Source organism: Boleophthalmus pectinirostris, unplaced genomic scaffold (assembly GCF_026225935.1).
Source record: "Boleophthalmus pectinirostris isolate CB_2022bp ecotype Guang Dong unplaced genomic scaffold, ASM2622593v1 HiC_scaffold_15, whole genome shotgun sequence".
In the NCBI taxonomy this organism is placed as follows: Eukaryota; Metazoa; Chordata; class Actinopteri; order Gobiiformes; family Gobiidae; genus Boleophthalmus; species Boleophthalmus pectinirostris.
In genome coordinates this window covers 3,512,689-3,573,734 of record NW_026571070.1, presented here as the reverse complement: position 1 = coordinate 3,573,734, position 61,046 = coordinate 3,512,689, and the positions used below count along the sequence as shown (strand labels likewise).

The 61,046-nt window shown below is 43.0% G+C and overlaps 3 protein-coding genes across 3 annotated transcripts; all 3 read left to right on the top strand.

The window, feature by feature from the left end:
- The first annotated feature begins 35,028 nt into the window (after positions 1 to 35,028).
- Positions 35,029 to 44,677, top strand: LOC110165160 (ladderlectin-like). The gene is made up of 7 exons (XM_055150963.1): positions 35,029 to 35,106; positions 35,178 to 35,246; positions 35,342 to 35,357; positions 35,423 to 35,502; positions 42,966 to 43,100; positions 43,185 to 43,293; positions 44,421 to 44,677. The coding sequence occupies exons 2-7, from the start codon at positions 35,178 to 35,180 to the stop codon at positions 44,453 to 44,455; spliced, it is 444 nt and encodes a 147-aa protein (XP_055006938.1). The 5' UTR covers positions 35,029 to 35,106; the 3' UTR covers positions 44,456 to 44,677.
- Positions 44,678 to 45,648: 971 nt separating this feature from the next.
- On the top strand, positions 45,649 to 47,729 carry LOC129408179 (galactose-specific lectin nattectin-like). The gene is made up of 8 exons (XM_055151236.1): positions 45,649 to 45,655; positions 45,750 to 45,826; positions 45,886 to 45,954; positions 46,127 to 46,142; positions 46,208 to 46,287; positions 47,019 to 47,153; positions 47,233 to 47,338; positions 47,527 to 47,729. Exons 1-8 carry the CDS (start codon positions 45,649 to 45,651, stop codon positions 47,727 to 47,729), a joined length of 693 nt encoding a protein of 230 aa, XP_055007211.1.
- Positions 47,730 to 51,969: 4,240 nt separating this feature from the next.
- Positions 51,970 to 58,788, top strand: LOC129408178 (galactose-specific lectin nattectin-like). The gene is made up of 8 exons (XM_055151235.1): positions 51,970 to 52,103; positions 53,527 to 53,605; positions 53,665 to 53,733; positions 54,489 to 54,504; positions 54,570 to 54,649; positions 55,315 to 55,449; positions 57,366 to 57,483; positions 58,521 to 58,788. The coding sequence occupies exons 1-6, from the start codon at positions 51,970 to 51,972 to the stop codon at positions 55,423 to 55,425; spliced, it is 489 nt and encodes a 162-aa protein (XP_055007210.1). The 3' UTR covers positions 55,426 to 55,449; positions 57,366 to 57,483; positions 58,521 to 58,788.
- Positions 58,789 to 61,046: the final 2,258 nt, after the last annotated feature.

Genomic DNA, 61,046 nt, shown 5'->3' with positions numbered 1-61,046 from the left:
GGGCAAAGACAGGGGTAAAGACAGGGGCACAGACAGGGCATGAGACAAGGACAGGAAGCAGACAGGGACAGAGACAGGAGGACAGGGACAGAGACAGGAGCAGAACAGGACAGAGACAGGCACAGACAGGGACAGAAGACAGGAGACAGACACAGACAGGAGCAGAGACAGGGAAGACAGGAGCAGAGACAGGGGCACAGACAGGAGCAGAGACAGAGGGAGACAGGGGCAGAGACAGGACACAGACAGGAGACAGACAGGGACAGGAGAGACAGAGACAGAGACAGAGACAGGGACAGGGGCAGAGACAGGAGCAGAGACAGGGACACAGAAATCTGGATATTTCAGCCTGGAGTTGCTGATCTTTACTGAACTAAAGGTAAAAATGAAGCCATGAACTTGAAAACGAAACACTTCATGACATCACAAGGTGGAACAGAGCGTTTTGAGCTTTGGAGATGTAAACAGACTCATAATAAAGAGTGACTCAAACATGTGTGAACGAAACAAAACACAAGTCCAGGTCCAAGCTCAGAATCCTCAGTTTTGTGTAATACCAGATTTTAAAATTGAAATGTTGATTTAAAATAAAAAATTAACTCCAAATTGAACTTGGTTGTGTTTGTTTTTAATCTTTGCAGAGGGTGGACTTCCTCTGACCCGCACAGAGAAAATCTGACGCTCTGACCAAACGGCGGCAGCAGCAGCAGAGGACGTGGAGCGAAAGACAAAGTTGCTGATTATGGAGATGGTGTGAGGTGAACGATGAAATATTAACAATGTACAGAAGAGGCAGGAGCAGAGACAGGAGCAGAGACAGGAGCAGAGACAGAGAGGAGAGACAGGAGCAGACAGGAGCAGAGACAGGAGAGACAGGACAGGACAGGAGAAGAGACAAGAGAGGAGGAGACAGAGAGACAGAGACAGGAGAGACAGGAGCAGAGACAGGAGCAGAGACAGGAGCGAGACAGGAGAAGAGACAGGAGCAGAGACAGGAGAGAGAGACAGGAGGCAGAGACAGAGACAGGGAAGGAAGCAGAGAGAGCAGAGCAGGACAAGGAGGAGACAGGAGAGAGACAGGGCAGAGACAGGAGCAGAGACAGGAGACAGGAGAGACAGGAGCACAGACAGGAGCAGAGACAGGAGAGAGAGGAGCAGAGAGACAGGAGCAGAGACAGGAGCAGCAGAGACAGAAGACAGAGCAGAGACAGGAGCAGAGAAGGAGGAGCAGAGACAGAGCAGCAGAGACAGGAGCAGCAGGGAGCAGAGACAGAGAAGAGAGAGAGACAGGAGCAGAGACAGGAGCAGAGAGACAGGAGGACAGGAGAGAGACAGGAGACAAGAGGCAGACAGCAGGCACAGACAGGAACAGACAGAGCAGACAGACAGAGACAGGGCAGCAGAGAGAGACAGGCAGGAGACAGACAGAGCAGAGCAGGAGAAGACAGGAGCAGAGAGAGCAGAGACAGGAGACAGAGAGAGGAGCAGAGAGACAGAGACAGGAGCAGAGACAGGAGAGAGCAGGAGAGACAAGGAGGAGACAGGAGCAGAGACAGAGACAGGGAGCAGAGACAGGAGCAGAGACAGGAGCAGAGACAGGAGCAGAAGACAGGAGCAGAGAAGCAGGACAGGAGCAGAGACAGGAGCAGAGACAGAGACAGAGACAGGAACAGGAGAGAGAGCAGGAGAGAGACAGGAGAGACAGGAGCAGAGACACAGGAGCAGAGACAAGCAGGAGCAGACAGGAGCACAGACAGGAGCAGAGACAGGAGGAGCAGAGACAGGAGCAGAGACGAGACAGAGAGACAGGAGCAGAGACAGGAGCACAGACAGGAGCAGAGACAGGAGCAGAGACAGGAGCAGAGACAGGAGCACAGACAGGAAGCAGAGAGGACAGAGACAGAGGACAGAGGACAGGAGCACAGACAGGAGCAGAGACAGGAGCAGAGGGAGCAGAGACAGGAGACAGACAGAGGAGCACAGACAGGAGCAGAGACAAGACAGGAGAGCAGAGACGAGACAGAGGAGCAGAGACAGGAGCAGACAGGAGCAGACAGCAGAGACAGGAGGAGACAGGAGCACAGACAGGAGCAGAGACAGGAGCAGGACAAGGGCAGGAGCAGAGACAGGAGCACAGATTAGGCAAGACAGGAGCATAGTGGCCGCAAAGACTTGTACTGGAACTCCATGATCTAAACGTCATTTGACCAAAGTTTTTTCACAGTAGAAGATGTTGGACTTTTGCGCTGCATACGGACTGAACCAGGTCTAAACCAGGTCTAAACCAGGTCTAAACCAGATCTAAACCAGGACTACAAAAATGCTTCTTGGTCTGTGGGAAACACTGATCTCGCCTTGTCCCGACTTGATGTTCATTCACTTACACAGTGTTACTCTGTACCAAGATGGCGGCTTTGCTGACTCATACATTCCAATAAACAGAGGTCGTCGAGGCGAGATCTACTGTTCAATAACTATGAACGATAACGACAACTAACATGCTAACCACACACTTCTGTGTTCAGTTTCAGCTGACATCGTTGTTATTAAAAGTCCGTGTTGCTGCTGGGAAATATTTTGGTCGGAGGCAAGAAACACGGTAGCGTCAAACACAGTGCGTAACCTCGCGTATTTCTCCCCGATAATGGTAAATTCCTGCTGCATTATCGGATGCACAAATAGAAGCACGGAAGAAGGAAAATGTCTTTTGTGAAAAGAACCACTAACGGTGAATTAAACGACTTTCAAACATCCGCAGAGCAAACGTAGAAGTCTAACAAACCGTGGACTCCAACAAGTTCAACAACACATCGAGACTCTTGGAGGTTTTCATCTTTTCTGCTGTGAATGGCCCAGGAGTTTCCACCAAGTCATTGTGGATGTCGCCCAAGTGAATATTTGTCCAGGTAGTTGGAGTTTCTGACCAGAAATTTGGTTTGTTCCACCTTTTGTCGGGGTTGAAAAGGGTGATTTGTCGTCCGTCGATGCTTATGACCAATTTCTGGTCAAATGGTCTTGGGTCCTCTGCCGTTAGAGTGGATAAATAACCGGGATCAATACCCTTTACGTGTTTTCTCGCTCCGTCCGTCATGTTGAATTAGTTTTTATTGCCGCCGACCAAAATAATTCCCAGCATGCAACGCGCGCTTTTGTCAACAATGAAACTCGCCATCCATCCAGTTTCTTCTGCTCCTGGGCCGGGTCGCGGGGGCAGCAGTTTAAGCAGGGTCTCCCAGACTTCCCTCACCCCAGACACTTCCTCCAGCTCCTCCGAGGAGACCCTGAGGTGTTGGAGGAGTCTGGAACCCGACTCAAGGAGTTGAGCCCAACTGTGCGTGGAGATGAGGCCGACTGTATGTAGTTGGAAACACTCAACCTCCCGCACAAGCTCAGGCTCCTTCCCCCAGTGAGGCGACAGTCCATGTCCCCACAGTCTCCATGTCCAGAGATCTGGTCATCGAGGACCCGCCTTCGACCACCGCCCAGATCTTCTTGCACCGGCCCCATATGGCTCCTCCTGCAGGTGGTGGGTCCATGGAAGGGCGGCCCCATGTCACTCCTTACAGCTGTTCCCCGCTGGGCCCTGTGGGAGAAGACCCGGCCACCAGGCGCTCGCTGTCGAGCTCCCACCCCAGACCTGGCTCCAGGGAGGGGCTCCAGTGACACCTGGCCCTGGTCTCAATCATGGTCTCAGTCCCTGTCTGGTCCCGGTCTGACCCCAGTCTCAGTCCCGTTCTCAATCACGGTCTGGTCCTGGTCCGGCCTCAGTTCTGGTCTGGTCCTGGTCCCAGTCCTGATAATGGTCCCGGACCTGGTTTAGTCCTGGTTTAGTCCAGATTCAATTTGGTTTTGGAGACAAATAATAAAGAAAATAGCATTTTTTTTATTTAAATTTTTTTCTTATTTTTGCTTTTATTTAGAAAAACAAATGAACGAATCCTACTCGCATGTTTCTTTTTTATTCCTCTTTTCCGGCTGCTGCGATATGGAAACGCGCGCCGGGTTTGTTGACGGCTCCTGACCCAGCAGCGAGCCGCGGTTTGACTCTCCGACCCGCAGAGCTCCCCCCGCCGAAAAAAAAAAAAAGAAAAACTACCTTCAAAGTCTCAAAGTTTACGGCGCGCATACGCAATCAGACTCAAAAAAAAAATTATAAAAACTCCGTCAAAGCACAAAAGGCACTGGACCGAGGTGCTGCACAGACAGAATCGATAATGTTTTCATATGGTCCGAAGTGCAGGATTAGCCCGGAGTGAGATCGCATCTGTCGGCTTATTTGTTTTTTCTCGCGATTGGAGGGGGACACTTTAGTAGCTCTGCATATGTAAGTTTATTGCACCATTGAAAATCCATCTGGACGCAGAATTCTTCCAAAAATCCGCGTCTGTCTCCGACTGTTGGAGTTTCCCGTTTGACTGTAGCGGATTTTCATCATTAGACACTAAAAACAAACTCGAGTTTCATGTTTCAGAAGGTGAAAGTAGAACTAGAACCAGGACTAAAACCAGAACTAAACCAGGTCTAAACTAGGACTAAAACCAGAACTAAAACCAGGACTAAACCAGAACTAAACAAGGAGTAAAACCAGGACTAAACTCAGAACTAAAAATTAAACCAGAATTAAAACTAAAACCAGAACTAAAACTTAAAACAGAACCAAAACCAGGACGAAAACTTAAACCAGAATTAAAACCAGGACGAAAACTTAAACCAGAATTAAAACCAGGACTAAAACCAGGACAAAGTCAGGACAAAACCAGGATTAAACCAGAACTAAAACTTAAACCAGAATTAAAACTAAAACCAGGACTAAAACTTAAACCAGAAATGAAACTAAAACCAAGAACTAAAACCAGGACTAAACCAAGTCTAAACCAGAACTAAAATCAGGACTAAACCAGAACTAAAACAGAACTAAAACCTAAACCAGAACTAAAATCAGGACTAAACCAGAACTAAAATTTAATTTGAACTAAAACCAGGAGTAAACCAGGAGTAAACCAGGACTAAACCAGGTCTAAACCAAGACTACACCAGGACTTCTTCTCTTTGTCTGTCTCCGACTGTTGGAGTTTCCCGTTTGACTGTAGCGGATTTTCATCATTAGACGCTAAAAACAAACTCGAGTTTCATGTTTCAAAAGGTGAAAGTAGAACTAGAACCAGGACTAAACCAGGACTAAACCAGGTCTAAACTAGGACTAAAACCAGAACTAAAACCAGGACTAAACCAGGACTAAACCAGGTCTAAACAAGGAGTAAAACCAGGACTAAACTCAGAACTAAAAATTAAACCAGAATTAAAACTAAAACCAGAACTAAACTTAAAAGAACCAAAACCAGGACGAAAACTTAAACCAGAAAAAAACTAAACCAGGACTAAACCAGGACTAAACAAGAGTAAAACCAGGACTAAACTCAGAACTAAAATTAAACCAGAAATTAAAACTAAAACCAGAACTAAACTTTAAAACCCAGAACTAAAAAACTCAAAAAAGGACTAAAACCAGAATTAAAACTAAACCAGAACTGAAACCAGGAACTAAACCGAAAACAGGATTAAAACCAGGACTAAACCAGAACTAAACTCAGAACTAAAACTTAAACCAGAACTAAAACTAAAACCCAGAACTAAAACCAGGACTAAACCAGGACTAAACCAGGTCTAAACAAGGAGTAAAACCAGGACTAAACTCAGAACTAAAAATTAAACCACAATTAAAACTAAAACCAGAACTAAAACTTAAACCAGAACTAAAACTAAAACCCAGAACTAAAACCAGGACTAAACCAGGACTAAACCAAGTCTAAACCAGGACTTAAACAGAACTAAAACCTAAACCAGAACAAAAATTTAATTAGAACTAAAACCAGGAGTAAACCAGGACTAAACCAGGTTTAAACCGGGTCTAAACCAAGACTACACCAGGACTTCTTCTCTTTGTCTCCGAGTGTTGGAGTTTCCCATTTGACTATAGCGGATTTTCATTAGTAGATGCTAAAACAAACTCGGGTTTAATATTTAAAAGGTGAAAGTAGAACTAGAATCAGGACTAAAACCAGGACTAAAACCTGGACTAAACCAGGTCTAAACCAAAACAGAAACCAGAACTAAAACCAGGACTAAAACCAGGACTAAAGCAAGGACTAAGCCAGAAGTAAAACCAGGAATAAACCAGATCTAAACCAGGACTAAAACTTGAGTCAGAATTAAAACTAAAACCAGAACTAAACCAGAACTAAACCAAAACCAGAACTAAAACCAGAACTAAACCAAAACCAGAACTAAAACCAGAACTAAACCAGAACTAAACCAAAACCAGAACTAAACCAGAACTAAACCAAAACCAGAACTAAAACCAGAACTGCATTATGCATTTATTTTATTTTCATGTGAAGTGGAAACTTTCATAAGGCGCCGTTTTTGTTTGTATCTGAAAATCTGCAATTAAAAAAAAAAAGTTATATAAGTCATATGACTCTTCTCCTCCTCTCTACTCTCCGTCCTCTTCCTCCTATGACTCCTTTCTTCCTCTCTTCTCCTCCTCCTTTCTCCTACTATAACTCTTCTCCTCCCTTCCTCCTCCTATGACTCCTTTCTTCCTTTCCTCCTCTCTCCTTCTATTCTCTTCCTCTCCTCCCTTCCGCTTCCTCTTCCTGTGACTCCTTTCCTCCTCTCTTGACTCATTTCTTCTTCTCCTCTCTCTTCTTCTCCTCCCTTTCTCCTCCTATGACTCCTTTCCTCCTCTCTCCTTCTCTTCTCTTCCTCCTAAGACTCCTCTCCTCCTCCTCTGGCTTTTCCTTCTCTTGTCCTCTTCTCTCTTTTTCTCTCCTCTCCTCCTCCTTTCTCTCTCCTCTCCTCCTCCTTTCATCTCTCCTCTCCTCCTCTCTCTCTCTTCTCCCTCTTGTATAAAGTGCGTGTTGTTATGTGAACAATCAGAGGAGGCAGATCTCTCGGTCGCGGCGTTGGTTGGTGCAGTTGGCGCGTGTTGGCACGAGGCGGCACGTGCCCGCAGAGCGCTGCCATGTGGTGCCATTCGGACGCCTCCGGACGCGGCGCCAATCGCGGAGTGGGCAGACGATCAGAGACAAAAGACACGCGCGCACGCCAAATCTTTCCCACGAGGCTTTAAGCAAATGGAGTCTTTCTGAAATGATAATGTCACTGGCAAAACGCTCCAACTTCAGCGCTCGGTCCCACGCTCCCACACGAGACTCGCCACAAGTGAACGAACGCACGAGCACGAAAACATTTCACACTACAACTTCACAAACCTGTCGCAATGTGAGTCGTTTTTAACCCGCCCCATTATTTGGCTCCAAAACTGCGGTGCTGGACTCTTGCACCACATACAGTCCGGGACCAGACCAGAGTGGACTCCAAGCTTTGACTCCGAGCCTTCGCAGGGTCTGAGCCTCAGCTTCAGTCCTGCCGTGGGCTCTGAGCCTCCGGTCTGGTCTCGGTCTGGTCCCAGCCTGGTCTCCGTCTCAGTCCAATTCTCGGTCCCAGTCCTGATTCAGTCCTGGTTCAGTCCGACATCGCAGTAACTAAATAAGTCTTTTATTTATTTAGCGCTTTTTACAGACTAGGTACTGTCCCTATTAAATAAATAAATACATTAGGGCTGGGCAAAAATTTAAAAAATTTAATCGCGATTAATCCAATTAATGAATTAAAAAGTAGAGTATAGTGACTTTTATTGGAAATGTAAATAAAAGAGCCAAACATTTCAGGGGAACCTCAGAGTCTTCAAGGTTTCTGAAGGCTCAAGAAAAAATATGGAATGGACTTTTGTACTACTGATATATTTATTCAGTATTTTTATGCCTTGAGTAATAAACACAACACTAGTAATAATTTCTAGATCACTGTTATAAACTTGGACTGGTATTTATTGGGAAACAAAGGGTTAATATAATGGAACGGAAATGGACCAATCACAGTTTTTCTTCCAGTGGTATCTGGGTAAATCAGTGACTCCCCCTGCAGCGCTGAACTAAACAAACAAGCTCAGAGTGCACGGCTGATCTGATCTGGCCAGCCGCGCCGAGCCCGCGGCCGAGACCCGCGGCCGGCCGAGCCCCGGCCGAGCCCGCGGCCGAGCGGCCGACCCGCGGCTCACGGAGGCTCGGACATGTTGCATCTCACGTGGTCAGAAAAAAGTGAAAAAAGTGTAAAGAAAAGACGTCAAACTTAAAGAAACACTCACGGTGGACTTTTTCAAAATAAAAGTCAGAAACAGACATTTACAATAAAATAAATAAACAAATAATAGATGCTGCGTTAATGGCATTAAAATAATTGTCGGCGTTAATTAGTTAATGCAAAGTTAACGCGTTAACGTGCCCGGCCCTAAAATAAATAAATAAAATATTTGTTTCTCATCACACCCGTCTCTGTGTAAACGTAGCCTTAATCCATTTTTTATTTTTTCTTGAGGCAATCTTAAAGGTGCACTCTGTATTTTTTCGAGTTGAGGGTCCGTCACCTGCTTGTTTCTATGGATACGTCATTGCTCTGCCTGGAATGTTCCACAGTGTGACATTAAACATCTCCACATTACGTTTAACCAATTACAGGTGGTTTTATAGCTCAGGAATTCTTACAAAAAAGCAGATATTTTGACTGTGAGCGGGGTCGCCTCTCCGCAGATCCGACCCGCGACTTTGGTCTGGTTTGGTTTCCATGACGACAGAAAGGTATAAAAAGCCAGACAGAGCAACAACGTCTCCGCGGGGAAGAGCATTGTTTTTTTTGGAGCCTCCACCAGAAAAGAAAAGCTACACGATTCACCTTTTTGTGGCCGAGTTTGACAATTTCTGCAATGTGCAAACTCTCTCACTGTGGTAACCGCTTAACATTCCACCGTACACATACATGTAGAGCACCCTCCACTGCGAAGCATCAATATGTTGACATGAAACAGCTCTATGTTACATTTACTCGAGTACAGGTGGTTTTATAGCTCAGGAATTCTTAGAAAAACAGACGTTCTGACTGTGAGCAGGGTCGCCTCTCCACAGATCTGACCCGCAGCTTGGTCTGGTTCGGTTTCCATGACGATAGAAACGTATAAAAAGCCGGACAAGGCAACAACATCTCCGCAGAGAAGAGCGTTTTGTTTTTTTGTCAAACCCTTCACCTAAAAAGAAAAAACACACGATTCACCTTTTCGTAGCCGAGTTTGTCGATTTCTACAATGTGCAAACTCTCTCACCGTGGTAACTGCTTCACATTCCGCCATACACATACACGTAGAGCACCCCCCCCCACTGCGAAGCATCAATATGTTGACATTAAACAGCTCCACGTTACTCAGTTACAGGTGGTTTTATAGCTCAGGAATTCTTACAAAAAAACAGATATTTTGACTGTGAGCGGGATCGCCTCTCCGCAGATCCGACCCGCGACTTTAGTCTGGTTCGGTTTCCATGACGACAGAAAGGTTAAAAAAAAAAAAAGCCGGACAAAGCGACAACATCTCAGACCGTCCACCAGAAAAGAAAAGCTACACGATTCACCTTTTTGTGGCCGAGTTTCTGCAATGTGAAAAGTCTCTCGCCGTGGTAACTGCTTAACATTCCGCCGTATACGTACAGGTAGAGCACCCCCCCTCCCCCCACTGCGAAGCATCAATATGTACCGTCGTAGAAACCTGTATTTTCCGCGAGTGTGCTCGGCCGTTACCTCAGAGCCGTCTCATTAAGCTCCGGGCGCTGAATAAAACATAACCCGGCTAATTTGAAGAAGGATTTGAAACGGTATCTTCTTTATCTCGATCTCAAACTGCGGCCGTTTCATAATTCATCCAGCGAGCCGTGCAGTTACACCTCCCGAGCCTCAGATCCGGGGGGAGGGCATCCGAATTAACCTCATTTGGATTTCCGCGGCGCCTTATCAGCGGCGACAAAAGAATAAAAAAAACACAATCCGGACGTCGAAGAATACTACCGCTCTGTTATTGAATGTGAGACGTTACGGCGGCGAATCCGGCGTTATCTTCTGACGAGCGCGTTCGTACGAGAGCAAAGGGCCCGGTTTTTATAACGCAGAATAAAAGGAACTAATTATACACTAAATTCACTCTTTGTTTTAGGTTTTACGTCAGATTAACAGAAAAAAAATACTGTATGTTTGCCTCCGCTGCAGGAGAATTTGCACGATTTTGGCTGCTTTGTGTCTAAAAGTCGGGTGTCAGTGTGATTCTAAACTGTTTCAGCATGTGTCATAATCACCAAACATCGGAAAAGCTACGGAAAAAAAAACATAAATCAGAGCCTCAGGGGCAGAGAAGAGATGGACAAACTCGGAAAATGGCAAATTATGATCCAAGTCGATAAAACAGCGCCGTGAATCTAGTTTGAGGCATTCTTTAAAAGTAAAAAGGCCGGAGTAGTTCCTCACGTGTGTCTGTTTACATCCTTGGTTCTTGTTTGATCCTGGTTTCGTCCTGGTTTAGTTTTGGTCCTGGTTTAGTCCTGGTTTAAACCTGGTGAAGTATTGTTTTTTTTTTTTTTTCTGGATCAGTCCTGGTTTAGTCCTGGTTTATTCCTTGTTTTGGTCCTGGTTCAGGTCCTGGTTTTGTTTTGGTCCTGACTGAGTCCTGGTTTAGTCCTGGTTTTGCTTTCGTCCTGGTTGAGTTCTGGTTTAGTCCTGGTTGAGTCCTGGTTTAGACCAGGTGAAGTCCTGGTTTTTGTCCTGGTTTAGTCCTGGTTTACTCCCTGGTTTTAGTCCTGGTTGAGACCTGATTCAGCTCTGGTTTAGTTCTGGTTCAGTCCTGGTTTAATCCTGGTTCAGTCCTGGTTTTTGTCCTGGTTCAGTCCTGGTTTTTGTCCTGGTTCAGTCCTGGTTTTTGTCCTGGTGTAGTCCTGGTTTTTGTCCTGGTTTTTGTGCTGGTATAGTCCTGGTTTTTGTCCTGGTTGTCCTATATATATATATATATATATATATATATATATATATATATATATATATAGCTTTAGAAATTGTCCTTCGCAAATATTGACATCCAGTCCACGAAACAGCGCTGTGAATCCAGTTGGAGGCGCTCTTTAGAAGTAAAAAGGCAAGAGTAGTTCCTCAGTGGCCGCCCATTCAAGTCAATGGGCCGAGCTCAGTGGCGCATGACTCCAGATTCGCCTTTAGCCCGGAGAGGTTCTTCCGGTGGCTCCGGGTCGATTGAGCATGTGCGGCACTGCTCTTTTCTCCCGCAGGCACACGTACGCATGAAAAGTTTGTGATTTCTCTGTGAGAAAAATCCTGTCTCGGCCAAGGGGATTTTTCTGCTGTAGAAGCCTACGTCATCCATGCTCCCACACGACTATCCTCCGTAAATAAACAAAAACGTGATACAAAACTGTACTACAACTTCACAAACCTGATGCGATGCAGCAGAAATAGCATCAAAAACGAAAGTGAAACTTAAAATATAGCACTTTGTGGACACCCTGTTTGAGGCTTGAGGTTCTCTCGGTTCCCTGCAGTTCTAGAGTCCAAGTCCTAGTCCAAGATTAGTCCTGTATGTGGTTTGGTACTGCCTTAGTCCTGGTTTAGACCTGGTCTAGATCTGCTTAAGACCTCGTTTAATCCAGGTTCAGTCCTCAGTTCAGTCCTAGTTTAGACCTAGTTTAGTGCTGATTCAGTCTTGGTTCAGCTCTGGTTTTGACCTGGTTTCGACCTGGTCTAGTCTTGGTTCAGTCCTGGTTCAGTCCTGGTTCAGTCCTGGTTCAGTCCTGGTTCAGTCCTCTGGTTCAGTCCTGGTTTAGTCCTGGTTTCAGTCCTCCTAGTTTCAGCCCTGGAATTGCCGATCTCAACTGAACTAAAGGTCAAATGAGTTGTTGAAACTTGAAAACTACCACTTTATGACATCACAAGGTGGAACAGAGCATTTTGAGCTTTGGAGATGTAAACAGACTCATAATAATAAAAGGTTAATCAGACGTGTGAATGAAACAAAACACAACTTCAGGTCTGTTTTTGACGACATTAACGACATTAAAACACGACTAAAAGCTCAAAAAAGTACATTTTTTTTTTTGTAGTAAAGGACATTGAGAATATATTTTTAGCCGCAGTGTTTGGTTTTGGAGCTCGGCGAGAGTTTGCGAGTTCATTGTTCTAACAGGAAACAGACATTACAGTGAGAGACGGAGGCGCCGCTGTGAATCCTCCGTCTCAATTATGAGCGGAGGAGACTCACGCTGTACGGCTTTGTGTAAGAAAACCACAAGAAATCTGCAAGAGGCTCATTTGGCGCTTTGAGATCATGACAATTAAATCCCTCCTCTCTCCTTTAGTTTGCAGTTTGGAGAAAAGTTACAGACTCGAGCTTAGACTCAGATGTTTGGAATTGATACGCAAAAAAAAAAAAAAAAAAAAAACGTTATTAAAGGTCCGATGTTACGCAAATATTGACTCTTGTGAGATTTGAGACAGGACTAAACCAGGTAAACTGGGTAAACTGGCCAGGACTAAACTAAACCAGGTCAGGTCTAAACTGGGTCTAAACTGGGTCTAAACTAAACCAGGTCTAAACTGGGTCTAAACTGGGTCTAAACTGGGTCTAAACCTAAAGGTCTAAAGGTCTAAACTGGGTCTAAACCAGGTCTAAACTGGGTCTAAACTGGGTCTAAACCAGGTCTAAACTGGGTCTAAACCAGGACTAAACCAGGTCTAAACTGGGTCTAAACTGGGTCTAAACTGGGTCTAAACCAGGACTGAACCAGGTCTAAACTGGGTCTAAACTGGGTCTAAACCAGGACTGAACCAGGTCTAAACTGGGTCTAAACTGGGTCTAAACTGGGTCTAAACCAGGACTAAACCAGGACTAAACCAGGTCTGAAACCAGGTCTAAACCAGGACTAAACCAGGTCTAAACCAGGACTAAACCAAGGTCTAAACCAGGACTAAACCAGGACTAAACCAGGACTAAACCAGGTCTAAACCAGGAGGTCTAAACCAGGACTAAACCAGGTCTAAACCAGGACTAAACCAGGTCTAAACCAGGACTAAACCAGGACTAAACCAGGTCTAAAACCAGGTCTAAACCAGGACTAAACCAGGACTAAACCAGGTCTAAACCAGGACTAAAACCAGGACTCAGGACTGAACCAGGACTAAACCAGGACTAAACCAGGTCTAAACCAGGTCTAAACCAGGACTAAACCAGGTCTGAACCAGGACTAAACCAGGACTGAACCAGGTCTAAACCAGGACTAAATCAAGATTAAAATCAGGACTAAAACCAGGTCTAAACCAGGTCTGAACCAGGACTAAACTGGGTCTAAACTGGGACTAAACCAGGACTAAACCGGCACTGAACCAGAACAGGTTAAAAAAAACATTGTGACGCGCGTTACTGACATTTGTATAAATGTATAAAAAGTATGTTTAAAAATGTTCCCGTGTAAAACTCCACATTTACTGCGTTACACCAAAAAGCAACGCATCACAGTAATTTAACGTTTTACTTTAATTTTTTACTTTTGTTACTCCCAAAACTGTTCGTGACGAGGAAATGTTTACATCTTAGATCAGGAAAAACGGCGCGACGTGAAAACTTTAACGCGCTAATTACTCCGCGGCTCAGTCACGTGATCGTTTATCCGAGCGTCGTCATTTTTTTCCCGGGTTTCCCAGGTTTTATTCCTAGTTTAGACCTGGTTTTAGTCCTGATTTTAATCCTGATTTAGTCCTGGTTTAGACCTGGTTTTAGTCATGGTTTTCGTCCTGGTTCTGGCCTGGTTTATACCTGGTTTAGACCCGGTTTAGTCCTGGTTAAATCCTGTTTTAGTCTTGGTTTAGTCCTTGTTTTAGTCCTGGTTAAATCCTGTTTTAAGTCTTGGTTTTAGTCCTGGTTTTAGTTCTGATTTTAGTCCTGGTTTAGACCTGGTATTAGTCCTGAGTGTAGTCCTAATTTAGATCTGGTTTTGATCTGGTTTAGTCCTGGTTTAGTTCTGATTTTAATCCTCATTTAGTCCTGGTTTTAGTCCTGGTTTAGTCCTGGTTTTAGTCCTGGTTTAGTCATGGTTTTAGTCCTGGTTTAGTCCCGGTTTTAGTCCTGGTTTAGTCCCGGTTTTAGTTCTGGTTTAGGTCTAAACCAGAACTAAACCAGGACTAAAACCGGGACTAAACCAGGACGGAACAGGAAAGATTAAAAAAACATTGTGAAGCGCGTTACTCACATTTATACCGAGTAAAATTTTACCTTTTTTTTTTTTTTTTCCTGTAACGCCAAAAACGTTCCAACTTGGATCAGAAAACGGCGCGACGTGAACCCTTTAACGCGCTAATTACTCCGCGGCTCTTTCGCGTGATCGTTTATCCGAGTGTCGTTGTTTTTTTCCCGCGCCGTAATTACCCCGAAACGCCGATAATAAAAGATGTCCTGGTTTAGTCCTGGTTTTAGTCCTGGTTTTAGTCCTGGTTTTAGTCCTGGTTTAGTCATGGTTTTAGTCCTGGTTTAGTTCTGATTTTAATCCTCATTTAGTCCTGGTTTTAGTCCTGGTTTAGTCATGGTTTTAGTCCTGGTTTAGTTCTGATTTTAATCCTCATTTAGTCCTGGTTTTTAGTCCTGGTTTAGACCTGGTATTAGTCCTGAGTTTAGTCCTAATTTAGATCTGGTTTAGTCCTGGTTTAGTTCTGATTTTAATCCTCATTTAGTCCTGGTTTTAGTCCTGGTTTAGTCCTGGTTTTAGTCCTGGTTTAGTCATGGTTTTAGTCCTGGTTTTAGTGCTGGTTTAGTCCTGGTTTTAGTCCTGGTTTAGTCCTGGTTTTAGTCCTGGTTTTAGTCCTGGTTTAGTCCTGGTTTTAGTCATGGTTTTAGTCCTGGTTTAGTCATGGTTTTAGTCCTGGTTTAGTCATGGTTTTAGTCCTGGTTTAGTTCTGATTTTAATCCTCATTTAGTCCTGGTTTTAGTCCTGGTTTAGTCCTGGTTTTAGTCCTGGTTTAGTCCTGGTTTTAGTCCTGGTTTTAGTCCTGGTTTAGTCCTGGTTTTAGTCCTGGTTTAGTCATGGTTTTAGTCCTGGTTTAGTCATGGTTTAGTCCTGTTTAGTCCTTTTTAGTCCTGGTTTAGTTCTGATTTTAATCCTCATTTAGTCCTGGTTTTAGTCCTGGTTTAGACCTGGTATTAGTCCTGAGTTTAGTCCTAATTTAGATCTGGTTTAGTCCTGGTTTAGTTCTGATTTTAATCCTCATTTAGTCCTGGTTTTAGTCCTGGTTTTAGTCCTGGTTTAGTCATGGTTTTAGTCCTGGTTTAGTCCTGGTTTTAGTCCTGGTTTAGTCCTGGTTTTAGTCCTGGTTTTAGTCCTGGTTTAGTCATGGTTTTAGTCCTGGTTTAGTCATGGTTTTAGTCCTGGTTTAGTTCTGATTTTAATCCTCATTTAGTCCTGGTTTTAGTCCTGGTTTAGTCCTGGTTTTAGTCCTGGTTTAGTCCTGGTTTTAGTCCTGGTTTAGTCATGGTTTTAGTCCTGGTTTAGTCCTGGTTTTAGTCCTGGTTTAGTCATGGTTTTAGTCCTGGTTTAGTCCCGGTTTTAGTCCTGGTTTAGTCCCGGTTTTAGTCCTGGTTTAGTCCCGGTTTTAGTTCTGGTTTAGGTCTAAACCAGAACTAAACCAGGACTAAAACCGGGACTAAACCAGGACGGAACAGGAAAGATTAAAAAAACATTGTGAAGCGCGTTACTCACATTTATACCGAGTAAAATTTTACCTTTTTTTTTTTTTCCTGTAACGCCAAAAACGTTCCAACTTGGATCAGAAAACGGCGCGACGTGAACCCTTTAACGCGCTAATTACTCCGCGGCTCTTTCGCGTGATCGTTTATCCGAGCGTCGTTGTTTTTTTTCCCGCGCCGTAATTACCCCGAAACGGCGATAATAAAAGATGTCCTCCGCCCGCCCGCGCCCGCCTCTCCGCTCTGCTCCGTGGACTTTGGCACTTCTGTTTGTTTGTCCAATTACGGGCTAACAGCGCTCCCAAACAAAAGGGCTGTTAGCTTGTTAGCGTGTTAGCTGGACGCGCATCCGGTAAACTGTCATGCTGCCAGGTAGTGATTGGAACAGATCCCAGTCCGGAGCCCAGAGTCCCTGAAACAACTGCAGCTTTCCACGCTCATTTATCCGCCGCACGGAGAGAACGCGGCAGCAAACACACGCTCCACCGTTTCTGCTTCACAACGGGAAGTTTAAAGACGTTTTACCGGACTTAGACCTGGTTTAGACTTGATTTTAATAATGATTTAGACCTGGTTTTAGTTCTAGTTTAGACCTGGATTTAATCCTGATTTATACCTGGTTTAGACCTTGTTTAGACCTGCGTTAGTCCTGGTTAAATTCTGTTTTATACCTGGTTTTAGTCCAGATTTAGACCTGGTTTAGACCTGGTTTAGACCCGGTTTAGTCCTGGTTAAATCCTGTTTTAAGTCTCGGTTTTAGTCCTGGTTTTAGTTCAGATATTAGTCCTGAGTTTAGTCCTAATTTAGATCTGGTTTAGTCCTGGTTTAGACCTGGTTAAATCCTGGTTTAATCCTGATTTTAATCCTCATTTAGTCCTGATTTAGACCTGGTTCAGTCCTGGTTTTAGTCCTGGTTCAGTCCTGGTTTTAGTCCTGGTTTAGTCCTGGTTTCTGGTTTAGTCTGGATTTAATCCTGGTTTAGTCCTGGATTTAATCCTGATTTATACCTGGTTTAGACCTTGTTTAGAACCTGCGTTAGTCCTGGTTAAATCCTGTTTTATTCCTGGTTTTAGTCCTGGTTTTAGTTCAGATTTAGTCCTGGTTTAGACCTGATATTAGTCCTGAGTTTAGTCCTAATTTAGATCTGGTTTAGTCCTGGTTTAGACCTGGTTAAATCCTGCTTTAATCCTGATTTTAATCCTCATTTAGTCCTGATTTTAATCCTGATTTAGACCTGGTTCAGTCCTGGTTTTAGTCCTGGTTCAGTCCTGGTTTTAGTCCTGTTTAGTCCTGGTTTTAGTCCTGGTTTAGTCCTGGTTTAGTCCCTGAAACAACTGCAGCTTTCCACGCTCATTTATCCGCCGCACGGAGAGAACGCGGCGGCAAACACACGCTCCACCGTTTCTGCTTCACAACGGGAAGTTTAAAGACGTTTTACCGGACTTAGACCTGGTTTAGACTTGATTTAGACTTAATTTAGACTTGGTTTAGACCTGGTTAAATCCTGCTTAGTTCTGGTTAAATCCTGTTTTATACCTGTTTTAGTCCTAATTTTAGTCCAGTTTAGACCTGGTTTATACCTGGTTTTAGTCATAGTTTTCATCCTGGTCTGGCCTGGTTTAGACCTGGTTTAGACCTGGTTTAGACCGGTTTAGTCCTGGTTAAATCTGTTTTAAGTCTCGGTTTAGTCCTGGTTTTAGTTCGATATTAGTCCTGTTGACCTGATATTAGTCCTGAGTTTAGTCTAATTTAGATCTGGTTTAGTCCTGGTTTAGACCTGGTTCAGTCCTGGTTTAGGTTTAGTCCTGGTTTTAGTCTGTTAGTCTGGTTTAATCCCGAAACAATGCAGCTTTCCACGCTCATTTATCCGCCCAGGGAAGAACGCGACAGCAAAAACCAACGCTCCACCGTTTCTGCTTCACAACGGGAAGTTTAAGACGTTTTACCGGACTTAGACTGGTTTAGACTTGATTTTAATCCTATTTATACCTGTTATACTTAGTTAGGTCTGGTTTATCCTGATAAGACCTGGTTTAAATCTGGTTTTAATCCTCTTTTAGACCTGATTTTAATCCGATTTAGGACTGGTTTAAGACCTGATTTAGACCTAGTTAAATCCTGCTTTATAGTCCTGTTTTAGTCCTAGTTTAGACCTGGTTTTAGTCATGGTTAGACTGGTTTACTGGTTTAGACCTGTTAGTTGAATCTGGTTTAGACCTGGTTTTACTTATTTTTCGTCCTGGTTAGACCTGGTTCAGCCCTTATTTTAGTTCTGATTTAGAATTGGTTTAGTCCTGGTTTTAGACCTGGTTTGGACCTCATTTAGACCTGGTTTAGACCTGATTTTAGTCCTGATTTTAATTCTGATTTATACCTGGTTTTAGTCCTGGTTTTAGTCCTTGTTTTAGACCTGGTTTAGTCCTGATTAAAACCTGTTTTATTCCCTGGTTTAGTCCTGGTTTAGACTTGTTTTAGTCCTGGTTTAGACTTGTTTTAGTCCTGTTTTAGACTTAGTTTTTAGTCCTGGTTTAGACTTGTTTTAGTCCTGGTTTTAGACTTGTTTTAGTCCTGGTTTTAGACTTGTTTTAGTCCTGGTTTTAGACTTGTTTTAGTCCTTTTTTAGACTTGTTTTAGTCCTGGTTTTAGACTTGTTTTAGTCCTGGTTTTAGTTTTAGTCCTGGTTTTAGACTTGTTTTAGTCCTGGTTTTAGACTTGTTTTAGTCCTGGTTTAGACTTGTTTTAGTCCTGGTTTAGACTTGTTTTAGTCCTGGTTTTAGACTGGTTTTAGACTTGTTTTAGTCCTGGTTTTAGAACTTGTTTTAGTTTAGACTTGTTTTAGTCCTGGTTTAGACTTGTTTTAGTCCTGGTTTAGACTTGTTTTAGTCCTGGTTTAGACTTGTTTTAGTCCTGGTTTAGACTTGTTTTAGTCCTGGTTTAGACTTGTTTTACTTGTTTTTAGTCCTGTTTTAGTTTTTAGACTTGTTTTACTTGTTTTAGTCCTGGTTTAGACTTGTTTTAGTCCTGTCCTGGTTTAGACTTGTTTTAGTCCTGGTTTAGACTTGTTTTAGTCCTGGTTTAGACTTGTTTTAGTCCTGGGTTTAGACTTGTTTTAGTCCTGGTTTAGACTGGTTTTGTTTTAGTCCTGGTTTAGACTTGTTTTAGTCCTGGGTTTAGACTTGTTTTAGTCCTGGGTTTAGACTTGTTTTAGTCCTGGTTTAGACTTGTTTTAGTCCTGGTTTAGACTTGTTTTAGTCCTGGTTTAGACTTGTTTTAGTCCTGGTTTTAGACTTGTTTTAGTCCTTGACTTTTTAGTCCTGGTTTAGACTTGTTTAGTCCTGGTTTTAGACTTGTTTTAGTCCTTTTAGTTTTAGTCCTTTAGACTGGTTTTAGACTTGTTTTAGTCCTGGTTTAGACTTGTTTTAGTCCTGGTTTAGACTTGTTTTAGTCCTGGGTTTAGACTTGTTTTAGTCCTGGTTTTAGACTTGTTTTAGTCCTGGTTTAGACTTGTTTTAGTCCTGGTTTAGACTTGTTTTAGTCCTGGGTTTAGACTTGTTTTAGTCCTGGTTTTAGACTTGTTTTAGTCCTGGGTTTAGACTTGTTTTAGTCCTGGTTTAGACTTGTTTTGTTAGTTTAGTTTTTGGTTTTTGTTTGTAGATTCTCTGCATTTGACCCGTTCATTATCTGTATATTTCTCTCTTTTCTCTCTCCTTTTCTCTCTTTGTTCCCTCTCTTTCTTTCTCTCTCTCCCTCTTCTCTTTCTTCTTTTCGTCTCTTTTCTTGATCTCTCCCACCTTCTGTTTCTCTCTCGTCTCCCTCCATCTCTTTCTATCTCTCCCTGTCCTCTCTTCTCCCTGCTCCTCTCTCCCTTTCTCTCTCTCTCTCTCTGCCTTTCTTCTTCCCCCTTTCTTTCTCTCTCCTTCCCCTCGTTTTTCCCTCTCTCCTTTCTCCTCTTTTCTCCCTCTTTCTCCCTCTTTCTCTCTCTTCTCCCTCTATTCTTCCTCTCCTCTCTTCTCCCTCTTCTTTCTCTCTCTCCTCTCTCTTCTCCCTCCTCTCTTTATCTCTTCTCCCCCTCTCTTCTCTCTCATCCCTTGCTCTCTTCTCTCTCCTCTCTTCTCCATCCTCTCTTTTACTCTTTCTCTTCTCCCTCCTCTTCCTTCTCTCTCTCTTCTCTCTTTCCTCTCTCTTCTTCCTTTTCTCCATCTCTCTCTCCTCTTTCTCTCTCTCTTCTCCCTCCTCTCTTTTACTCCCTCTCTTCTCCCTCATCCTCTCTTTCTCCCTCTCCTTCCTCTCTTCTCTCTCTTCTTCCTCTTCTCCATCTCCTCTCTCTTCTCTCTCCTCTTTCTCTCTCTCTTCTCCCTCATCCTCTTTCTCTTCTCCCTCTCCTCTCCTCTCTTCTGCCACTCTCTCCCTCTCTTCTCCCTCATCCTCTCTTTCTCTTCTCCCTCTTCTCTCTTCCTCTTCTCTTCTCCCTCTCTTCTCCCTCATCCTCTTCTCTCTCTTCTCCTTCCTCTCTCTCTCCTCTCTCTTCTCCTTCTCTTCTCTCTCTCTTCTCTTCTCCTTCTCTTCTCCCTCCTCTTCCTCTCCCCCCTCTTTCTCCCTCTCCTTCCTCTCTCTCTCTCTTCTTCCTCTTCTCCATCTCCTCTCTCTTCTCTCTCCTCTTTCTCTCTCCTCTTTCTCTCTCTCTTCTCCCTCATCCTCTTTCTCTTCTCCCTCTCTCCCTCTCCTCTCCTCTCTTCTGCCACTCTCTCCCTCTCTTCTCCCTCATCCTCTTCTCTCTCTTCTCCCTCCTCTCTCTCTCCTCTCTCTTCTCCTTCTCTCTCTCCTCTCTCTCTTCTCCTCCTCTCTCTCCTCTCTCTTCTCCTTCTCTTCTCTCTCTCTCTCTTCTCTTCTCTTCTCCTCCTCTTCCTCCTCTCCCCCCCTCTTTCTCCCGCTCCTTCCTCTCTTCTCCTCTTCTCCATCTCTCTCTCTCTCTCTTCTCTCTCTCCTTCTCTCATCCTCTTTCTCTTCTCTCCTCTTCTCCCTCTCCTTCTGCCACTCTCTCCCTCTCTTCTCCCTCATCCTCTCTTCCTCTTCTCCCTCCTCTCTCTTTCTCTTCTCTTCTCCCTCTTTCTCCCTCTCTTCTCCCTCTTCTCTCTCTTCTCTCTCTTCTCCTTCTCTTCTCTCTCTTCTTCTTCTCTTCTCCCTCCTCTCTCTTCCTCTCCTCTCTTCTGCCACTCTCTCCCTCTCTTCTCCTCATTCCTCTCTTTCTCTTCTCCCTCTCTCTTCCTCTTCTCTTCTCCTCTCTCTCTCTCTCCTTCCTCTCTCTCTCTCTCTCTTCCCTCCTTCTCTTCTCTCTCTTCTCCCTCTTCTCCTTCCTCTCTCTTCTCCTTCTCTTCTCTCTCTTCTCTCTCTCCTCTCTCCTCTCTCTCCCTCTCTTCTCTCTCCTCCTCTCCTCTCTCCTTCTCCTTCTCTTCTCTTCTCTCTCTTCTCTCCTTCTTCTCCCTCCCTCCCTCCTCCTCCTCTTCTTTCTCTTTCCATCTGTTTGTGGTTGTGTCTTCAGCACTTCTCTTCTCTAACTTCTGTTCTCTCTCTGTCTTTTATTTTTCTGCTGTGTTTGTCGTTCTTTTCGTCCTCGTGCTCTTGGGCCTCGCACTCGCTCCGCGCCTCGCTGCGGTTCGACGCCGCCTTCGTGCCCTACGCCAGACACTTTGATGGCGGCGGCTCGTTTAAACCTCCAGAATGTGCAGAGGAAGCTCGCGGTGTCGGGTTAAACCAGCGACGCGTAAATGAGACTTTTTACAGAAACTTGCGTCTGAAATAAAGTTTTACACATTTGTTTGTCAATGACGTCATCACAGATGTCGATCCGTCGGCAGATCGTGGCGTAATTTGTCTGACGTTTCCTCCCTGTCTTGGTGAATGTGGATTATGAAAGTGAATGTGGGTGGATCATTTATTTAAGTTTTTTTAAATATTTTTTTTATTTCCTTTTATTTTTGAGGATAAAGGTCCATGCGGCGTACGGGAGGAGGAGTGGTTCACGTAGCGTACGCGAGACGACACGGTCCACGTGGCGTATACAAGAAGACACGTCCACGCAGTGTACGGGAGAAGACACGATCCACGCGACGTATGGAAGGAGGAGTGGTCCACGTGGCGTACGGGAGGAGGTGTGGTCCACGCGGCGTACGGGAGGAGGTGTGGTCCACGCGGCGTACGGGAGGAGGGTGGTCCAGGCAGTGTACGGGAGAAGACACTGTGGAGGAAGGTGTGGTCCACCACGCTAGGAGGTGTGGTCCACGCGGCGTACGGGAGGAGGTGTGGTCCACGCGGCGTACGGGAGGAGGTGTGGTCCACGCGGCGTACGGGAGGAGGTGTGGTCCACGCGGCGTACGCATGAAGACACGATCCATGCTACGTATGGGAGGAGGTGTGGTCCACGTGGCGTACGGGAGGAGGTGTGGTCCACGTGGCGTACGGGAGGAGGTGTGGTCCACGCGGCGTACGCATGAAGACACGATCCACGCTACGTATGGGAGGAGGAGTGGTCCGTGCGGCGTACGTGAGAAACACGGTCCACGCAGCGTACGGGAGGAGTGGCCCACCCAGCGTGCTGGAGAAGACACGGTCCACGCGGCGTACGGAGAAGACACGGTCCACGCGGCGTACACGAGAGACACGGTCCACGCGGCGTACGGGAGAAGACACGGTCCCACGCGGCGTACGGGAGAAGACACGGTCCACGCGGCGTACGGGAGAAGACACGGTCCACCCGGCGTACACAATGCAAAAACGGTAAAGCTCCAGACGTAGGCTGTCAGAATGGCGACATAATTTTACCGTGAATACACACACGCACAATCACCGATATCCGTCCTGCTGCAGACGTGTACACATGCGAACCGTTATGTTTTCTCGGTATGTGTCGCGCCACTGACTCACCTGTTGAAAACTGTAGCTTCCTGTATGAAATTAAGACTTTTATCGTATTAAAGAGGTGATTAAACAACATGTAAACTACTATTACTACTCTAATAACTATTACTTTGTTTTATGCAATTAATGTCTCTCTATCTTGTTTAATTTTAATCTTTAATTTGATGATGATTATTTATGTTTTGATTTGTTTTTATTGTGATTTTAATGTTTTTCTTATTCTGTAAATCACTTTGAATTACTTTGTGTACGAATTGTGCTGTACAAATAAACTTACCTTGTCTACTACTACTACTACTACTATACTACTACTACTACTACTACTACTACTACTACTTATAATACAGACACAGATTCCAGTGTAACTCTGCTGTTCCAGATCCGGGGATTTCCAGGACAAGTGGGAACCTTGTTTACCCTTTTTCTGGCCTAATTCTCCCCTCCTCTCTCTTTCTTTCTCTTTCTCCCCTTCTTCCCTTCTTCTCTCTCTCTCTCCTTTAAAATATTCACCCCCTCCCCTCTCTTTGCTCCCTTTCTTTCGCTCTCCCCCTTATCTCGTTCTCCTCTCTTTCCTCTCTAGTCCTCTACTCCCTTCCTCTACTCTTTCTGTCTCTCTATCTCCTTCCTTAATCGTTCCCTCTCTTTCTCTTCCTTGTCTCTCTTTTTGTCTCTTTCCTCAATCTCACCCCCTTCTCTGTCTTTCTTCTCTCTCCTTTCAATTCTCTCTCCTCTCCCTCCTTTCTTGCTCTCTCTCCCCTCTCCTCTCTTTCTTTCCCGTCTCTTTCCTCTGTTTCCCTTCTTTTCTTTCTCCTCTCTCTCCCCGTTCTCATTCTCATCCCCTCTCCTCTCTCCTCCCTTTCTCTCTCCCTCTCTCTTTTCCTTACCTCTCTTCTTTCTCTCCTATCATCTCTCTCCTCCTTCTCTCTATTTTTCTCTCTTTCCTCGATCTCGTCCGTGTTCCCTTTCTTTTCTCTCTCCCCTTTCCCTCCCTCTCCTCTCGCTCTATTATCATCTCTTTCCCCTTCGGTCTTCCCATCTCTCTCTCTTTTTCAGTCTTTCCTCGATTTCATCCCCTTTCTCTTTCTATCCTCTCTCCTCCTTTCTCGCTCTCTTCCCCTCCCTCTTTCCCTTCTCTCTCCTTTCCCCTCTTTCTTGCTCTCTTTTCCTCTCTTCTCTCACTCCTACCATCTCTCTCCCCGTCTCATCCTCCCTCCTTCTCTTTTTCTGTCTTTCCTCGATCTCGTCCCTCTTCTCTTCTCTCTCCTCTCTCTCCTTTCTCTTCTCTCTCCTCTCTCCCCCCTTTCTCTCTCTCTTCTCCTCTCTCTCTCTCGTCATCTCTCTCCCTCCTCTCTTTTTCTGTCTTTTCTCGATCCCGTCCGTGTTCTCTATCTTTCCTCTCTCTCCTCTCTCCCCCCTTTCTCGCTCTCTTCCCCTCTCCCTCTTTCCCTTCTCTCTCCTTTCCCCTCTTTTTTTTTCTCTCCTCTCTCGCTATCTCTCTCTTCATCTCTCTCACCCTCCTCTCTCTTTATCTGTCTTTCCTCAATCTTGTCCCTGTTCTCTTTCTTTCCTCTCTCTCCTTTCCCTTCTCTCTCCTCTCTCCCCCCTTTCTCTCTCTCTTCTCCTCCCTCTCTCCTGTCATCTCTCCCTCCTCTCTTTTTTTGTCTTTACTTGATCGCGTCCCAATTCTCTTTCTTGCTCTCTTTCCCTCCTCTCTCCTCTTTCTTGCTCTCTTTTTCTCTCTTCTCTCACTCCTACCATCTCTCTCCCTGTCTCTCTCTCTCCCTCCTCTCTCTTTTCTCTCTTTCCTCGATCTCGTCCCTCTTCTCTTTCTCTCTCCTCTCTAACCCCTTTCTCGCTCTCTTCCCATCTCCTATCATCTCTCTCCCTTCTCTCTCTTTTTTTGTCTTTACTTGATCGCGTCCCACTTCTCTTTCTTGCTCTCTTTTTCTCTCCTCTCTCACTCCTATCATCTCTCTCCCCGTCTCATCCTCTCTCCTTCTCTTTTTCTGTCTTTCCTCGATCTCGTCCCTCTTCTCTTCTCTCTCCTCTCTCTCCTTTCTCTTCTCTCTCCTCTCTCCCCCTTTCTCTCTCTCTTCCCCTCTCTTCTCCTCTCTCTCTCCTGTCATCTCTCCCTCCTTTCCTTTTTTTTTGCCTTTGCTTGATCGCATCCCACTTCTCTTTTTCTCTTCTCTCCCTTTTTTGCTCTCTTCCCCTCTCTCTCTTTCCCTTCTCTCTCCTCTTTCTTGCTCTTTTTCATCCCTCTCCCCATCTCTTACTTCCTCCTCTCTCTTTTTCTGTCTTTCCTCAATCTCATCTGTGTTCTCTTTCTCCCCATCGCTCTTTTCCCCTCTCTCTCTCGTCATCTCTCTCCTCTCTCCCCCCTTTCTCGCTCTCTTCCCTCTCCCTCTTTCCCTTCTCTCTCCTTTCCCCTCTTTCTTTTTCTCTCCTCTCTCGCTATCTCTCTCTTCATCTCTCTCACCCTCCTCTCTCTTTATCTGTCTTTCCTCGATCTTGTCCCTGTTCTCTTTCTTTCCTCTCTCTCCTTTCCCTTCTCTCTCCTCTTTCTTGCTCTCTTTTTCTCTCCTCTCTCACTCCTATCATCTCTCTTCCCATCTCATCCTCTCTCCTCTCTCTTTTTCTGTCTTTCCTCGATCTCGTCCCTCTTCTTTTCTCTCTCCTCTCTCTCCTTTCTCTTCTCTCTCCTCTCTCCCCCCTTTCTCTCTCTCTTCTCCTCTCTCTCTCCTGTCATCTCTCCCTCCTTTCCTTTTTTTTTGCCTTTGCTTGATCGCATCCCACTTCTCTTTTTCTCTTCTCTCCCTTTTTTGCTCTCTTCCCCTCTCTCTCTTTCCCTTCTCTCTCTCCTCTTTCCCCTCTTTCTTGCTCTCTTTTTCTCTCCTCTCATCCTATCCTATCCTCCTATCATCTCTCTCCCCATCTCTTACTTCCTCCTCTCTCTTTTTCTGTCTTTCCTTGATCTCATCTCCCTTCTCTTTCTTTCTTCTCTCTCCTTTCCCTTCTCTCTCCTCTCTCCCCCCTTTCCCTCTCTCTTTCCCCTCCCTCTCTGTCTCTTTTCCCTCTCTTCTCTCTCTACTATCATCTCTTTCTCCTTCTCTCTCCCTCTCCCACTTCTCTCTTTTTCTGTCTTTCCTCGATCTCGTCCCTGTTCTCTCTCCTTTCCCTTCTCTCTCCTCTCTCTGCCCTTTCTCGCTCTCCTCTCCTCTCCCTCTTTCCCTTCTCTCTCCTTTCCCCCTTTCTTGCTCTCTTTTTCTCTCCTCTCTCACTCCTACCATCTCTCTCCCCGTCTCATCCTCTCTCCTCTCTCTTTCTCTGTCTTTCCTCGATCTCGTCCCTCTTCTCTTTCTCTCCTCTCTCTCCTTTCCCTTCTCTCTCCTCTCTAACCCCTTTCTCACTCACTCTCTTCCCCTCTCCCTCTTCTCTTTCCCCTCCCTCTCCTCCCTCTCCTATCATCTCTCTTCCCGTCTCTTTCTCCCTCCTCTCTCTCTCTTTTTTTTTGTCTTTCCTCGATCTCGTCCCTGTTCTCTCTCTCCTTTCCCTTCTCTCTCCTCTCTCTGCCCTCTCTCGCTCTCTTCTCCTCTCCTCTCTCTCTACTATCATCTCTTTCCCTGTCTCTTTCTCCTCTCACTTTTTCTGTCTTTCCTCGATCTCATCCTCCTTCTCTCTCTTCTCTCTCTTGTCCTTTTTTGTCCTCTCTCCCCCCTTTCTCGCTCTCTTCCCCTCTCCTATCATCTCTCTCCCTTCTCTCTTTTTTTTTGTCTTTGCTTGATCTCGTCCCACTTCTCTTTCTTGCTCTCTTTCCCTCCTCTCTCTCTCTTTCTTGTTCTCTTTTTCTCTCCTCTCTCACTCCTATCATCTCTCTCTCCCGTCTCATCCTCTCTCCTCTCTCTTTTTCTGTCTTTCCTCGATCTCGTCCCTCTTCTCTTTCTCTCCTCTCTCCCCCTTTCTCTCTCTTCCCCTCTCTTCTCTCTCCCCTTTCTCTCTCTCTTCCCCTCTCTCCTCTCTCTCTCCTGTCATCTCTCGCTCCTTTCCTTTTTTTTTGCCTTTGCTTGATCGCATCCCACTTCTCTTTTTCTCTTCTCTCCCTTTTTTGCTCTCTTCCCCTCTCTCTCTTTCCCTTCTCTCTCCTCTTTCCCCTCTTTCTTGCTCTCTTTTTCTCTCCTCTCATCCTATCCTATCCTCCTATCATCTCTCTCCCCATCTCTTACTTCCTCCTCTCTCTTTTTCTGTCTTTCCTTGATCTCATCCCTCTTCTCTTTCTTTCCTCTCTCTCCTTTCCCTTCTCTCTCCTCTCTCCCCCCTTTCTCACTCTCTTCCCCTCTTCCCTCTCTCTTTCCCCTCCCTCTCTGTCTCTTTTCCCTCTCTTCTCTCACTCCTACCATCTCTCTCCCTGTCTCTCTCTCTCCCTCCTCTCTCTTTTCTCTCTTTCCTCGATCTCGGCCCTCTTCTCTTTCTCTCCTCTCTAACCCCTTTCTCGCTCTCTTCTCCTCCCTCTCCTATCATCTCTCTTCCCGTCTCTTTCTCCCTCCTCTCTCTCTCTTTTTTTTGTCTTTCCTCGATCTCGTCCCTGTTCTCTCTCTCCTTTCCCTTCTCTCTCCTTTCTCGCTCTCTTCTCCTCTCCTGTCTCTCTACTTTCATCTCTTTCCCTGTCTCTTTCTCCTCTCACTTTTTCTGTCTTTCCTCGATCTCATCCTCCTTCTCTCTCTTCTCTCTCTTGTCCTTTTTGTCCTCTCTCCCCTTTCTCGCTCTCTTCCCTCTCCTCTCCCCTCTTTCCCTTCTCTCTCCTTTCCCCCCTTTCTTGCTCTCTTTTTCTCTCCTCTCTCACTCCTATCATCTCTCTCCCCGTCTCACTCTCTCTCCTCTCTCTCTTTTCTGTCTTTCCTCGATCTCGTCCCTCTTCTCTTTCTCTCTCTCTCTCTCCTTTCTCACTCTCTCTCCCTCTTCCCTCTCTCTTTCCCCTCCCTCTCTGTCTCTTTTCCTCTCTCTTCTCTCACTCCTACCGTCTCTCTCCCTGTCTCTCTCTCTCCCTCCTCTCTCTTTTCTCTCTTTCCTCGTTCTCGGCCCTCTTCTCTTTCTCTCTCCTCTCTCCCCCCTTTCTCGCTCTCTTCCCCTCTTCCCTCTCTCTTTCCCCTCCCTCTCTGTCTCTTTTCCCTCTCTTCTCTCTCTATTATCATCTCTTTCCCCTTCTCTCACCCTCTCTCCTCTCTCTTTTTCTGTCTTTCCTCGATCTCGTCCCTGTTCTCTTTCTCTCCTCTCTCTCCTTTCCCTTCTCTCCTCCTCTCTAACCCCTTCCCACTCTCTTCCCTCTCCCCTCTCTTTCCCCTCCCTCTCCTCCTCTCCTATCATCTCTCTCCCGTCTCTTTCTCCCTCCTCTCTCTTTTTTTTTGTCTTTCCTCGACCTCGTCCTGTTCTCTCTCTCCTTTTCCTTCTCTCTCCTCTCTCTGCCCTTTCTCTCTCTCTTTCCCCTCTCTCTCTCTGTCTCTTTTCCCTCTCTTCTCACTCTCCTATCATCTCTTTCCCCGTCTCTCCCTCCCACCTCTCTCTTTTTCGGTCTCTCCTCGATCTCATCCCCCTTCTCCGTTCTCTCTCCCTTCTCTCTTCCTAACATCTCTACCCCTCCACCTCTTTTTCTCTCCTCTCTTTCATTCCTCTCCCCTCGTCTCTCAGCAGTCACAGTGTACTTTTGTAGTACTTTTGTGTTTCTTTCCGTGGTACTTTTCTGTTACTCTGACAAAACCGGTGAAATTATAGGTCACTCCGGCAGCTCCAAAAATAGAACCCGAGTTGAGTTTGCGTCCGCGGGTCTCGGAGGAGTCTGGGCTCGTCCCGCTCAGACTCCGCGGTGAAACAAAGACTCGCACAAAGGATCAGAACGTGTGGAGCCCTGTGCCCCCCCCCCATCCCAAAGGATTTACACAAAACCACCGATTTGTCCCAGTTTCATACGAGAAATGTCCCAGGCGTCTCTATTTTTGACCGATCTGATCCCATCACTCGTGTTTTTAAATCCCCGCACATTTGAGAATCCATTTTAAAGTGTTTAATGTCACGGCAACTTCCTATTTACCGTATTTTTCGGGCTATAAGTGGCACTTTTTTTTCATGGTTTTCTGTGTTTCTGGTGCGACTTCTATATTAAAATGTTGAGAGTGAAAAAAAATTAGATTTTCCCTGAAACAAAATATTAGTGCATTTGAGAAAACACAAAGTCGTTTCCTGCAGTTGTATTCAGCTCTTTAAAAAGAACAGGAAAGAATAGGTTGTGTTTTTTTTGTTTTGTTATGTTTTTTGTTTTGTTTTTTTGTTTTTGTTTTGGTTTTTTGTCTTGTTTTTTTTGGGGGGGGGTTTGTGTCTTGTTTTTTTTTTTTTTTTTTTTGTCTTTGTTTTTTTTGTTTTGTTTTTTTTTTTGTTTTTTTTGTCTTGTTTTTTGGTCTTGTTTTTTTGTTTGTTTTTTTGTTTTGTTTTTTGTCTTGTTTTTTTTTTTGTTTGTTTTTTTTGTTTTTGTTTTTTCTTTTTTCGTTGTTTTATTTTCTTGGGTGGGTGAGGGGATTTTTGCTTTTTTTTTTTTTTTTTTTTCCTCTTCCATCTATTATTATTTGTGCCATTTTACAAGTGGATCTGTTCTGGATTTGTATCGGTTTCAGGAGCACATATCCAAGTGTCCTGGGTCACATTTGAAAAAACTCGGATCTGTGTGGTCATTAAAAGATCAGATACAGGAACATAGGGGCCAAAAAATCTGATTTGGGTCACTTCAGGCTGCAGTCTGAACGCAGCCAAAGATATGTGGTCTTAGAACTGATACATATCTGATCTTTTGACATGTGACTTCAGTCTGAACGGCCAAGGCGCATTCATCCACCTACACGTTATCAACAAGACACAAACGTCACTATTCTGCGCTGAAGTAGGAGAAAATTGTTAATGAACTCCGTGTGACTGAAGTGAAGCACATCACCACTCACCACTCTTGGCTCCGTCTCCACATCCACACGTTCCTTTCAACGGACTGAACCACAAAACACCACGACCAAAAACCTCGTCCTTCTCCTTCTCAATCTCCTCCTTAAAACAAGTAAGTTGTTCATGTTCTGGCTCCGGTACGAGAGGAACTTTAAAATCTCCAGGTGCTCGATGCTGCGTCCATGTTTGGACAACTTCTGTAAACACAGAGACGCTCGCTGCGGTTGACGTCGTCGTGTCTCCAGTGTCACATGTGGGACACTTTTGGGCCGTTTAATGTTCACACTGGAGTCACATACAAGTCACATTTAACTGGAAATGTGAACGACCTCGAAAAAACATCAGATTTCACAAAAAAATCTGAATTGAGCTTTAAGCCCTGCAGTCTGAATGTAGCCAAAGACAGCAGTAACATAGGCAGCCTCTAGTGGTGATATGTGAGAAAACAACAGGCCAGGTCAGCTAATTACCAAGGGTATCTTTAATATTTAATTGAATGTATTTATTGTTGTGTAAATTGAATACTTTTGTCATTTCCAATTGTTTCTCACACATTTGGTTTTCGTCTTTTGGACCGGTTTTCCCTCTCGGCAGCTGTAAACGATTCCTCCACTTCTGCGTTGTGCCGCTGCGTTGCATTCTGGGTAACCTCAGCTCGGAGCGATCGTCCTTCACAGTTTTAATGCCGTGTCTTTGATGCACAGTGCAGCGCTTTCTAATAAACTCTGCTCATTTGTGAAGCTACAGACCCACTGAAAAGCACAACTGTTTGGATCTATATGGGTCACAGAAAATCACAGCGATCCTTCCTCGTGTGTTTGGTTTTCTTTTGATAAATGCAATTACTCTTTACAAGTAGGACAATCATGCAGTCTATGGAAGAGAAACCTATATTTTTACTGTTTTAAAGTGTGTTTAAGGACGTTTTCACACCACTAGTTTGATTATTTGGTCCGCACCAGGCAAAAAAAATTGTTGTTATGTAGCAGATAGAATCCAGCAAAAGAACCAAAATGGGTCGTTTGCTGACTGACATTTCGTTAGGGTGACCAAATGTCCGTTTTTCCCAGGACATGTCAATTTTTTGCATCCTGTCCTGGCCATTCGGGTTTTTTTTTTTTTTTTTAAGTGATGCAAATGTCCAGGTTTTTTAACTCAGAAGGAGCGAGCAGAGACAAACAGTCGATCAATCTGCAACACGCCAAAGCACAAATGGGCCCGGTCCAGCAGAAGTAAACATCAAGGCCAAAAATTCAAGTTAAAGCATCTGATATAAAAATGTATTGAACAGATACATATGTACTCTAATTTATGAAACTGTTGACCTTTTTTCTGTACCATTTTTGGTTCTAAAGTTCCATATGTTTTAAACAGACCATGAATGAAACATGGAACAAAAATTATTTCCCAAATTTCAAAGACCTGAAAATCATGTAAATAAATGGATGTATTTCATCATATCTTGTGTTATTCCATCTTTGAACTGTTGATGAAGGGACATGATTTAAAAAAAAAAAAAAAGTATTTAAAATGATAAAAATGTTCTTGGAAGGACTGACATATTTTATAGAAATAGTTTCCTTTCATTTTGAAGTAATATTAAAGTATTCAGAAGAAAAAAGCGACAAATGATGTAAAATCCTGCACCTTCTACTTGTTTGCACAATTTTCCCTCCGTTACTTTTCCCTCCGTTACCATGACCTTTCTTAATAAAAAAAATATTAAATATTCAAACCAGTTTGTTAAGGATATGTAAGTGAGAACCAAGAGTTATCACTGTTTGTATTTATTGTCCAAAAAGTGCTGCATATTTCATTCCCTCCGTTACCGACATGAGTTTTTAAATTTTTTGTCAACAACTTGAAAGAATATCACAGGTTTAACTTGACCCTGTTGGAGTGTAACTCTTTCCTACATTCTGATACTTTACTTATTTCAATAGTTCCTCTAGTTTCTGAATAAGAGACATTTGAATGTCAAAAATCTGCCCCTGTTTCCCTCCGTTACCACTTGACCGAACCCAAATGTGCATTTCACGATGTTTTGTACAAAAAATTCCCCGATTTCTGGCCCTGGTTGAGACAAGTGGGAGGCCATGTGCACGGTGAGTAGCTCAATGTCGAGGCTCCACCCCCCACCCCCGGTAAGGTGTCCGGGTTTTCACAAATGGAAATATGGTCACTCTACATTTCATGAATGTATATCTTCCAGTAGAAATAAGCATTCTGCACTGGTCACCTGGTATTTTGACCCATTTCTCGCGAGCAAACTGCCTTTGGTTTGAAGAGTACCTTCTCCAGACAGCATCTTTCAGCTCCTTTCACAGATGTTCACGAGGATTGAGATCTGGGCTCACAGAAGAACACTCCAGAACAGTCCAAAGTTTTGTTCTTTAGCTGTTTTTAGTTTTTAGCTGTGTGTTTTGGGTCATTATCCTGTTGGAAGTCCCATGACCTTGAGCCAGATGCAGCAAAACAGCCCCAGAACAAAACCAAGCCCCCTCCGTGCTTCACAGTAGGGGCCGAGCGGGCCGAGATCACCTCTTTTTTGAGGTCTCGGTCCGCTTGATTTAGTGCGGGTCCGAGTGTGATTAAAGCTTTCAAACCATCAAAAACAAACCGAAGTAAGAGCTTTTGGTTTGTTTTGTGCAGTTACAGTTTTTAAGTTTACACCATTTACTGACTTTCAATTCAACACCAGTGTTTTTAGTCAGTTTGATTCCGTGTCATTCCATGTGCATTAGGTGTGAACGCCCTTTATCACTACCTGCAGTTTTTGTTTCACTATTGTCGAGAAGAATGTTTTATTTAGATGGCTCATTATGATAGAGTTTAGTACATGTCCCGCTGTCACGTGTGGTATGAAAACTATGTGCTGTCAACCAAGAAGGACCACACCTCATACATTCCAAGACGACACTCGTTCACATTTCAACCAACAATAACAAAAAAAGAACAAATCAAAACAAGAGCTGGAGGTGTGAAAGTGTGTTGGGCTCATGTCTTTCTGTCTCTGTCTTTCTTTTGACTCATGATCCAGAGCGTCAAAATCACGTCAGACGACTGTAGTTGGACGATTTTGCATTTGAGGGCGGACGCGAAAACTTTAATCAAATTTTCTGCTTTTTCAACTCATTTGCATTTGACCCCTGGAACATGGACGCTCAAAGACGCTGCAAAGACACTGACGACGCAGAAATGTTGGACGAGTCTAGATACAAGTTTAGTTTATGTTGTAGCATGAGTCCACCACCCCTGACGCTGTGGTCTGAAGACACTGAAGTACAAAAAAAACCCCAAAAAAACAAAGACATCATATTCTACTGCAGCAGAATTTGTGATCTCTCCAGTTTTGTTATACAGTGATCCCTCGCTATATCGCGCTTCACCTATCGCGGCCTCGCTGCTTCGCGGAATTTTTTACAGTGCTTTATTTTTTACAGTGAATCCTGATTGGCTTAGGGGCGTTACTGTTGTCTAGAAGTGAAAAATGTTTATATTGGTTTTTCATTACACCCATGCCAACAGTTTTCGTTTCTGTACATTCTGCCAAATTTACGTTCGCAATTTTTCTCCGTGACAAAACCCACAATGTCAAAGAAACGTTCTGTGCCGACAAAGAGGCCAACAACTACCCATAACGATGTTCTTCTCTCGGAGAAAGACCCCTGCGCAGCCTTCAGTAGAAAAAGACGCTACAGCGCAACGGAGTCAGGACGAAGAGGCGCAGCTGGAGGGACTGTGAAATACGCGAGTGACAATGTTTCCTACCTTGTATTCATTACTACAGTATTTAAAATATTGTTTTACAACACCGTTCTTTAAACTATTATAGTTATTTGTAAGAAAACGTTAATATTTCTATTTCTTTAACACATGTTGGGCCTGAAAAGAGGTTTTATTTTTTGTTTCATTCTGCAGTTCAGTATTGCATTGTAAAATCACAGTAAAAAATAAAGCTGACTACTTCGCGGATTTCACCTATTGCGGGTTATTTTTGGAACGTATCCCCCGCGATAAACGAGGGTTCACTGTAACCTACTGGGACTGGCGATATACAAACGTGTTCAGAATTGTTGGTACTCCTCTTGTAATGAAAGAAAAATCAACAGTGGTCACTGAAATAACTTGAAACTGATAAAAACAATAATAAATAAAAAATTACTGAAAATAGTCCAACGTGAATCACACATTGTTTTTCACCTGTGGTTCAACAGAATCATTAAGAAAAAACAAAATAATGAAACTGGCCTGGACAAAAATGATGGTTCCCGCAACTTAATATTTTGTTGCACAACATTTTGAGGCAAACTCTGCAAACAAATGATTTCTGTAACTATCAGCGAGTCTTCTGCACTGGTCAACAGGTATTTTGACCCATTTCACAGGAGTAAACTTCTTTAGTTGTCTCAGGTTTGAAGAGTACCTTCTCCAGACAGAATGTTTCAGCTCCTTTCACCGAGGATTGAGATCTGGGTTCACAGAAGAACACTCCAGAACAGTCCAATGTTCTTAGCCATTCTTGGGTGTTTTTCCGCTGTGTGTTTTCAGTCATTATCCTGTTGGAAAACCCATGACCTATGACTGAGACCAAACTTTCTGACACTAGGCAACACATTTCATTCCAGAATACATTGATAGTTTTGAAATTTTGTTGTATTTTGCACAGATTCAAGACGCTCTGTGCTGGACGCAGCAAAACAGCCCCAGAACAAAACCAAACCTCCTCCGTGCTTCACAGTGGGGACTGTGCTATTTTCTTGTCGTGCTTCATTTTTGCGTCTGTGAACATAGAGCTGATGTGCTTTGCCAAGAGAGCTCCAGTTTTGTCTCATCTGTCCAAAGAACATTCTTCCAGAAGCTTTGTGGTTTTTCCATATGCATTGTGACAAATTCCAGTCACATCACATCAGAGGTGTGATCTGACACTGATGTATCTCGCCCTTCAAGTCCACATTTAATTTGTTTGGAGGTTGTTCTGGGCTCTTTGGTTCCATTCATATGATCCACCTCTTCAATTTGTCATCAGTTTTCCTCTTGCAGCTCAGATGAGGTTTTATGTTTACAGTTGTTTAACAGTGGTTGTTTTAAGTGAAAACTGGAAAGTAACAAATTCAAGGAATTAGTCCCTCAGAGATCAACCTGTCAAAGATACAAAGGTGTGGCTGATACTGTCCTGAGCTGAGTCCAACTTGATACGCAAGAGTCTTTGTCACATGTTCTGTCACAGTTGTCATAATCAGATTTACGTTACAAGGTCCAAAAACAACACATTTGGGTTAAGCCATTGTTGCAGAGCTTTCATTCTTGACCTGTAGATGCACTTTGAACAGGAAGCTGGAAAGTATAGGACAGTTCCAGTTGTGCAAACCTGTTAGACAAAGATATGAATGATACGAAGATGTGGCGGCATCACAAAAACTCCTGATATGAATTTCCTTATTCAAAACAATTGATGGTTTTATTTCCTTCTTCCTGCTCCTGACTCTATAAATGCGTCTGTATTTTCTCAAAGCCACAGTGACCCTAAAGAGGCTCTGAAGGTAAGTCTCGAGTCTGTCTCATCACATCTAAAACCCTCTTAATATATTAACATAGAAACCTTTTATTTCAGATGGCTGCTCGTCGACTCCTGATGCTCTTGGCCTGTTTGGCCGCCGTGGCTCTGCTGCCTGCTCGAGCTGTAAGTATTTATACTACTATATACAGTACAAATTTATTAAATCATCTGGTTGAATTTGTAATTGTTTTTATGCATTATGCATGCACTGATCACAGGCAGAAGATGACCCAGGTAAGTGAAAGTTATTTTACATCATATTTGTTTTTCATCATTTGCATTGATTGTTTCTGATGAAGGCTGTGCTGACGGCTGGAGTAAGTTTGGCTCTCGCTGTTTCAAATTTCTAAATGATAAAAGGACCTGGACCGAAGCTGAGGTAATAAAACAACTATTAATGTTGATAATAAGTGTAATAAAAATAAAGGGAACAAAAGCGTACATGCCACTTCAAAGAGTCTGTGTCACCTACAGCGTCTCTCCTCAAAACTCTGCAGATCCTCCACGACTCCACTCGTCCCAGTGACACATTTTCTGTCAGTGTCAGGGTTGGAGACAGGGGCATGTTCTCATGAACTTTTTTGTTCAATAAAATGTGGAGAATCTATTTGACATGACCACGACAAACTTTATTTTTGGACACTACTGTAATTTTCCAGGAGGCGCTGTAGAGCAGTTTTATATCAAATCCTTATAAATGATTCATTGTGTTCAGGACGTCATTGTGTAAAATGTTCCACAGGGTCTGACTCAAGTCAACACATTATTTTAACTTATCCAAATTTTGATACTTCAAAATGACCACGTTTGCAGGAGAGTCACACCCACATTTGACATTTTATAAAAAAGCCAAATACCACATTTTGATTAGTGTGTACCTAGTGTACCTGCTAGTTCAGTAACTATTTATTTAGTTCACACTTGTGGTCTACCTTCTATAGCTTCAGATCAAGACCTGTAAACCTTTAATCTAAAGCCATGTCCCAATTTGAGGGCTGCAGCCTTCGAAAGCTACGAAGGCCGGGTCCTTCAAAGGCTGCAAAGGACCCGACCTTCACAGGCTGCAGCCCACGGCTTTCTGGTCACTGAGCAAAACTGCAACAACCGCAGTTCCGGCCGTCCCGTGTTGTTTTGCCCTTCTACAGAGGCCTGGAGGCACATGTTGAAAGCGCAGCTTACAGTCTGTGCTTTCTACATGCTCTTTTACAACTGTAGAAGCCAGCTTGTTGTTTTAGAGGTTTGCACATGCGTACTGAGGACCACAGCCAGCTCAAACAGCGCAGAATAGATGCATCAAGGACCTCGAACTTCCGTTCATTGCGCAATTCATACTGGGAAGAATTTTCCGAAAAAGTGAGCATCAAACAGCCATGTTTGTTTTCCCAGTGGGATGCATCTATTGTCAGAGTCGATCTTTTCGAGTCTTTTGAACCATATCACTTTTGTTTCTGGTTCTGATATTGTCATATTTTAGTTTTGGGATTTGGACATCGTAATTGTGTGGCTGTTGGATCCTAACAGCGGAAAACGGCTGTAGAAATGTGTTTGCGAACTCCATAACTGCAAAAGGGAAACAGATGTGTGTGACTCAAACCTCTGTCCAAACTGTTTCTCTTCCCAACGGAATTGAAAAATAGTGAAAGGTGAAGACGATGGGCAGGATTGATCCACAGGAAGAACCAAAAAGGAAACATTTCACTGCCTAAATCATCCCGAGTTTGCAGCGAACATTTTGTATGTGGAGCGCCAACAAAACAAAATCCTGATCCCTCGCTCCACCTCAGTTATGAATTTAAAAAAGTCAACGCCAAAGCGAAAGGCACCAGCTGTTCACCAAGAAACACCTTCCACTGCAAAGAGACCAAGACGTGATGTTGCTGTAAAACCACAAGAACAAGAAAGTGCAGCTCAGTCTGTTTGTCTTCTCTCGCTTACGAAACGGGACCTCGCTGCCCAAGACACAAAACTCTTCAGATCTGCTCAGGTCACATACATACAGAACACAGAAACAAACATGTCGGATGACATGAACACACAATCGAATTCCACACACTTTCGCACGCAGATTTCCTCCTGAAAACGCTTTTCTAAACGTGGAATAAAAATGAAGACGCAAAGTCACTTTTACGTCTTTTGTTCAGACTGTCATCATAAAAATGTAGCCTAAGTCGCACCGAAGTGTAAGTCACAGGAAACACTCAAACTATGAAAAAAATTGGGCCTTATAGTCTGAAAAATAGGGTATATGATCAGACTATTTTTTTGTATCTGTTTTCTAATTCTCTATGGTGATTACACAAGTTGATGTGGTGAAGCTGCAGTAGTTTTAGGAATAGTCAGGGTGAAATTGAATGAATTTAATGTGACACTGTTCAGTTTTGTGTACAAATCCTATTACAAGAGCCAAAGTTGTGTTTCAAACCTCGACTGCTCATATACAAGAATAAACTCAACTCACCTGTGAAGTATTGGAGTTGTATTACGTAGTTAGTGACTGCACTTAGTTTGAACGCAAAAGTGCCATTTCCTGCTTTTCTGGCTCTGTTGTCAAAGAATTCCAATAAGTCTTGCTTCAGATGAAGTTACAACGCCTTTTATAATTAGTCATTTTATTCAAGTGATGACTCACTCTATTAAACCTGTCAAAGATATAAAGATGATGCCAATACTTATTAAAAACTTCATTATTCAAATGTGTTATAAAGGTAATACAAATGTGTTAGTATCGTCACAGTAACCGCACGTAAGAGTTTGATATTGCAGAGGCTAAACGGCTACATGCCAACTAATACTAAACACAACTGTTTTTAGTTCAAAAAGGCTGTTTAAAATGCACAGTGCTGCCATTTTTTGGAAAGTCTTTGAGAAAAATGAACGGTACGTGGGCAGTCACTGTTGAGCTCCATACAGTAAAACAAAACTATAGAGCTCCCCAATTCTTCTCCAGTAAATTATAACAGAATATGAGATCATGTTACTGATCAACAATATGTATCAGCTGCCCAACACAGAAGCACAGACACCCCAACAAGAGCCAGCGTTCAAAGGTTTTTGTTAGTTTGAATCTGTTCCATTATATGTGCTGTGAGGGCCCTTTAACCCTGCGTGCAGTTTTTATTTCTTCTTAATTATTATAAAAGAATGTTTTTTTTTGGATGGCTCTTTATTTCAGAATTTAAAACGTGACCTACAGTCAGAGGTTTGGTATGAAAGTTATGAAACAAGAAGAGCCACACCTCATTCATGACAAAAGTCACAAAAGTTTGTAGCTGTAGCTCAAAAAAGTTCACTGTCATTCTCAACCAAATCAACCAAATCAACCAAATCAACATAAATCAACATAAATCAACCAATCCAACCAAATCAACCAATTCAACCAAATCAACATAAATCAACATTTTCAACCAAATCAACCAATCCAACCAAATCAACCAAATCAAACCCAATCAACCAAATCAACCAATCCAACCAAATCAACCAATCCAACCAAATCAACCAAATCAACCAATCAACCAATCAACCAAATCAACCAATCAACCAAATTCAACCAATCCAATCAACCAAAATCAACCAATCCAACCAAATCAACCAAATCAACCAATCCAATCCAACCAATTCAACCAATCCAACCAAATCAACCAATCCAACCAAATCAACCAAATCAACCAAATCAACCAAATCAACCAAAAATCAACCAATCCAACCAAATCAACCAATCCAACCAAATCAACCAAATCAACCAAATCAACCAATCAACCAATCAACCAAATCAACCAATCCAACCAAATCAACCAAATCCAACCAAATCAACCAAATCAACCAAATCCAACCAATCCAACCAAATCAACCAATCAACCAATCAACCAATCCAACCAAATCAACCAAATCAACCAATCCAACCAAATCAACCAATCCAACCAATCAACCAATCCAACCAATCAACCAATCCAACCAAATCAACCAATCCAACCAAATCAACCAAATCAACCAATCCAACCAAATCAACCAATCCAACCAAATCAACCAAATCAACCAACCAACCAATCCAAACCAAATCAACCCAATCAACCAAATCAACCAAAATCAATCAACCAATCAACCAAATCAACCAAATCAACCAATCAACCAATCCAACCAATCAACCAATCCAACCAAATCCAATCCAATCCAACCAATCCAACCAAATCAACCAATCAACCAATCCAATCCAACCAAATCAACCAAATCAACCAATCCAACCAAATCAACCAAATCAAACCAAATCAACCAATCCAACCAAATCAACCAAATCCAACCAAATCCAACCAAATCAACCAATCAACCAAATCCAACCAAATCAACCAAATCAACCAATCAACCAAATCAACCAATCCAACCAAATCAACCAAATCAACCAATAAATCAACCAATCCAACCAAATCAACCAATCCAACCAAATCAACGAAATCAACATAAATCAACCAATCCAACCAAATCAACCAATTCAACCAAATCAACCAATCCAACAGTACAAGTGTACCCATTTTTTTTAGAATTTCACCAAATCCTTCACTTAATTTAAATTTCTATCATTATATCATGGTTTCAGGCAGGTTTTAGCCTATTTCCCAATGTTATTATTTGTTAGTAAGAGTTGCACATTTTGCCTGTACTGTCCCTTTAAGAGCAACGTGGGTTACGTGCTGCACATCAGCGCCTCTCAGTCTGCCCAGCGCCACTGAGGAGGGACAGATGAGTTGTGTGCATGGGGAAACATGTGACAAGGATTTGTATTTTTCTTTCATTTGTGCAGAATCGTCAGTAAAGGTGTATCCAGTATCACCAGTGTCTCATGGTCCTTCCTTCACCCGGTGCAGTACTCAAGAACACAACACACATATATAATAAGGGTTAATGGATGTGCATCAAGACATTAATCTTTTAATGAACAGAGACTCGACTGTTACACAAGCAGTGACAAGACAACACAGAAGCTGGTTGTTTGAAACAGTGTTGGGGAGGGATGCACAGAATATTCAGCAACCATATATATTCAGACAAATATTACAAGAAAGCCACATTCAGCTTTCAGTGGAGTGAGTTAAAAGTCCGGTTGAATAGTGGTGTGTGACACGGTGATCTGGTGCCTTCTTTAAAATGACGGCAGTGTGGAAATAAAAGGTTACACTGGATTGCTGTGAGTTCTGTGTTCTGCACTCACACCTGCACAACCGAACCGGGCCACTGCCAGTGACATCATCACACGGCGCTGTTTGTTTACATGTGGCAGCAGAGCGAACGCTTTAGCAGAGAAAATAAGTCCAGAGGCAGAAATATCTATTCAATTGTGAGGCAGATGTGCGTCCTCTTATGATACACACTCCTCCATGAGTTTATGGAGATAAAAACAGAGTGGAGCAGTGATGAGAGTCGGAGACGAGACGCAGATAAACGTCTGTGTGACACAGTCACTGAAGGTGAGCGCAGAGTCACTGTATGTTTTAGAGCCGACTTTATTCACTGTATTTCTCGTACGAGTAACGGAGATCCGTGCTTGGGCACGGTGCTAAAGTCCTAGTGTGACTGCACCATAAGTGTCTGAGGTTACAAACACACACTTATTATTATACGTGTAAATATTATATTTACTTGAGCCTTCTGTTTACATTATGAGCCGATCTACTGTATATAATTCATTCATGTGGGTTTAATCTACTTTAATGTACGTAAGTTTTATGTTATTAGGTTCTTTTTTCAGACCAAGAGTTTGTTTTCATTCCTGACAGTTTCGACTGCTCACTCGCGCTCTTCCTCAGAGTCATGCGATGTTGTTGTGACGTGTCCGGTCAGCTCAACAACACATATTTAACCTTGGTTACCTTGACCTTCAAGTGACCTTGACCGGTTTGAACCTGCAAGATCCAGTGTGCCCTGGTTATGTTTGTGTCAACTTGTGTGATGATTGGGTGAATATTTTAGGCCGTAGATGGTTCAGAAATTGCTGATCCTTTATAATAGCGTGACCTTTCGATTGACCTATGTGACCTCAAATGACCTTGGATCATCACCAAACCTTTTTTGCGGCATCGGGCACGGGGGCTCGACCCACGTACCAAATTTGGTGACAATCGGTTCATAATTGGTGGAATTATCGCAGGTGGACAGACACAGACACAGGGTGAATACAAAACCTGGTCAACCCTTCGAGGATCTGGTAAAAATCGGATCTGTGTCGTCCAGACTGTCATTAAAAGATCGGATACAGGTCATATAGGGGGAAAAATCGGACACGTGTCACTTGAGGCTGCAGTCTGAACGCAGCCTCAAGTGACACATGTCCTTTCTTTTTCTTGGTCCTCTTAAATTCCTCAGAAGTACACAAACTATCTTCTAACTGTTGATATTTCTCCTGCCGTGGGCCTGCTCCTGTGGGCACTTGGTTGCTACTCACTGTGTGACACATGAGCAGGTTTGTTATGTCCATTTATATAAAGAGTCTATGTTTTTAACTGAGGCTTGGATGAACATCGGTGAGTCTGCAGCTTTTCAGAAGTTTTGCCTCCACACTGCATTGGGCACTGTTTTAGTTTAGTGCACAAATGACACTACAAGAGCAACAGTTGTGTTTCAAACCTCTAAAAGCTCACATATGAGAATAAACTCAACTTACCTGCATTTCCTGCTGGTGTGGCTCAGTTATCAGAAATTCCAATGAGTGTAGTTTCAGATGGGGTTACCGCGCCTTTAATTATTTATAATTTGTTGTTGTTGTTTTAACTTGGAACTGGAAAAGCCCGTCAAAGATACAGTGATGCAGCCAATACTCATTAAAAACTCATTATTAAAATTTCCTCATTCAAACAATTGATGGTTTTATTCCCTCCTTCCTGCTCCTGACTCTATAAATGCGTCTGTATTTTCTCAAAGCCACAGTGACCCTAAAGAGGCTCTGAAGGTAAGTCTCGAGTCTGTCTCATCACATCTAAACCCTCTTGATGCATTCACATCGAAACCTTTTATTTCAGATGGCTGCTCGTCGACTCCTGATGCTCTTGGCCTGTTTTGCCGCCGTGGCTCTGCTGTCCGCTCGAGCTGTAAGTATTTATACTACTATATACAGTACATATTTATTAAACCATCTCGTTTAATTTTTAATTGTTTTTATACATTTTCTGATCACAGGCAGAAAATAATCCAGGTAAGTCAACGTTATTTTACATCATATTTGTTTTTCATCATTTGCATTGATTGTTTCTGATGAAGGCTGTTGTAGCGGCTGGAGTAAGTTTGGCTCTCGCTGTTTCAAGTTCTTTAATGATCAAAAGACCTGGGCCGAAGCTGAGGTAATAAAACAACTATTAATGCTGATAATAAGTGTAATAAAAATAAAGGGAACAAAAGCGTACATGCCACTTCAAAGAGTCTGTGTCACCTACAGCGTCTCTCCTCAAAACTCTGCAGATCCTCCACGACTCCACTCGTCCCAGTGACACATTTTCTGTCAGTGTCAGGGTTGGAGACAGGGGCATGTTCTCATGAACTTTTTTGTTCAATAAAATGTGGAGAATCTGTTTGACATGACCACGACAAACTTTATTTTTGGACACTACTGTAATTTTCCAGGAGGCGCTGTAGAGCAGTTTTATATCAAATCCTTATAAATGATTCATTGTGTTCAGGACGTCATTGTGTAAAATGTTCCACAGGGTCTGACTCAAGTCAACACATTATTTTAACTTATCCAAGTTTTGATACTTCAAAATGACCACTTTTGCAGGAGAGTCACACCCACATTTGACATTTTATAAAAAAAGCCAAATACCACATTTTGATTAGTGGTTTTAATAACTCTTTATTTCATAGAAAAGCTGCCACGATCTTGGTGCAAACCTGCCCTCCATCCACAGTTTGGAGGAGAGCAACTTCATCAAGGATTTGATAAATTCAGCCACAGGGGGCGACAACCACGCCTGGATCGGTGGGTCTGATGCTGTGCAGGTAAATGGTCACATGCACATTTCCACATGATCATCAGACTCTTGTCCTGTTTTAAACTGTTTAAACGTGTGTGTTTTCCTACAGGAGGGGAAGTGGTTCTGGAGTGATGGAACTCGTTGGGACTACACCAGTTGGCTTGTTAACGAGCCAAACAATGAACAAGGCCACGAGCACTGCGCTGCCTACTGGAGCGGTACGAGACTTCTCTATTCCTCTTTACTTTTTTAATCCACACGTGAAAGTTTGTGTCATTCTGTTGAGCCCAACTGCAACAAGTGATTCAACTTTGAGGAAATTTGTCTTTGTGTAAATGTCTCAACATTCTGGACCTGTAAAGACTAAATCATATCCAAAAAATATGGATAACTTTTGCTGCCCCACTCTTCCAGAACATTTTCACAAAATTTGAGACAAATGCCCAAGGAGTTGATGAAGGAGTCATGTGTTAAAAACAGGACAATTTGTGAGATTTGGTGATTGTAACATTAGAATAACAAAGAGAAGAGGCCAAAGTTACATTTTGTGAAAAAGCTACAATTTTGTTACAAAAAACAAAAAAAAACTGCAAAACAAACAATCCCTCAGGGATCATCCAAAATGCAGAAACAATTTACACAGTTTAAACACTGATGTAACAAAATAAAGATGTTGATATTTATTTTTATTAGTCTGACAACACCAAGTTTGTCCCTTTACATTTTGGTTGCTCGGTTAAATTACTGTTGGGTATGGGTCACATTTGCTGCTCATGTCCAACCAGGGAGTAAAATCATAAAAATGTTCAAATATAATAATGTTTACTACATTTAAATTAAATGTGTAGTCTAACTTTTCATGTGCACTTCAAGGCAGTGCACTAAGCGTAATCATGTTGCCGTGTCTCTTTGTCGATGTCAGATCAGATCTGTAGTCCTGCTCAGCTGGTTGGGCCTGGCAAAAAAAAAAATTAGACTGCATTATGGGCGGCAGTAGCTCAGTTGGTGGAGCATTCGCCCACTGATCTGAAGGTTGGTGGTTTGATTCCAGCTCTCGACATAAACATCACAGGTTGAGTGGTCAGATCCACTGACCCACAGGTTTGGCTGGTGTGATTCCAGCTCCCACAGATGAATGCTGCCGTTGTGTCCTTGGGCAAGACACTTAACCCACCTTGCCCACAGTGTCTGTGTGCACTGGTGTATGAATGTGTGTGTGAATGGGTGAGTGGTTCCTTGTTGTAAAGCACTTTGAGTCTTGAAGGTGGAAAAGCGCTATAGAAAAATGTGACCATTTACCATTATTATGTGAGGATTATTCACACATTTCTCTGTTTGAAAACAGGGGGTTTGTGGAATGATGCTCCAAACAGCGCGTGAAACTGAGCTACATCTGTGCCAAAGCTCTTCCTCGGTTTTCACTGAAACCCAAGGGTGGGATCCTGACTCTGGAGGGCTTCGCCTGCCAGTGCAGCCCTGCAAAGAAGTGACCACTGCATCTGTGATCAACTACATCACCAAATCTACTGTTTGTCATCAAGCTGAGCGCCCACATGAGGCTTTGGTTTTTCTTTGTGATTAAACTTTGTTTCTGAGTCTCAACTGTGTGTTCTGCATCCTCTTTTGCTTTTTCTTTGGAAAAAAATACAACATTACTCATTTAAAAGGGCCTCTGTGTGACTTTTTATCTGGGAGTCCATCACCTGCTTGTGTCCATGATGCTACTGATTCTATACATCATCATCATCATCATCATCATCTTTATTCCGGACTCATGGTCCATTTTAAAAACAGACAAGGACAGTGACAAAACAATTAACATTTACGCTTTTAAAAGACAACCACACCGGTGTCTCCACATACTGAACTGATCTTACTGCACTGAATCTCAAATTTGTGAATGAAATTATTATTTCATCGTCTGATTTGTTGAGTCTGCAGATAAAACTGTACATTAAAATTCTTAGTGCAGCTGGCAAAATGTTCACTCATGCAGTAACAAACATTTCAGTCGCACTCGTCCATCGCGGCTCCTCAAAAGCTCCGTAAAGCCTCATTGTAGGCACCTGCAGTCTTTGCAAACTGGATTTTTTATAATTAGCCCAGAAGTGAGCCGTGTACAATATTGTATGACACGTGTCTTTCTAGCAATCATTTAATTACAGGTGTTTTTGTTGCTCAAAAACACTTGGCCTGGTGGCGTCACCTGCTGGTTCCAATGTAGATAAATATGTGAAATTCCATAAATATTCCAGGCAAACCAGTCCTCCACCATAAAAGGTACATACTGAACATTTAAAGAAACTAAACAAAAGATAAATCATTTTAGTTTTTTTTTTTTTTTTTTTTTACAGTTTTAGCCATTTATTTATGGTTTAGTCTGAGTTTAGTTTGAGTTCAGTTTTCAGCTCCGTTTTACTCTTGTTTTTGTCTTTGGATCTGGTCCTTTAGGTCTTAGATGTTTTTTTGGTTTAGTCCTGGTTTAGTCTTGATATAGTCTGGCCTTAATTTGGTTCTTGGACACTCTGGGTGTTTTGATTTGCCTCACTAGATCATAAAATTTAATGAATACCATGCAGTGTTTGTCAAAGTACTCACCCAGATCTGTGAGCAATACTCAAATAATTTTTCTCCTGAATTCCCCTTTCAGACAGTTGATATTTTGTTGTTATAGTTCCCTCCTTCCTGCTCCTGATTATAAATGCGTCTGTATCTTCTCAAAGCCACAGTGACCCTCAAGAGGCTCTGAAGGTAAGTCTCGAGTCTGTCTCATCACATCTAAAACCCTCTTATTAAACCTTTTATTACAGATGGCTGCTCGTCGACTCCTGATGCTCTTGGCCTGTTTGGCCGCCGTGGCTCTGCTGCCTGCTCGAGCTGTAAGTATTTATACTACTATATACATATATACAGTACGTATATGGTCAGTTCGGTCTAGTCCAGGGTTTTTTCCAGGTTTAGTGCCACTTTAGTCCCAACTTTTTATGGTTTGTATAAATGTGGCCTATGAAAAGATGTTTCTAATTGTTTTTATGTATTTTCTGATCACAGGCAGAAGATGACCCAGGTAAGTGAAAGTTATTTTACATCATATTTGTTTTTCATCATTTGCATTGATTGTTTCTGATGAAGGTTGTGCTGACGGCTGGAGTAAGTTTGGCTCTCGCTGTTTCAAGTTCTTTAATGTGAAAAAGACCTGGACCGATGCTGAGGTAATAAAACAACTATTAATGTTGATAATAAGTGTAATAAAAATAAAGGGAACAAAAGCGTACATGCCACTTCAAAGAGTCTGTGTCACCTACAGCGTCTCTCCCCAAAACTCTGCAGATCCTCCACGACTCCACTCGTCCCAGTGACACATTTTCTGTCAGTGTCGGGTTGGAGACAGGGGCATGTTCTCATGAACTTTTTTGTTCAGTAAAATGTGGAGAATCTATTTGACATGACCACGACAAACTTTATTTTTGGACACTACTGTAATTTTCCAGGAGGCGCTGTAGAGCAGTTTTATATCAAATCCTTATAAATGATTCATTGTGTTCAGGACGTCATTGTGTAAAATGTTCCACAGGGTCTGACTCAAGTCAACACATTATTTTAACTTATCCAAATTTTTGTATTAGTTTGGAGCCGCAGATCAAGACAGTAAATACGTTTTGTACGGATCATTTAATAATGAAAAAAACTGTTTCAACCATTGTTTTTCTTCTAAAACACAATGATCATTTGACTTTGTCACATATGAGCCTCCTGTGATTTTTTTCAGAAGAACACAACAAATAGAGTGTCTTATGAATTTAAAAAAAAATTCAATTTCAGGGGAGCGCTAGAGAGTCATTTTGTGAGATACCTTCTTGATTTGCATATCATTGCCTTCAGCTGCTTGATTTTGAGAGTTTTCCTGCTCTGGACATGGTTTTAATAATTCTTTATTCCACAGAAAAGCTGCCACGAACATTGTGCAAACCTGCCCTCCATCCACAGTTTGGAGGAGCACAACTTCATCGTGAATTTGATCAAAACGGCCTCAGGGGGCGACACTCGCACCTGGCTCGGTGGGTCTGATGCTGTGCAGGTAAATGGTCACATGCACATTTCCACATGATCTTCAGACTCTTGTCTTAAACTGTTTAAACTTGTGTGTTTTCCTACAGGAGGGGAGTTGGCTCTGGAGTGATGGAACTCGCTGGGACTACAGCCGTTGGTATCCTAACCAGCCAGACAATGCTGGAGGAGAACACTGCGCTGCCTACTGGACCGGTACGAGACATCTCTGTTCCTCTTTACTTTTTTTCTCCACACATGAAAGTTTGTGTGATTCTGTTGGGCCCAACTGCAACAAGTGATTCAAATTTGTGTGTGTCTCGTCATCCCCACCTTGAACTGCCGCCTTAACGTGGTGGAGGGGTTTGAGTGTCTGAATGATCCCGGGAGCTATGTTGTTGAAGGAGCAAAGTTAGGCTGTCCTCCCATGAACCCACCACCCGCAGGAGGATCTGTAAGGAGCCGGTGCAAAGAGATCTGGGCAGCAGTCACAGGCAGGGGCCTTGATGATGGATCTCAGGACATGAAGACTCTGGGGACATGGAATGTCACCTCGCTGGGGGGAAGGACCTGGAGCTTGTGCTGGAGGTTGAGTGTTACCAACTAGATATAGTCGACCTCACCTCCACACACAGTTTGGGCTCTGGAACCCAACTCCTTGAGAGGGGCTGGACTCTCTTTCTCTGGCGTTGGCCGCGGGGAGCGGCGGCGGGCTGGTGTGGGCTCATTGCCCCACAGCTCAGTCGCTGTGTGTTGGAGTTCACCCCGGTGAACGAGAGGGTCGCGTCCCTGCGCCTTCGAGTCAGGGACAGGTCTCTCACTGTGGTGTCGGCCTACGGGCCGAACAGCAGTGCAGAGTACACGGCCTTCTTGGAGTCCTTGGGAGGGGTACTAGACAGTGCGCCGACCGGGGACTCCGTTGTTCTTCTGGGGGACTTCAACGCCCACGTGGGCAACAACAGTGACACTTGGGGAGGGGTGATTGGGAGGAACAGCCTCCCTGATCTGAACCCGAGTGCTGTTCTGTTATTGGACTTCTGTACTAGTCACAGTTTGTCCATAACAAACACCATGTTCCAACACAAGAGTGTAAATCAGTACACAACCTGTCAACTGATCACCACCTGATGGTGATTTGGATCTGCTGGCGGAGGAAGCTGGAAAGACCTGGCAGGTCCAAGCAGGGGGACTTTCAACGCGCAAATCCAGGGGAGGCTGGGGACTTGGGCTTCGTTCTCAGCCTCTATTGTCGATGCGGCCGCTCGTAGCTGTGGGCGTAACGTCTGTGGTGCCTGTTGTGGTGGAAATCTCCAAACCCGGTGGTGGACCCAAAAAGTAAGGGATGCCGTCAGGCTGAAGAAGGAGTCCTATCAGGCCTCGTAGGCTCCGTTTAAGATCCGTTTAATTTAATTTTGGGAAAAATATATAATTTTGTTACAAAAAAACTGCGAAGCGAAAAATGCCCCTCGTACAACTGGAGAGGGCAAATAACATTCAGATGCAAAGACATGGTTCCTGTTTTGTTTTTTGTTTTTTTTTTACTTTTTTATGGCAATGGAGAAATTCAATTGGTCAACTGGACAAAGTTGACAATTGACCCAGCTGCTTAGATGAGCTGCGAAACTTCGAGCTGTTGCTGGGTTATGAAATTACTGCTGCACATGTTACATTTACTGACCATGTCCAATCAGGAAGTAAAATCATAAACTAGACAAACATTTTCAAACTAAGGGATAAATAATAATGTTCACTATATTTTAATTAAATGTGTAGTCTAACTTGTCATGTGCACTTTAAGGCAGTGCACTAAGCGTAATCATGTTGCCGTGTCTCTTTGTCGATGTCGGATCAGGCCTGGGCTCCTGACTCTGTTTAGTCCTGCACCTGTAATCTGTCATGACCTCTGTTTCTAATGCTGAACGCCCAGATGGAGCTTTTGCTTTTTTAAATTTTCATCACCTTGTATTTCTCTGTTTCTTTTGGGAAAAAATACAAATTACTCATTTAAAACCTCTGTGTGCACATATAACATAACAATAAAAAGAAACACACTAGATAAAAAGTAGGTGCCGGAAGAGGCAAAAAACCCAAAATAAATGACATTTAACATTTAAACACCATGCATTAAATTCTTTTGATTCAAACATGGATTAAAACACAATAAAACATCCACAATTGAAAGATGATCAAACATTAGCATGAAATATCAAACATTTCCTCAAACTGTTTTAAAACAACTCCTCTGATCTGCGTCACTAACCAGATGTGAAAACTGACTCCTGAATTTCCCGTCTCTGTATCGTCACAAAACTGAGCTCTTGATGTGACAAATTTTGGAACATGAAAATGATGCATTTGACGAGTTTTGTATCTATGAATCTCTGCATTGGTTTTAAAATAAAATGTGAAATGTTTAGGGGTCGTTGTTGAACTGTAAAGAATTTTATACATAAAAATACAAATTTGATAAATATTAATCCCATTAATATTAAGAATATTAAGTTTGGTGAATAAATGAGCAGACGATGTTAGTGGCATAGAACGAGTTGCAATTCGAACAAAATGTTTTTGCACCAATAATATTTTGTTCAGAGTAGAAAAAGTGCAGCCCAGATTCTATTACAATATGACAGATATGGATAAATTAAACTATAGTATAATGTAAGTATAAACTTTGAATCCAGAAATTTACAGACTTTTCTTATAATACCAAGAGATTTGTTTTTTCTGGTCACCCAATCAGCATGCTCTGTCCAATATAGATTATCATCGATAATGATGCCCAAAAATTTGGTGGATTTTGTGTCCATGATGCTACTGATTTTGTACAATATTGTATGACACACGTCTTTTTAGCAATCATTTAATTACAGGTGTTTTTGTTGCTCAAAGACGCCTTGAAAAACATCATTTCTTACCTCCAGAGATTTGACTTGTAACTTGGCCTTGTGGCGTCACCTGCTGGTTCCAATGTAGATAAATATGTCAAATTCCATAAATATTCCAGGCAAACCAGTCCTCCACCATAAAAGGTACATAGTGAACATTTAAAGAAACTAAACTAAAAATAAGTAATACATAAATAGCTTTAAGTGAAGTTCTGGAAATGGTAAAGTCAATCGTTTTTGTTTTTTGTTTTTTTTAACCAGTATTAGCCATTTATTTTTGGTTTAGTCTGAGTTTAATTCAGCTCTTTTTTACTCTTGGTTGGTACTTGGTAGATCTGGTACTTTAGGTCTTAGGCTATGTTTACACATGGCAGGGTATTTTGAAAAATGAATATTTCCCTCCCTCCGTTTTCCAAAATAACATCGTGCACACAGCATCGTTTTCAAAAAAGTTTTAAGTTTACATCAACCCACATAAATACACCATCGAGCCCATTAGAACTACGCAGAGACTCTGGGCGGCACCTGGATCAGATTCAAACCTGTAGCATTTATTTCTTTACAGTTGTAAGTTTTACTCAAAAATACCTTAAAAAATGTGAATTAGTGAGCGGCTCGCCTCTCCACAGATCTGTTAAAGAAGTGGCAAAATCACTGACCTCCGAGTCCTTGTTCATATATATAACAAACCAAACGGGATTCACATTTCTGTCCGGATGCTTTGCACCAACTCGGAACCAGCCGCAGTCGAGCGCGGAGGACAGGAGCAGCCCGCCCGGACCTGCAGTCCACAGCGCATTCTCACTTTCCCCAAACGGAACCAGCAGAGACCAGCGCAGACGACGACGCGCAACCCCTCGGACCCAGTCCTTTGTGCGCTGGTCTCGCTCGTCCCCGTCTGGAACCAGGACATGGAAGACGGAGCCTCCAGACCGATCTGACCAACACTGGACCCTGCGTACTACGGTATCTGCTCCCGTGTGTTGCGCTGTTACCCAAAGTCAGAGCTTCTGCTCCGGGCTGATGTGCGGTGAGTTTGTACAAAGTTCTAGGCTACATGCTGCTGTTTTATGAGTTCATGGTGATAACTTTAGATGAGGAGAGTCCACGGTGTTAAGGGGAACATAAATTCCTTTCGCAATTGAAGGAACATCAGTCTTATCCTGTCCAGGTTCGTATGGGACGGTGTCTAGACTCTATCTATCTATCTATCTATCTATATATATATATATATATATATATATATATATATATATATATATATATATATATATATATATATATATATATACACACATATATATATATATATATATATATATATATATATATATATTTTTTTTTTACTAAATTTTGCTCCCCGTGTTTTTCGCACACTGTGATCATCATAGTAAAAGGTAAAACATTGGTCGCACTTTTGGCGCGTCAGCTCCTAAAACTCCATTTATGTCAGTTTACACGTAAACGTAAAACCGGAGTTTTCCAAAATCTCCACTCTAGCCGGAGTTTTTAGAAAGATTCGTTTTCAGAGGTGAATTTGTTGTTTGCATGTAAACGACGTGAACAAACAAAGGGAAATGTCTCCGTTTTTAAAAATACCCATGTACGTGTAAACGGGGCCTTAGATGTTTTTGGGTTTAGTCCTGGTTTAGTCTTGTTTTGATCCCGTTGTAGTCTTATACAACGTCATAGTCCGGTCTTCATTTGTTTCTTGGACAGTCTTCCATTAGATGATGCTTTGGTTGACAAGATTTTGGAACTGTGCGAGTGGAGCTTGGGGTTGGTACACTGGTGCTGTCACAACTGGCGTAGGTTGTTGCACAGGAAGGGCTGGGCCAACTGATTCTTGGACAAGGTTATCTGGTACTGATGAGTCAAAGGTGATTTGACTCCCGCCAGCACAAAACTGCTTTTCTTGCTCAGGTACTGGAACTGGGGGATCGGGAGAAGGAAAGCAAGATGGAGACAGATGGTACTTGGGCTGCAGTGAAGAGGGTGGCTCAGGTTGTGGAGCACGTTATGGAGACTGACTTGGATCTGTTGCTGGTTCAGTGGCTGTGCAGTCGGAGCTTGCGAAGGCTGGTGCACAGGCTGTAAGGAGGGAGCAGGAGTGTACTGCAGCTGGTTTCAGGTTTTTGCATTTTTAAGCCCCAAAAATGCCGTCTCCGTCTAAATGAAAGGCACTTCTGATCAAATATTTTATTGCTTTTACCCACAAGTGTTCTTGTGTAAACAGGCCCTTGACTTGACTAGATTTTGTTTGGTTTTTTTGCAGTGTGGGAGCTGACTTCACCGTAAACGTCTTCACAACAAAGAGCCAAAGCACTCTGTTCACATGGCAGTAAATATTATTTCGGATCTTAAAAAGGACGTGGTCACAGCAGTTTCTTTTAAAATACAAAACTTACACAGAATGGCCCCAAAAAAGGAGCCCGGTGCATTGAGATGAATCGATATAGATCGCAACAGAATCGCCGGGGCTTCCACCTGAAGGTAGGTTATGTCTTTGACACAATGAAGAAGATCCTGGTTTAAGATTGTTATTGAAGATAGCTAGGAGGACTGGGCAGAGAGTAAACGGACACAGGAACGTATTCTTGGAGCTTTAATGTCTTGTCTTCAGTCCTTTTGGCTGATTGCTTGGAAACGTAAGTAAAAGTAATTTATTGTTTTATCATTATTCCTTTCACGTTGTAGTTCTTCTTCACTTGCCGGTCATTTCTGTTGTGGCTTTTTTTTTTTTGCACAAAACAGCTTTTCTTGCTCAGGTACTGGAATTACAACATGAAAGGAATAATGATAAAACAATAAATTACTTTTACTTACGTCTGAACTATGTTTTCATCTGATATCTATAAACACATTTAAATCATATTACTAACTGAAAGGCAAGGGGTACTTGGGCTGCAGTGAAGAGGGCGGCTCAGGTTGTGGCGCATGTTGTGGGGGTGGACTTGGATCTGTTGCTGGTTCAGTGGCTGTGCAGTCGGAGTTTGCGAAGACTGGTGCACAGGCTGTAAGGAGGGAGCAGGAGTGTACTGCAGCTGGTGGTGCTGAGGCACATTAGGTGATGCTGTGGTTGACTAGATTTTGGAACCGTGTGAGTGGAGCTTGGGGCTGGTACAGTGGTGCTGTCACAACTGGCGTAGGTTGTCGCACCGAAAGCGTTGGGCAAACTGATGTGGCCTGGTACTGGACTGGCTCGATACTCACAGTGGCAGGAACAAGTTGGATCACTTCATAGGCAGGCAGAAGGTAGAAGGCTGCCGTCGAGAAGTGTGGCGTAATAGCACTTCTTACTGCAAACAATTGTAGTTACATCACCGTATGATAAAATTTATGATCACAATATGTTTCTCATCACTTTGATTTGTGTCACAAGATCATAAGATTTAATGAATATCATGCAGTGTTTCTCAAAGTACTTGGAACTCACAAAGATCATCTGCAACCAATGTTCAAATTATTTTTCTCATGAATTTCCATTTTCAGCCAGTTGATGTTTTGTTGTTATAGTTCCCTCCTTCCTGCTCCTGATTCTATAAATGCGTCTGTATCTTCTCAAAGCCACAGTGACCCTCAAGAGGCTCTGAAGGTAAGTCTCGAGTCTGTCTCATCACATCTAAACTCCTCTTATTAAACCTTTTATTTCAGATGGCTGCTCGTCGACTCCCGATGCTCTTGGCCTGTTTGGCCGCCGTGGCTCTGCTGCCTGCTCGAGCTGTAAGTATTTATAGTAGTACTACTAGTTGGTTCAGTCTAGTCCTGGTTTAGTTCTGGCTTTAGAACCACTTTAGTTACATTTTATGGTTTGTGTAAATACAGTCTATGAAAAGGGGATGTCAAATTATTGCGTTAACTGTGATTAATTAATTACAGTCATATTTAGCGCATTATGTTTTAATCTCATTTTTAATCTCGAGCTTTACTGTTTCTGTATGTGAGTTGCCTTATTATAAAATCTGTTTTTATGTGTTTTTGGGACAATAACACATCGCTCCCGCAAAGAATTGTAATGTTCATTCCCATTCTCGGCCAAATCTGCGATAAACCTGCACATGTCTGATCTTTAAAAACATTGTGACACAGACAGAACAGACTCACCGTCAGCAGAACACCCCTCTGTCACAGAAAGAACACTCATATTCCACTGAGTCGTGTCCTTTAGTCCCACAGAAGCTGAACCGCATCAGCGCACAAGAGTGTTTTTTTTTTTTTCTTTCTTTCTTTTCTTCGCTTAGTTTATGTAAATTAGCCATGTGGTTTTAAGTTTTGTTTCTGTGAGACTTGCGCAAATCTGCATTAAACACATTAAAATGTCAAACGGGCTGATGGTTTATATGTTGTATAGTTTTTAGGTGAGATTTAAAAGAGATTAATTAGATTAATTAATTACAGATCATAATTAATTAATCTCTCGATTTCACTAGTTTCATTTCTAATATTTATTTCTTTTTTTTTCCTTTTTGTGATCGCAGACGGAAAGTGACCAAGGTAAGTGAAAGTTATTTTATGTTATGTTTGTTTTTCATCATTTGCATTGATTGTTTGTGATGAAGGTTGTGCTGACGGCTGGAGTAAGTTTGGCTCTCGCTGTTTCAAGTTCTTTAATGAGAAAAAGACCTGGACCGATGCTGAGGTAATAAAATTAAATAGATTCCAAGTTCTAGCCCAAGATTAGTCCTGGTTTAGTCCTGGTTCAATTCTGGTTTAGACCTGGTTTAGTTCTGGTTCAGATCTGCTTTAGTCCTGGTTTAGTCCCCATTAAGTCCTGATTTAGTCCTGGTTTAGTCCCAGTTTAGTCCTGGTTCAGTTCTGGTTTAGACCTGGTTTAGTCCTGGTTAGTCCTGGTTCAGTTCTGGTATAGACCTGGTTTAGTCCTGGTTCAGTTCTGGTTTAGACCTGGTTTAGTTCTGGTTCAGATCTGCTTTAGTCCTGGTTTAGTCCTCATTAAATCCTGGTTTAGTCCCAGTTTAGTCCTGGTTTAGTCCTGGTTCAGTTCTGGTTTAGTCCTGCTTCAGTCCTGGTTTAGTCCTGGTTCAGTTCTGGTTTAGTCCTGGTTTAGTTCTGGTTCAGTCCTGGTTCAGTCCTGGGTTAGTCCTGGTTGAGTTCTGGTTTAGTCCTGGTTCAGTCCTGGTTTAGTCCTGGTTCAGTCCTGGTTTAGTCCTGGTTTATCTCTGGTTTAGTCCTGGTTTAGTCCTGGTTTAGACCTGGTTTAGACCTAGTTTAGTCCTAGTTTAGTCCTGGTTCTAATTATGTAACAATAGTGATGATCATTTAAATCCTAACTTTTTTATTCCGTAGAAAAGCTGCCACACTGTCGGTGCAAACCTGCCGTCCGTCCACAGTTTGGAGGAGAACAACTTCATCTTGGATTTGATCAAAACGGCCACAGGCAGCAACAGTAGGACTTGACTCGGCGGGACGGATTCTGTGGAGGTAAATGACCACACGAGGTTCAGACCGTTGTCCCGTTTTAACCATTCGAGACTGACAAATATCCATCCATCCATTTTCGTCCGCTTATCCGGGGCCGGGTCGCGGGGGCAGCAGCCTAAGCAGGGACTCCCAGACTTCCCTCACCCCAGACACGTCCTCCAGCTCCTCCGGGGCGACCCCGAGGTGTTCCCTGGCCAGCCGAGAGACATAGTCCCTCCAGTGTGTCCTGGGTCTTCCCCGGGGCCTCCTCCTGGTGGGACATGCCCAGAACCTCCCTAGGGAGGCGTCCAGGAGGCATCCGGAACAGATGCCCGAGCCTCAACTGGCTCCTCTCCACGTGGAGGAGCAGCGGCTCTACTCCGAGCTCCTCCCGTGTGACTGAGCTCCTCACCCTGTCTCTAAGGGAGACGCCCAGACACCCTGCGGAGGAAACTCATTTCAAGCGCTTGTATCCGCGATCTCGTCCTTTCGGTCACTACCCAGAGCTCATGACCATATGTTTTATAAAATCATGCATAACTTTCCAATAACGTCGGGAAAACGAGTGTCCAATGGGAACTTTGTTTTCTGCCAAACTCCTGCGCTCCGTCCGTTTTGATTGGTCCAAACTTTGCCAAAGAGTGTAAAGAGTCAAAATGGTCGACCGCTCGGGAATCGGGACTCGAGACTCAAACCTGGGAATCGGGACGCCAACTTGGGAATTGGGACCAGGGACTCAAACTCGGCATCTGGGACTCAAACTCAGGAATTGGGACCAGGGACTCAAACTCAAGAATCGGGAATTTGAACCCAAACTTGGGTGTCAGGATTTAAACTTGGAAATCAGTTCTCAAACTCGGGACTCGAGACTAAAACTAGGGAATCGGGACGCGGGACTCAATCTCGGGAATAGGGACTCAAACCTGGGAATCGGGACTCAAACTCGAGAATCGGGAATTTGAACCCAAACTGGGGAATTGGGATTCAAACTTGGAAATTGGGACTCAAACTCGGGAATCGGTACTCAAACTCGGGACCTGGGACTAAAACTTGGTAATCTGAACCTACGACTCAAAGTTGGGAATTGTAATTCAAACTTGGAAGCCAAGACTCAAACCCGAGAATTGGGAATTGGAACACAAACTTGGGAATCAGGACTCAAACTCAGGAATCGGGCCTGGGGAGCCAAACTCCTGAGCTCCGTCCATTTTGATCGGCCCAAACTTTGCCAAAGAGTGTAGTGAGTCAAAATGGTCGATGCTCTGAGCGTCTGTTGAATTGAAAAAGCCAATATTTCTCAAATAAATAGAAAATTAGGCATATTGGTCTGCGTAATTGCGCATACCGTGCTTTTTTTTTTTTTTTTTTTTACCATATGCGGCCCTTTAATCTTTTTACTCTGGCGCGCCGAACTTGAATAATGAAGTCAGTGTTTTAAACATCATTTCAATAAATAGCAAATACCGTGGGACTTGAAAGACCGATATTTTGTTGTAATGCTTTGAAATGATTTTCAGTTATGGGATATTTCAATAACATGGGATACTTTTTTTCTCTAATGAGGCAGATTCTCCTTCCATCTGCCCCTGGTCCGGCCCTTCTGTCAAATTTTAGAACCCTTCGTGGCCCACGAGTCAAAAAGTTGTTTATACATGTTTGCTGTGTGTTTTATATGAAAGAGTGTGAATTTTATTTTCTTTTTTCATTTGTATTTCTAGTCTTGTAACTTTTATTACAGCCACATGACACAACTACAGCAGCAGATTGTGAAATAACAGGTTGTACTGAAAAAAAAAGGATGTATGACACTTCATTAGGGGGTAAAAGGGGGAGTTTTATGAGCAAAATTGAGATAAAATCTAGGCGAGGGCAGATGTATTAAAAATGCCTTTAGGTCTGGAAGGGTTCAGCTGTTGTAAACGTGTGTTTTCCTGCAGGAGGGGAGGTGGTTCTGGAGGGATGGGACTCCCTGGGACTACACCCACTGGCCTCCTTCAGGCTCACAGCCGGACAATGGTGACGGAGTGGAGCACTGCCTCATGGTGAACGATGACGGTGAACTAAACAGAAAAGACTAAAACAGGAACAGGATAAACAAGAACTAAACCTGGACTAATCCAGGTCTAAACAAGGTCTAAACCAGGTCTAACCCAGGACTAAACCAGATCTAAATCAGGACTAAACCAGGTCTAAACCAGGTCTAAACCAGGTAACCAGGTCTAAACCAGGACTAAACCAGAACTAAACCAGGACTAAACCAGATCTAAATCAGGACTAAACCAGGTCTAAATCAGGACTAAACCAGGTCTAAACCAGGATAAACAAGAACTAAACCTGGACTAATCCAGGTCTAAACAAGGTCTAAACCAGGTCTAACCCAGGACTAAACCAGGACTAAACCAGATCTAAATCAGGACTAAACCAGGTCTAAACCAGGTCTAAACCAGGTCTAAATCAGGTCTAAACCAGGACTAAACCAGGTCTAAACAAGGTCTAAACCAGGACTAAACCAGATCTAAATCAGGACTAAACCAGGTCTAAACCAGGTCTAAACCAGGTCTAAACCAGGACTAAACCAGGTCTAAACCAGGTCTAACCCAGGACTAAACTAGGTCTAAACCAGGACTAAACCAGGTCTAAACCAGGTCTAAACCAGGACTAAACCAGGTCTAAACCAGGTCTAAACCAGGACTAAACCAGGACTAAACCAGGACTAAACCAGGACTAAACCAGGACTAAACCTGTCCGGCATCACAGTTTAAGTCATGGAGACAGGAAACGGCCTTTATTCGTTTTTTCCATTTTTCATTTAAACACAAAATCGAAAAACAGAAAAAACGAATCATTATCCATTTTTTCATTTTGGTTTTGAAGACAAATAATGAAGAAAAACTTTTTTTTTTTTTTTTTCTTATTTTTTATTTTATTTTGAAAAATAAATAAACGAATGACACATGAATTGTGCTTAAATCTATTTTCTGTTTAACTCTATATTTATTCTATGTATTATTATTATTATTATTATTATTATTATTATTATTATTATTATTATTATTGCATCTAAACCCAAGAATTTCTCTCTCTGAAAACAGAAACACTTTGGAACGACTACCCCAACTCCGTGACTCTGGACTACATCTGTGCCAAAGATTCTGGGGGCATTATCTTCAAGTGTGTCCAACAAAAGTGACGTGCATCTGTGATCAGCTGAAGTCACCGCGGCTGCTGTGTTTATAATCAGGCTCAACACGCAAACGGAAACTTTGCTTTTCTTTGTGATGAATCTTTGTTTCTGAGCATCAACTCACTGTCGTGTGTTTTATATTTCCTTGACTTTGGAAAAAATAAAACATTGCTCGCTCAAAATGCACTGAGTAACTTTTCTGTTGGAGGATCCGTCGCCTGCTTGTCTCAATCGAAATGGTATTGCCTTGTTTAGAATGTCCCACCGTGTGGCATTAAACTAATAACATCTCCCGAAAACAAACCTGTCACATTTTTCCAAATTTAAGTTTTTGCATTTTCTCTAGTCAACAACCGTCAGGCCTGAGTCTGTGACCAGTGCTGCTTTTCAGTGGCCTGATTCATCAGCCGGTTTCACTTCGTAGAAACCATCGGACCTCGCAGCATTAGGATGTGTTCACTCGACGGTAGACGGGTACTTTTTATCATTTAACCCAGGGGTGTCCAAACTTTTTTCATCAAGGGCAACATATCTAAACACAGGATCGAGGGCCGTAGACTGGAGCTCAATACAGTGAAAAATTTAAATATGTGCAGGTTTAACACATTAGAATCAACCATCAGTCTTTATTCACGCTAAGATCCTTAAAACCACACACTAAATATTAAAATATTAGCTTTATCAAAGTAGATTTTCAAAAAACTTACAGTAAAAAAATAATTAATTCTAATTGATGCCATATAATTTGGGCCAATTCACCTAGAAGCCTGAGGGCCAACAAAAATTTGTCTGAGGGCCGCATGTGGCCCACGGGCCATACTTTGGACATGCCTGATTTAACCAGTCGCTGTTATTTGGTCATGACGTATGTAATGCTCCGCTAATGGGGATAACTGGTATATTAAGCTTTTCCCAAATCCCGTAGGAAGAAGAACAATAACGTCTTTCCCCTTGATTAAATTCACTAAACTTTCTCTTTGTTCCGGCTTTAAATCCTCGATCTCGGGAATCGTTGACAACACAGAATGTGTTGTGGAGTGTTTTCCGACTCCTGACCTAGTCGCCGGAGAGAAATGAAACTGAGCAGAGACACTAGGTGGCGCCAGCCTGAATAATCCGGTGCAGGACTCCGCCCCCGACGCTGAGTGGAATTTTAAAAAGCAATTAAACATTTTTTCCATGTAAACCTCAATTCAGAATTATTATTTCCATGGAAACTCGAAAGAGAATATTTTAATTCCGGACTATTAAATTCAGAACAGTTAATTCAGAATTAAAAAAACAGAATGTAAACATGCCAGTGGTTAAAAATCACAGCCATAAAGCAAACTGAAGATGTTTTATCGTGACTTGTTACGTGTCTTTATTTTTCCTCAATTATCAACACTTAAATTTAAATATCACAAGAAAAATCATACAGACCAGGACTAAACCAGAACCAAACCAGGTCTAAACCAGGAACCAAACCAGAACCAAACCAGGACTAAACCAGGTCTAAACCAGGTTAAACCAGAACCAAACAGGTCTAAACCAGAAACCAAACCAGTCTAAACCAGAACCAAACCAGAACCAAACCTAAACCAGAACCAAACCAGGTCTAAACCAAACAAACCAGAAAAACCAGGTCTAAACCAGGACTGAACCAGGTCTAAACCAGAACCAAACCAGGTCTAAACCAGAACCAAACCAGAACCAAACCAGGACTAAACCAGGACTAAACCAGAAAACCAGAACCAAACTAGAACCAACCAGGACTAAACCAGGACTAAACCAGAACCAAACCAGAACCAAACCAACCAAACCAGGACTAAACCAGAACAAACCAGAACAAACCAGGACTAAACCAGGACTAAACCAGAACAAACCAGGACTAAACCAGGACTAAACCAGGTCTAAACCAGAACTAAACCAGGACTAAACCAGGACTAAACCAGGACTAAACCAGAACCAAACCAGGACTAAACCAGGACTAAACCAGGTCTAAACCAGGTCTAAACCAGGTCTAAACCAGGACTAAACCAGGTCTAAACCAGGTCTAAACCAGGACTAAACCAGAACCAAACCAGGTCTAAACCAGAACCAAACCAGAACCAAACCAGGTCTAAACCAGGACTAAACCAGGTCTAAACCAGGACTGAACCAGAACCAAACCAGGTCTAAACCAGGACTAAACCAGGACTCAACCAGAACTAAACCAGGTCTAAACCAGGACTGAACCAGGACTAAACCAGGTCTAAACCAGGACTACACCAGGACTGAACCAGATCTAAACCAGGACTACACCAGGACTGAACCAGATCTAAACCAGGACTGAACCAGGACTACACCAGGACTACACCAGGTCTAAACCAGGACTGAACCAGGACTACACCAGGACTAAACTAGGACTAAACCAGGACTAAACCAGGACTAAACCAGGTCTAAACCAGGACTA

What these genes read in the sequence shown, in the direction of transcription:
- LOC110165160 (XM_055150963.1), top strand. Translation starts at nt 35,178, where the DNA reads ATGGCTGCTCGTCGACTCCTGATGCTCTTGGCCTGTTTGGCCGCCGTG. An exon ending in GGACCTGGACCGAAGCTGAG is followed by an intron (nt 35,503 to 42,965) that starts GTAATAAAACAA and finishes TTTATTTCATAG; the next exon opens with AAAAGCTGCCACGATCTTGG. An exon ending in GTGGGTCTGATGCTGTGCAG is followed by an intron (nt 43,101 to 43,184) that starts GTAAATGGTCAC and finishes GTTTTCCTACAG; the next exon opens with GAGGGGAAGTGGTTCTGGAG.
- LOC129408179 (XM_055151236.1), top strand. An exon ending in ACCCTCAAGAGGCTCTGAAG is followed by an intron (nt 45,827 to 45,885) that starts GTAAGTCTCGAG and finishes CTTTTATTACAG; the next exon opens with ATGGCTGCTCGTCGACTCCT. An exon ending in AGACCTGGACCGATGCTGAG is followed by an intron (nt 46,288 to 47,018) that starts GTAATAAAACAA and finishes TTTATTCCACAG; the next exon opens with AAAAGCTGCCACGAACATTG.
- LOC129408178 (XM_055151235.1), top strand. Translation starts at nt 51,970, where the DNA reads ATGGAGACAGATGGTACTTGGGCTGCAGTGAAGAGGGTGGCTCAGGTT. An exon ending in CGAAGGCTGGTGCACAGGCT is followed by an intron (nt 52,104 to 53,526) that starts GTAAGGAGGGAG and finishes TTGTTGTTATAG; the next exon opens with TTCCCTCCTTCCTGCTCCTG. An exon ending in ACCCTCAAGAGGCTCTGAAG is followed by an intron (nt 53,606 to 53,664) that starts GTAAGTCTCGAG and finishes CTTTTATTTCAG; the next exon opens with ATGGCTGCTCGTCGACTCCC.